This window comes from Vigna angularis, chromosome 3 (genome assembly GCF_016808095.1).
Source record: "Vigna angularis cultivar LongXiaoDou No.4 chromosome 3, ASM1680809v1, whole genome shotgun sequence".
Lineage (NCBI taxonomy): Eukaryota > Viridiplantae > Streptophyta > Magnoliopsida > Fabales > Fabaceae > Vigna > Vigna angularis.
Window position 1 is genome coordinate 24,515,126 of NC_068972.1, and position 72,089 is coordinate 24,587,214.

The 72,089-nt window shown below is 34.4% G+C and overlaps 3 protein-coding genes, 2 long non-coding RNA genes and 1 pseudogene across 7 annotated transcripts; 3 read left to right on the top strand and 3 right to left on the bottom strand.

Moving 5' to 3' along the window:
- Positions 1–11,528: 11,528 nt before the first annotated feature.
- On the bottom strand, positions 11,529–17,983 carry LOC108346141 (DNA mismatch repair protein PMS1). Of its 2 annotated transcripts, XM_017585145.2 has the most exons (11): positions 17,602–17,983; positions 17,201–17,524; positions 15,704–16,930; positions 14,875–15,134; positions 14,674–14,800; positions 14,330–14,398; positions 14,105–14,178; positions 13,775–13,840; positions 12,884–12,987; positions 12,061–12,248; positions 11,529–11,884 (listed from the first exon to the last, which is right to left on the bottom strand). In XM_017585145.2, the coding sequence occupies exons 1-11, from the start codon at positions 17,821–17,823 to the stop codon at positions 11,762–11,764; spliced, it is 2,784 nt and encodes a 927-aa protein (XP_017440634.1). In that variant the 5' UTR covers positions 17,824–17,983; the 3' UTR covers positions 11,529–11,761. The 2 variants fall into 2 exon arrangements, with proteins under 2 accessions (XP_017440634.1, XP_017440635.1); XM_017585146.2 differs by lacking the exon at positions 11,529–11,884 and having other exon boundaries at positions 12,106–12,248; positions 12,880–12,987.
- Positions 17,984–28,091: 10,108 nt separating this feature from the next.
- LOC108345617 (uncharacterized) lies at positions 28,092–40,999 on the bottom strand. Of its 2 annotated transcripts, XM_017584244.2 has the most exons (27): positions 40,791–40,999; positions 40,438–40,651; positions 40,190–40,329; positions 36,588–36,704; positions 36,177–36,323; positions 35,273–35,955; positions 34,954–35,075; positions 34,781–34,872; positions 34,382–34,601; positions 34,195–34,261; positions 33,447–33,595; positions 33,269–33,342; positions 33,021–33,185; positions 32,843–32,914; positions 32,534–32,635; positions 32,359–32,448; positions 31,806–31,881; positions 31,597–31,693; positions 31,449–31,518; positions 31,120–31,299; positions 30,883–31,005; positions 30,713–30,796; positions 29,853–30,037; positions 29,622–29,760; positions 29,464–29,523; positions 29,205–29,309; positions 28,092–28,563 (listed from the first exon to the last, which is right to left on the bottom strand). In XM_017584244.2, exons 1-27 carry the CDS (start codon positions 40,875–40,877, stop codon positions 28,450–28,452), a joined length of 3,774 nt encoding a protein of 1,257 aa, XP_017439733.2. In that variant the 5' UTR covers positions 40,878–40,999; the 3' UTR covers positions 28,092–28,449. The 2 variants fall into 2 exon arrangements, with proteins under 2 accessions (XP_017439733.2, XP_052731298.1); XM_052875338.1 differs by lacking the exon at positions 36,588–36,704.
- An 8,499-nt stretch (positions 41,000–49,498) lies between these two features.
- On the bottom strand, positions 49,499–49,892 carry LOC108344007 (triphosphate tunnel metalloenzyme 3-like; annotated as a pseudogene).
- Positions 49,893–51,076: 1,184 nt separating this feature from the next.
- On the top strand, positions 51,077–54,157 carry LOC108345448 (uncharacterized). Its single transcript, XR_001833668.2, has 4 exons — positions 51,077–51,224; positions 51,390–51,485; positions 52,641–52,694; positions 54,015–54,157. It is a non-coding gene; the product is annotated as an uncharacterized LOC108345448 (long non-coding RNA).
- Positions 54,158–58,518: 4,361 nt separating this feature from the next.
- On the top strand, positions 58,519–63,179 carry LOC128195997 (uncharacterized). Its single transcript, XR_008248024.1, has 3 exons — positions 58,519–58,588; positions 58,739–58,810; positions 62,611–63,179. It is a non-coding gene; the product is annotated as an uncharacterized LOC128195997 (long non-coding RNA).
- A 6,881-nt stretch (positions 63,180–70,060) lies between these two features.
- Positions 70,061–70,441, top strand: LOC108324561 (uncharacterized). The gene has a single exon (XM_017557502.2). It carries the CDS (start codon positions 70,061–70,063, stop codon positions 70,439–70,441), a length of 381 nt encoding a protein of 126 aa, XP_017412991.2.
- The last annotated feature ends 1,648 nt before the right edge of the window (positions 70,442–72,089 follow it).

Here is a 72,089-nt window from a genome sequence, read left to right on the forward strand (position 1 = left end):
CGGCCACCACCTGCACTCAGAAAATCCAAACAGCGAAACCCTCAACGCGCTACTCTCTAATTCGCGGCGCAGGCAGAGGCGGAGGGGGAAGCCCTTTTCCCCAATTTGCTGAAACCCTAATTTTGGGTGGAGAAGGAGATTGACACGTGGCAGGCATTCATTGGGCGCGTCCTTTCTCTGGTCAAAGCTGGTCAACAGGGGTTCTGGTGCAATTTTGGAGAATTCTGAAGGGGCTAAAGTGTAGATAGAAGAAATTTCAGGGTATTTGTGCAATTTTGGAAAGTCAGAAAAAACTAAAAGATAAAATTCAGTTGTTGAATTAATTTAATTTGGGAATATCAACAGAAAATATCTTCCAAATAATGTTATAATTATCTAAATCTTTTAGTTATTTGGAAGATATAAGATAAAAGATTTTGTCAACTGAATACTCAGAGTCCAAGCCCAATCAAGCCCTATATAAAGAGCTACATGGAACTTGACTTAAGGCATTCATTCTCTCATACTCCTCTCACTTTTCTTTCATCTTGTATTCAACTCCATTCATGCAGAGCTAAGCATCTAGGGCTATTTTTCTGTAATTCCATGATGGATTATGAGGTTACGTTCAGTTAATGCAATTGTTTACTTTGATTATTGATTTAAGTTATTCTCTCTCTATGTCTTTCATCTCTCTATCTTGTTAAAAGTAAATATTTTTGCATCATAATGTGTTTGAATCTACATGCATATTGATTATATGAGTTCTAGGGTTTCTAGGTTTAATTGACATAAGAATAGACATAATTAAACACAATAGAATTTGATTGAGAATGTACTTTGGTTGAATTTATTGTGAATAATTTAGAAAGGTTTTGCATTTGATTGAGAATTTACTTTGGTTAAATGCATGATCGTCGTTGAATTTATTAAGAATGTACTTTAATTGATTTGAAACTTAAACAATAATCAATTGAACAATTATCCGTGAATAACCGATGATGAATCTATCTTGGAAAAGCAGTGGAATTAGCTTATTTCATCGTAACTGTTTTTAAGTTTCTTATTTGTTCTTTAAACATTCTCCAAACATTACTTTTATCCATAAGTATTGCATAGCATTCGTAAGAGTCAGATATTCAAAAGCAATTCCGTGTTCGTTGGGAGATGACTCACGGTTACTTTAGCCCTATCTACTTTCTTGAATATTATTTGGCAATACTGAAGTTGCCTTGAAAAGTAATATTAATTTGATAGCTCCAACGACAGCGTATCAGCTACGCAGCAGGATTAAAGCTCCACTCCTGGGTGACACGGCGACGGACGGTGAGCTTCGAGGTGGCGATGGCCGACCTTGACCCTCGTAAAAACACGGATGATCGAATTGAACCGATTGGGGAACTGCGCGAAGTGAAGGTTTACCCGCATTGCGGGAGGCTTGGAGCCGGGAGTAGAGCAGGAGTTACGGGCGATCCTTTGGCGCAATCGCGACCTATTCGCTTGGGCTGCATCTGACATGTCGGGCATTCACCCCTCGGTGATGTCGCACAAACTGGCTCTGTTCAAAGAGGCCAAGTCGATCGCCTAGAAGAAGAGGAGGCTAGGCGTAAAGAAGAGCGCGACTGTTAGCGAAGAGGTGCACAAGTTAAAAGAAGCCGGTTTCATACAAGAAGTGACATACACAACCTGGCTGGCGAACGTCGTTATGGTCAAGAAGGCTACCGGAAAATGACGAATGTGTACGGACTACACCGATCTGAACAAGGCATGTCCCAAGGACTCTCATTCGCTTCCAAGCATCAATGGTTTGGTTGACGGGGCGTCCGACTTTCAGATGCTCAGTTTTCTGGACGCTTACTCCGGCTACAACCAGATTCCGATGTACGCCCCGGATCAGGAGAAGACGACCTTCATAGCTGAGAGGGAGAATTATTGTTATGACGTCATGCCGTTCGGACTCAAGAACGCAGGGGCCACTTACCAGCGCTTGATGGACAAGATATTTGCATAACAGATCGGCTGCTGTATGGACGTTTATGTCAATGATATGGTAGTATGTTCGAAGTCCGGCGGCGACCATATACGGGACTTGTAGGAAGTCTTCGGACAGGTGAGGCGGTACTCCATGAGGTTGAATCCAGCTAAATGAACCTTTGGAGTAGTCGCCGGTAAATTCTTAGGCTTCATGCTGACCGCCCGCAGTATAGAGGGCAACGCAGACAAGTGTGCTGCCGTCCTGGAGATGAGAAGCCTCGTTAACCTCAAGGAGATTCATGGATTGGTGGGTCAACTCACTTCTTTGTCTAGATTCATTCCAAAACTGGCCGAACGCATACGGCCGATCGTTAGGAACAAACCATGGCCAGGGGAGGAGCTGCAGGTTTACCTGGGCGTTTCGCCAACCACGATCAGCGCCGCTCTAGTCCAAGAGAAGCCGGAGCCTCGGCTCGTCTACTTTGTCAGTCGGGTGTTGTAAGACGCGGAAATACGCTATCAACAAGTGGAAAATGTGGCTCTGGCCCTCCGCAACGCGGCCAGAAGACTTCGCCCATATTTCCAGAATCACCAAGTGGTCGTTCGGACGGATCATCCCATATCCAAGATTTTGAGGAAACCCGACCTGGCCGGACGGATGGTCAGTTGGGCAGTGGAGCTATCAGAATTCAGATTAAGGTTCAAGCCCCGAGGATCGGTCAGGGGCCAACACCTAGCCGACTTCGCCGTAGAATTGCCACAAACCCCTGATACGGTCGAGTGGAATTTGTACGTCGACGGGGCCTCCGGAAGAGCAGGAGGAGGTGCGAGAGTGGTCCTGGAAGGGCCGGGCGACTTCTTGCTAGAGCACTCCCTCATCTTCAAGTTTAAGGCATCCAATAACCAAGTAGAGTATGAGACCCTGATTGCCGGTCTTGCCCTGGCTCACGACATGGGGGCACACAGATTAACATGCCAAAATGATTAAGGTAAAACAACGATTAGAGGGTTGGACTCGGGATTGGGCCGTGATTAAGGTCCTGCTAATCCTAGGCCCATGACCAAAACTATAAATACAAGTCAAAGGTAAGAGGTAGGCAGATTCATTAATTGCACATTTATTGTAGTACTAAAACAACAGATCGGACCTTTTACTGACTTAAGCATCGGAGCACCTTTAACAGGTACCCTCCCAGGCGTACAGGACAGACAAACATTGACCTACGGAAGGAAGGATCACGAGAAGGGACCAGACGGACGTGACCGAGAGCCCACGAATTTAGGTGACTCGACCCCAAACAGGAACAAAAACTTTTAACTATACTTCAAAATATGGTTAAAGTTTTATCGACTCTCGATTAAGGTCTTGTCTTAATTTGAATTCGAACGAGACTTTAACCAAAATTTGAAAGTCGGCGAGGTCTTAACCGTATTTCGAAATACATTTAAACCTTTGAAAGTTGGTTAAGCCTGACCAAATTTCGAGTTGCGTTTTTTATTTTTTTTATTTTGTGAATTTAGAATTTTAATTTAATTTTGTTATTTGTATTTATAATATGTAATTATTTATTTATTTCAATATTTTTTATTTTCTAATTTTATATTACATAAATTTTATTCTGTTTTCTATAAATTGAAGAATTTTTTTGTTTTGTTTTATGTTTTATAAATTATAATATTATATTTGTTTATTTATTTAATATTTTTTATTCTCTAATTTTATTTTTCTTTTTTAATATATTTTTTATTCTATTTTTTAAAAATTTACGAGGGTAATTTTGTTTTGTATTTTATTTTTAAATTTTTAATTTTATATTTGTTTATCTTTTGTAAGGCTTAATAGCCTCTTTTGTCTCCAGTTTTGCTCGATTATGTCAATTTGGTCCTTGATTTTAAAAAAGTGTCAACTTGGTCCTTATTTAGTAAATTTTGCGTCAACTTCGTCCCTTTTGTTAAATAGAAACAAACGGAGTTAAGGATTGATGATGTGGCAGAAGACGTGTTATTTTGTAGATATATTTATCCTGACATGTCAGAGAATGAGTGCTAAGATGGAATTTAGGAGTGCACTTGGTATTTTCTAGGCCAAGCTCAAACCCTCTTTTCTCTAGGGTTTCTTTTTATCTTTTTCAAAAACGAAGGTCTCTTCTCCACCTTCATCAGTGGCAGCTCTGTCCTCCGCATGACCAACGTCGCTGTGCCTCCCTCTGGCCGACCAATACTGTCGCCGGCAGCATCGATCATCGCCAGTGGCATCGATCGTCGCCAGCGGCACCGATCATAGCCAACGACACTGATCATTGCCAGCGGCACCGATTGTTGCCAAAGACACCTCAACCACGCTGAAGAACACAACCAGCGCCGTCCAGCAACCACAGTGAATCGCATCACCTCCATTGACGCACCACCGTGAGAAATCTCGGACCACCGAGAATTCCTTCGTTCTTCCATCAACCACCCAAATCGCGACAATAGAGAGAACCCGAGAAAGTTCATCTTCTCCTCCATTCTCCACCGTGAAAACTCCAATCTCCTCCATGCTATCTCCATCATCCTTTGTGTCTTGACATGCATCAACCTCAATCCAGTAAACAACAACCCATATACGAAACCCAGATCACGCCTCCACCTCGCAAGTTTCGTTCATTCCAAAACCACAATCGAAAAGAGCCCCAAATTGCAGAACCCTAATCACGTAGAAACCATTCCCACCGCGAGCATCCTCATCGCGCATCAACATCGTGCCTCCTCAGACTTGCAAAGCAAGAGAACCAAACCAAAACAACCATGGATAAATCGCAATGCAGCCTTGCGCAACCCACTGAATTGGGCATTGTGAGGGCGGTGGGACAAAACGACAGGGTGGATTCGGGGTCTCTTGAAATTTTGGAAATTAGGGTTGGCAGGGGCATAAGAAAGAGGGGTTTGGGGGGCTGGGGGTGTGATAGGGTAGGGGAGGTGAAGCGGGGCAGAAGGGGAAGTGAGACAGGGAGCAAGTGGGGCAGATATTCAGTGGAGGAGTGGGACGCCATTGCCGATTATCCATTGCTAACTACAACACTCTTTTTGGAAGAACAAGAAGATTTGATTTGAGGAGTAGGATGCCATTGCTAACTGTCACATTAATTATAATTAAAAGTAATTAAAAGAAAAACATTAATCCAAATTAACTATAATTAAAGGAAATACTAAACACGTCACCACGCATACAATTTAAAAATGTGTTTATGCCAAATCATCAATCCCTTAACGCCGTTTATTTCTATTTAACGGAAGGGACGATTTTGACGCAAAATTTAATAAATGAGGATCAAGTTGACCCTTTTTTAAAACCAAGGACCAAATTGACATAATCGAGCAAAACTGGGGACAAAAGAAGTCTTTTTGTAACTAAGATTGATTTTTAATTTATTTTTAGATTTTTTTTAATATTCTTGAGAAATTTAAATTTTCAAATATTTGATATATTTTAATAATACAATATTTTTATTTATTAAGTTTATATTATCTTTAGGTTTATTATTTCAAATATTAAAAAATTGAAATATTGTTTTGATTTTTTGTTCTTTTATATAAGCTTTGATTGTTCAACAACATTTAACTTCCCAGAAAAAGGATGACTTACCCAAGTCTAAGCTAATTCATAGTTGCGATAGTCATAAATAATCTTTAAAACTCAACCCTTTGCCCTCAACCTAAATAGACTCTCACATTTTCTTGTCCTAGATACACTAGATTAAACATCTTATTTATGCTTCCTATACTTCTCACTTCTTTCACAACATCTAACATCTCGATTTCTAAGATGTCACTGGTTATTGAAACTCGTTAAAATTCAAAATTTATCATAGCGCGGAAACATACTTAAAAAAAACTTATTTAATTACGTTATTTCGAGTAATAAAATAATAAAAGAAATACTCCAATTATATTGTCTTAACTTGTAAAACAAAATAACTTTAAATGAATCTCAAGGTTATACCCTAACTTTAAATATTGTCTTAAAGAAATACTCCAATCTCATCCTCTCTCGAGTCAATCACGCCTCTGGAACATCTGTAACATTATCTGCTTACATATAACACATTATACGATCATCACCGATAATTTCATTCACAAACACAAACACAAATATGTATGGGGTAAGCTACCGATAAAACAATCATAACAACACGATACATACATATTGATTATATCAACCATAATCAAACACACAACAAGATACACACCTTCTACTTATATATATCAACCATAATCAAATACTCCATACATAGTAGTAATAACAATGGAATTCCTAATCCTCTAACATAAACAACTCAATTATACTGAATTACTCAATCCTCGATCCTTGAACTTCGATCATCGATCATTGATCTCTAAGCCTTGATGTCATCACTAACATCTCACACATAGACCCTTGGTCTATCCACTCATTAGCATCAATGCTAGCTACTTACCATAACCATTATAGTAACATCACTATCAACATAACATAACCTGAAGCATCTCAAGTACCATGATCATCGCCATAATACACCACCATCATGACTATCCCAATCATGAACAACACCATGACCATCACCGTACCATAATACCATAGTGAAAAGAGTTTATCTCACTCATGTACCCCACCTCACTGACTGTAGCCGCTCCTACAGCCCACTTGTAGCCTCCCTTAGAGATCATCTTCTTCCAATGCACACAAGGCAAAAGGAAACACATATCCACAGATAGAACCAGGATTTACGAGGTACAACAAGTAGACTTATCCTCCACTCTCATGCTCATCAATCACATACTCAAGTACATCCTAACACTCGTTTATGCTTCACTCTCAACCACAAGTCAAATTGACCCTAAACATAACCACTAACCTCAATATCTGATTATCATCATGTCTCACAGCTCCTCAAGCTTGGTTCACCTTCATTCTTCATCAAATTCGCTATTTTCACCAAAATGCACTGTGATAATCAATTATATCACTTAAGATAATCGATTATCTCAGTGAAATTTACCCAGAAACATCACACAGGAAGGGATAATCGATTATCATCCCAAATAATCGATTATTCCCGAAACCACACTCAAAACCAACGTGTAGATAATCGATTATTTCCGAATTGAAACACATTCTAGACTTGATTCAAGCATTCAAATATACATTCACCAACCCTATATCACATGAAAATATAGTTAACACATCATACATGCATTCAAGCATCACATACCCATGTAAACATACTCAATCACATATAATACACAACTTGAATAATCTAGATATAATAAGGTGAAAAAGAGTCTCCGATAAAAATACCAAATATGGTTTTCAATAAGCCAAACTAACTAAGCATAATGCTTACAAATAAGAACTAAGAAGATGAAAATTCTCCAAAACAAAGTTGTTGCTTATCCGAACGGTCAGAATGAAGAACCATACATCTAGAACCTTATGTACAAAAATCAGTCTGATCCAATGGTAAACGACTTCACAGCGACGAAAACACCACTGTAGATTTTATGAAATTCTCCAAAACAGAGCTGTTGATGCGAGCATTTTTCTCCCAAACTAGACCTCCAATTGACGACCCGAACGGTCAGAATGAAGAACCATACGTCTGGAACCCAATATCCAAAAACTAGTCCGATCCAACAGTGAACAACTTTAGAATGATGAAAACACCAGTGTAGGTTTTATGTTATGCAGGAATGACTTCTTCTTTTCCTTTCTCTCTCACTTAGCTTTTTCTTCTCTTAAAATGGCTCTAATGTGCCCTACTAATCTGACTCATCTCCACTAAAACAAATTGAGACATAATGGTCCACATTATTTTGCCTATTCTCCACATAGGAAGGGAGCCTAATAGCCCAACACTTACTATATATATATATATATATATATATATATATATATATATATATATATATATATATATATATATATATATATATATATATATATATATATATATATATATTTGCATGGAAACTCTCAAGTATCATAACTTTGTTCTCCCTTAACATCAAACCCTTTGTTGGGATAACAATAACCAACAATAACCACAAATAATCATAAGCATATACACATGTACCAAAACAAAGATTACGAATTAAGATAATTAAGAGCACATATAACATACAACCATAAACAAACAAAGGTAAGCTTCCCCATACTTTGGCCAATCATAAGGCTTTATCTATAACCCTAAAACACCATCAATATTCCTTTACACTAAGAGTTTATTGTCGCTCTCTCTCTTCTTCTCCCAAAACGCCAATCTCCTCTCTTCTTTTGTTTTGTCTCTTTGATTTAGAGTTTCTAGGGTTTCTATACACCAATTAAATAAAGGTAAAAGACCCTTGCCCCTAGGCAAAAATATAAAAAATAAAGAAATAATGTAACAATTATGTTCTAACAAAAATATACACTCAAGAACACTAATTTTCAAACAAAAACACAAAGTCTCAAAACTACTTTATTTTTAAAATTCTTATTTTTTTGGATCTTACACAATCTAACAAAATGAATGTTTTTCTTCCAATTTCATGCTTGTTTTGTCAAATTTTATAATGACCACAACAAATTTGATATCAATATTTAAAACTCATTCAATTAAATCATTGCATGAGGAAAATATTTCATTAGTGATAAACTTATTTGTATAATCACTCTCAAGCAGTTCACTTAAGAAGAAAATTCAAATTTATTTGAGAATCGATTAATTAAAATGGATAGTTATCACATATTAGAAATTCCTACAATAAATATATTTATAACACTAAATATTTCTCAATCTAATAATAATAACAACACAAATTCAAAATTAAACAATGCATAAATAAACAACATCACATATTAAAAATTATTATTAAATAAAAACCAACACAACATATTAATATTAAATAATACATAAAAAAATAAGCATATTATAAATTAAATAAAACTTCAAAAGCATTAAAAAATATTAAAAATTACCTAATAAATAAAAACAACAAAACATATTAAAAAAATAATAAATAAAAAATTAGACATGTTATAAATTAAATAAAAAATTTAAAACAGATATTAAAAATTAACTAATAAATAAAAACAACAAAACCTATTAAAAATTAAATAAAAAATAAAAAATAGACATATTATAAATTAAATAAAATTTTTTAAAAATTAACCATATTAAACATTAACTAATAAATAAAAACAACAAAATATATTAAAAGTTAAATAAAAAATAAAAAATAAACATATTATAAATTAAATTAAAAAAAATTAAAAAATTAATACTTATTAAAAATCAATTAATAAATACAAACAAAAAAACATATTAAAAATTAAATAATAAATGAAAAAATAAACCTATTATAAATTAAATTAAAAATTAAAAACATCAAGTCATGTTAAAAATTAAAAATTAAATAAAAAACAACAAAGCATAATAAAAATTAAATAATAATTACAAAACATAAAGATAATATAAACTAAATAAAAATTTAAAAACATTAACACGTATATAAAGCTAATTAATAAATAAAAATAACATAAAATATTATAACTTATTTAAAAAATAAAAACAAAAATATATTATAAATTAAATAAAACTTAAAAACATTAACACATATTAAAAATTATCTAATAAATAAAAAAACAAAACATATTAAGATTTAAATTATAAATATAAAACATTAACATATTATAAATTAAGTAAAAAATCAAAAACATTGACACATGTCATAAATTAACTAATAAATAAATACTAACAACATATAATACAAATTAATTGATAAATAAATAAATATAACACATTATATACATCAATTAAATTAAAAAATTAAATGATCAATATATTTCGAAATACATTGGCCCTTGACAAAAAGTCGGTTAAGGGTTTTCCAAATGTAAATTTTAACTCGAATGATGACCTCAATGAAGAATAACACCATTAACGAAGAACAACATTAAGACGATAGCTACCACCACAATCACCACCATAACTATCAGCAAAATGTACAATGAAAAGAGGGAAAATAAGAGAGTAAGAAAGCATAAGTGAACAAGTGAATTTTGGAGGGTGCACTTATATGTATATACAAGTATGTCTATTTAATTGGTTGGTAAAAAACAAACATTATCATTACTCAATCATAACTCACTCACACATGTGCAAATCAAAGGACAACAATGTAATTTTGGAGGTGCAGGACGAAGTTATGAAAATGCAAAAAGAACGCCTCTATCACTAATGAGACAAAGTCATGGAGTGGACAAAATTCTCTCATATATTTTAATTTGTATAAATTATCGATTTATTTATATTTTGTTTTTAATAATTTGTATTCATTAGATTACTATAACTATTAATATATACTATCAGTGTTAATAATAGTAATAAAAAAATTAAAAAGTGATTTCATACATAGTGAAAATCACAAATTTTTAATACATTTTTTTACTAAATTTTTTTTCTCAAAAAATAATGTTAACACACTTACAAAAATAGCACATAATTTATGTAACATAGTTTCTAGAAATTTTTAAATGGTTAATGAGAGAAACATTTTTCAGCTTGTGTTTATTTTCATGTGTGGATTGTTTATGCGGATGTGTCGAGACAAATTTCTTATCCATTTTTTAGATTGTTTCGATGAATGCGAGGAGATTTGATAGTGCGCATTTGCGTGAGAACATAAATGAGACGCTACGAAGCGTTGAACTCGCAACTTGAGATTTTGTTGGTTTGGTGAAGATGATAAATGACATTGTGCATGGTAAATATAGTTAGATTTCGTCATGGTTTGGAAATGGGACTGTGGTAATGCAACCTCGCATTGTGATTTGAGATTGCAAGTTCAAGGTCTTTCTGCTACAAGTTGCGATTTCAAACAATAATTACTTGCAGTGGCTCTATGTTGCTATCTAGTGGTTGACAAAGATGGAAGGTGCAAGGATGACGAATCGCCAGTGACAGTGGAAGGAAACCATGGTGATTTGCTGATGAGAGGTTGAAGATAATGAGGTGGAAAGAGACCATGGACAACCACGTCATTTATTGAGGCTCACGTGGACATTGTATTGTTAACCATTTAGACGCTGTAAAAGAAAAAAACTAAATTGAACAAAAATTACAAAAATTAAAACCACTTTAAATGTTGAAAAAAGTCAATGACCACTTTCAACAAAAGTTATGAAAATAAAGACCAAAATAAGTATTAAACATAAAAGAAAATATAAAATCTCATAGAGAAAAGAAAATTGTGAACCTGAATTTTAAAATGGACACGTGTTACAATGTTAGGCTTCTATGTCAACCATTTTGTTTATTTAAAAGAGTAACTTTTCTTTTGCTTTTGAAACATGTTGCTGTGAGAGCTTGCCACATGTCTTGTAGTTACTATTTGTGTCCACTGTTTTGTATTGTTTATAGATAGCATCTGCATTTTGAATCACATAACATATGAATCCCCTATTAAAACTACTTTTGTTACATAAAAACTACACTCCACGCTACAAATTCTCCCAATCCCAAGTAAGCCTAATTCGTAACCAAAGTGCTTGCTAGGGCGTTAAGAGTATAGTCGAATGAAAGCTCAGAAGTTATGCAGCTATAGCATTTTGCTGAGACCTTTAGCGAAGTAAAGAAGGATAGCTGAAAAATAATTTCAGCGCGTCAGGTATGCACGCACCCAAGATATCCAGGCACATTAAATTTACAGTAACATTTGAGAACAAATATTTACAGGTATTTGTACAAAATAAGTTACATAACTGCCTTAACTTCTAACAGTGGCGATCAGGCTAAAAGTCCATTGTTGACTACATCTGCATTTTATGCTCAGACTTCTTGTGAATTTTTGTCAAGTCGACTAAATGGCGCATGGTTGGTCTGCCGTGAGGACAATTCCAAGGGGATTTGAGTTCAGCCATATGGTCAAGTATCTGAAACAATTAGTGTAAGCTACAAATCAGTCTATAAGGATATAACATTTAAACTTCAATTTATTTAAATTTAGTTCCCACAAAACCAGATGCTTATCATCCCAGTTCTGCATTTTTTTTAACATGTTTGTTAATGAAGGGGAGGGGGCAGTGATTAAAATAATGTGATGCACTACCTTTCTCATTTCATTTCTTCCAAGTGCATCACCCACCATAATTGATGATCGACATGCACGTGATGCCAACATTGAACGAACTCTTGATGGACATATAGAATCTGAGGAGTCCAGTTTAAAGCTACCAACAATGGAACATTCCATGTGGCCATCACCATCGCACAGTGTAGAGATCAGCTCCTTAACATCTGTTGGGAAAAATGCTTATTGTTAATCACTTCAATGTATCATTCTCTTTACCCTAGTGGAAGTTTTAATACATCATTGAAAAGAAGCAAGTAATTCACTAAGGCAAGGGATCTAGACAATCCCAAGATTCAAATGTGTCAATCTTTAAGTCAAAGCTTTAGACACCGGGGTATACATATATATAGAAAATATTAACAACTTTGGTATCATGGAATGGAAAAATCTCAATTCAAAGGATATTATACTACCAAGGGTATCGTAATGATTCCCAAGGTTAAGCATGCTGGCTCCGCAGATCCTTACAAAGGCTGAGGGTTTTTCTAAAACTTAACCACAATTTGAATGTCATTCATGTTTCCTAAATCAATATATCCTAATGCATGTTCATGCAGAACATTGTAGGCTTAACTTGTATCATAAGTTAATCAAGGATGTTTTCAATAACTCGGTTACTTGAGTCATATATCAACTTAAACAGCTAGTCTTCCAACTTTGGCCTGAGAAATCTTCCAATTCAAATATAAAATTAAAAATAAAAAGAGTATGATGAGAATTTCATGTCCACTGCACATGCTTATCACTTATTTACTTTGATGTGGTCATATCAAGGATAAAATCTACAAAATTCACCTGCCTTCAATTCCAAACACAGTGTTCTTACTGAAGGGAACAGACTTTAATTTAAAACGGCATCCAGGTTGTGCATTTGGATCCTCTTCCAAAGTAAATCCATTCTTCCTGAAATGAGAATAATGCAAATGCATGTTACTGATCACACTAAACCTATAGAAGCAAAAACAAGACAAAAGTATACCACAGTGAAACTTCTTAACTAGAAAACTTAATTCAATTTCAATGAAACCTCCATATACAAAAGTAACCAGCACTACAAGATACACTAGATCAAGAATAATGGACCAATGGTGTACCCTCAAGCAAGACAATATTTCAGAAATTATGCAAAGAGTTAAAGTCTGCAGCCGACAAGCTGTCGAGCTCAGAGTTCACATCTGTGATTTCTGTTCTTATAAGTCACTCAAGCTTTTCTAGGTGGAAAAATATGCCAAAACTATGTATTTTTTCATAATTAAGGTAAACCAGGTCACCCATTGAATCGACTTACTGTTAACACAGTGCAGTATTTTAATCACCAGTTTCATGTGGGTCATAAGTGGTCAATTGATTTTTATAAATTCATAACTGGTACATTGAGAATTGATTATGTTAAGGTGACAGTAGATAACAGCTACTATAAAATAAACTTAAAAACCGATCACTTTTCAATGTTGACCATTTGAGGCAACTTGTTTTTAAAACCAAATAAACTAAATGAGAAGGTAAAAAGAGATACTTCTGCAGCCCATTCATGTCCTGGCTACAGAAAACAGGAAATGTAAATAGTTTGAATGATGCAGGATTGACATCAGGATCCTGTTAATGAAATGTACTTTCTTGCAATAACAAGAAATCCAGAAATAAGTGAAATTAACATATCAATACTTAATCAATATGGCTCTACTTTTACCTGATTATGTCCATGTACATCGATGCTACTATTTCTTCTTCAGGGGATAATTCCAATGTTATTGACCTACATATGACATTTTTATTGGTGAAGTTAGATCATGAACAAAAAAAGACAAGAGATAAATTGCTGTCGTGTGTTGTATCATCCATATATGGTAATTGCAATTGTACTTTAACAATCAAAGTTTCTGCTCTAATCATACTCTAATTTTTTTAACTTAACAAGACCTTTGTAACATGTCATTGAAAGCTCCCTCCACTCCAAAAAGAAAAACAAGAATAATAGGTGCACAGTGATGATTAGTGAATAATGATATAAACTCCTCACCTCAGAAGGGGTTGTTGATTCAAGATGGTTGATTGCGATAGACGCTCAAAATTAAACTTCTCATCAGCAGCATGCTGAAAACGGTCATGCTCAAACACAAATTATGTTTCGGTAAAGAACAAAATTTAAATTTAGCTAAAGGATGCATTTATATGAATTATTTATTAAAGGGAATGGTTGAAGAAACCACGGACCAATTAGTTCCAAAAGTATATTGGAAATTACCTGATCCACAATGAATAAATCTTGATCCAATTTACAAATGATAAACCCAAGGTTGAACTGCCCAATAACCTGTTCAAACATGTGGCCTCAGTAATCATCGGTAAATACATAATGTATGTACTTGGATTGTACATATATTTTAATTCAGCCATGATAATTTAGAGATTCTGACAACGTATTCAAAATTCAGAAACAAAAATGACTAGGGTTTTTTGCAGGAAAAAAAAACTCAAAAACCCCAAACAGCTTCTAGATTGACCATTTTCTAAGCTAGCAAACAACCAAACACCACCACAATAATACAAAATAGTATCAAGAATAAATGAAGCATACTAAGTAAGGACCTTCATTCTGCTGAAGTCTTCCTTCCTAAAAAATCTCTCAAGTTCAGTAGCTGCTGCTGCCAAGGCCCTTTCTTTTTCCTCTCCAATTTGTGATAGTGAAAGCTCCAATGTTGCAGCCGAATAGAGACTAACATCAAATATAGGTAAAAGTCAGCATAGAGATATTTTCCTATTTCATACAGAGGGCACAGAAATAAAAACCTCTTGTCTTTAGCTTTTCCACATCCAAAATTACTGGATTGAAACAGAGAAATCCTCTTCTCTCTCCTTTTCTTAAGCTCTTGAAAAGAAAATTGCATGTTAGAGCATATCTTACGACCAGAAGACTTGGAAGAATCTAACAGTGCAGGTGAAGAATGTACTAGAGGGCTTGAGGCCAAAGCATCTGTAGAGATCATATCAATGCCAGGAGTAATTGATGGTGTATCGGCTAAAGGTGTATTATTCTTTAGATTGATTTCCTGTAAATCAGCACACATATATATAAAGAAAACTGAGAAAATAGCAGGATTTTTTAATTGACTTTTTATTTATATTGGACAAAAGAAGAAATTTTATTGGAAAGAAATAAGTATAACAAGGGCAGGGAGGTCTTCACCTCAGAAAAAGCAACAAAAAATGTGCAATGAATGAGGTAAAGACATGAACACTGTGTATCAGAAAAATGGTATGAAGAAAAGACAAAGAAAAGCTTAACAAAATAACTAAACTGAATATTATTTCACTTAATCAGAAAGAAAATACAAGAAACGCATATATAGGCTCTAAAGTCTTCTAAATAGGTTACACAAATATAACAGAAAACAGAAACTAACATCCAGTTGAATAACTGAATGTTTTACAAGAACATCTCCAATATATTGCATTTACTTATTTCTTTTATTGACATATATGTTCTAAAACATAAATTTCTAGAAATGAAATTATTAATAACAAAATATCAAATAATTTAAAAAACCAATATCAACATAGTGCATGCAAGAATTAAACAGTATCAATGTATGAAGTTTTAGCAGTTCAAACTACCTACCATATTAGATTCAGGTTCTCTGTCAGAGGAGTCACAATTAAAAGATTCAATCTCACTTGCCCTTGAAGCTTCATCAATTTGGTCCAAACAAAGTGATGATCTTGTAATCAGGTCATTTGTTTCAGTATTTGCAGTTTTCAATTGACAATGAGAATCTTGATTTCTAAGAACAGGCACTCCAGATAAAGCTCTAAATACACCATCACGATTTCTTTTATTTACAGAAACAAAATTCTTAAGAGTGGACTGAACATGTCTTGAATGGTTAAATGAATATTGACTAGAAGTGTTGCCACTATTAATTGTCTTTGAGACAATAGTATGTTGATCATGTCTAATTCTACCAGGATGAGCTGACTGCCTTCCATTATTGTCAACCTTTGAAGTGTTATGTGCTCTGAGTGTGAACTCCTGGTTCATTAAACTTCCATTATTATCACAAATTAACCCTTCTTCAACATGTGAGTACTGATACTCATTAATAGATTTAGAAGCATTTTTTATATCAGCAATATGTTTCTTCTCAAGCTCATCCTGAGATATAGTATCATTGTCACACTGCATATTAAGTTCATCTAGACAAATGCTAACATTGTTACTTTCATTACAATGTTTTTCTCGAGGATGACTGTCATTTGACGATGATAGTTTCATTACAATAGGAGACTTCCCATTAGAGGAACGCAACTCAACACACTCTTCTTTTTGAGGAGGCAGCATAACTTCATTAATAGAGTAACAGACTTTACCAGCACAATAAATTTGTTGCAATCCCTCTCTCATGGCTTGCAATAAGACACTTTCTTCAGAAAAAAATATTTTCCTCTTGTCAGGAGTCACATTGACATCATATGCTCTGGTAGGAACTATAAAATTCAAAATAGCAACGGGATACTGTTTAGAGTTTGCACTCTTATACAACTCATTCACAAGTTTGCTGACTTTAGGCATATCCACCGGTCTACCATTAACAAAAAAATACTGCCTATCTCCCAAGTTGCGTCCGTTACCCTGTCCAGACTTGGAAAGGAAACCCTCAACCTTGCAAGAATCAGATATAGACAATGTTACAGGCTCTAAGCAGTTGAAAGTGTTCATGCCAAGCACTGTTATGATGTTATCTTTAAGTGAACCACTTCCTTGCGTCTTAAGAACCACAGATTTCACATTTTTAGCAGTCGTATTGGTGCAGACAAAACGAACACCTTTCGCTATAAGCGCATAGGCCTGAAGAAAGTAAATGCTCATATTTAACAATAACAACTAAAATTATAGGAGAAGAAAATGAAAATGTAAACTTTAATAAGTTTCCCTCATGAAGAAGAATTAGCTAATGTAGAATTTTTCTCGTTTATTTAGATTTTCCAAAGCAAACTTTAGATGTATAAGTTAATTTTAGTATATCGGAGAAAAATTATCTTGTTTTCTTGCCTTATAAGTACTTATTAATTAATCCAAACAGGCCTACATATTTTCACACAGAGAATAGAGACTCACATTCAACAGAGAAACCAGCTTGCCATATTCCCTGCGTATGTTACGACTGAACTCTTTGCTCCGAACAGGCAAACTGGAGAACAACTCTTTTACCATAACGGTGGTTCCAATTTGCCGTGCAGTTTTCCTTTCTGACACGAGAACACCTGAATTATTGAAAGTCAAGTGCGTAGCAACAGGTTCGCTCGCCGTTCTCGTTTCAACAGTCAATTCCCCCAAAGCGCAAAGCGAACTCAGCGCCTCACCTCGGAAGCCAAAAGTGGTGAGAGACTGAAGATCGTGAAATTCTGCTAACTTCGATGTGTGATGCTTCAGCGCAAGAAACTAAAAATAATGGTTAAAAATAAACGTAAACCCTAATAACGATGTTTGCGGTGTTTTGAGTGATAAATGAATAATACCTTGAAATTGTCCGGGGAAATGCCGCAACCGTTGTCGATTACCTGAAACCATTTTTCGCCGAAGTCTTTGAGGGAGATTTCGACGCTGGTGGCGCCGGCGTCCAAGCTGTTTTCGACAAGTTCCTTGACGGCGGAAGAGAGGTCAAGGATAACTTGACCGGCGCAGATTCTGTGAACGATGCCCTTGCCGATAGGCTTGATGATTTTAGCTTCAACTACCATTTCTGTTTCGGTGTTTTTTCACACACTCGATTAGCAAAACCACAGTTCAAATCGACCAAAAAACCCTGCGAATTTTACCGCCAAAACTGAAGCGGCAACGGCAACTAAAGCGCGCAGAAACTCTAAAGGGAAATAATATGAACACTCATATTTCGCTATACCTTTTAGGTTGTACTTAATTGAATAAAGGGAAACTAATTCATTACTCTTACCATTTTCATTTCGATTTCGATTTCGATTTTTTTTTCTTAATTTATTTATGGTTTAATAGCATTGATGGTTCCTATTTTTGTCAGGTTTGTTCGAAATAATCCTACTTTTTTTTTTCTGTTTAATGTTGTCCTAAATAATGTAATTTATGTTCAATTTAGTCTTTTTTTGTAGATGATGTTTAGATCGTTAACGTCCAACTGTCCAGTTGTGCAATACCCAAATGAGATGGCATTTAACTGCCCACGTGGAGCTGCCACGTATCCTAATCAAGGAGGTCATTCATTGTTGTAATGATGGAAGCGCGCTAGTGACGGTTACGATTCTTGTTCTCTCTCGCAACGATGTTGGCTAAAAGAAGAAGAAGATGAAGACGTTGTAGCCTTGCCCTTGTGATGGATGTTGGTGGTCTTGCACTAGGTGAATGTGCAATATTAGGGTTCTGTGGGTTTCTAATTTGGGAATTTTGGGCTGATTGTGTTTCATTGCAGGTTGATGAAAGCACGAGGGAGAAGCAGGTTCGCAAATATGGTGGTTCTTAGGCGCGATAGGGTTGAGGGTTTCGAACTGCTAGGTTGCGTTAATGGAGAAGGACAAACTCGTGAAGACATCACGAATCGCAACGGTGTTGTTTTTGGGTATTTGTGGGTTTTCTGGATTGGATTTGATGCAGGTTTCCGGTTCAATTGATGATGGTGGAAGTGCGCTTCGCGGCAACTGACGCAAGGTAGATGGTGGAAGGAGAGGATGATGGCACAACGGCATGGTGCTGGCGGTGGGGGTATGGTGGCAGCGCGAACTGGGAAGAAGACGATGGCGAAGGCACGCGATGAAGATGGTGGCACGTGGAGATGGTCGCAGCGGCATCCTAGTGATGGTCTTCTGGGTTGCGTTTGAAGGTCTTTGATGATTACGGTAGTGGCCTGAGGGTTTAGGTGTGGCGGCTCTAGGGTTAGGTGGCTAGAGAGAAATTAGGGTTTCAGTTTCTGTTTGGGCTGAAGGTTGAAGAAGATGGTGACGTGACAACTTCTAAATGCCATCTCATTTGGGTTTTGTAGACAGTGGATTGTTAACGATTTAAACACCGTCTGAAAAAAAGACTAAATTGAACATAAATTACATTCTTTAGGACAACATTGAACATAAAAAAAACTAGGACCATTTCGAACAAACCTGACGAAAATAGGGACCATCATTGCTATTAAGCCTTTATTTATTTATGAGGATAACACTATAGTTAATATTTATTTGGTTTAATGTTTCGGTAGGTCCCTTTTTTCGTCCAGAATTTCAAATAGGTCTCCTACTGTCTTAATTGAGTCCTTATTTTTGAAAAATTGAATCAAATAGGGTTTGTCGTCAAATTGGACAAATGTCCATTAAGGAGAGTGTTACGTGGCATGCTGACAGTATACTTTTAGTTGACGTGACATTAAAAACATGTTTTGTGTATTTTTTAATTTGTGAATTAAAACATGCAGGTCAAATTTGGGAAAAGTAATTTCGGCAAAGTAGGCAAAAAAAAAAGGGCAGCAGTCCCTTTCTCTTTCGAATTTGAAAACAGATTCGAAGATGAGTTTTAGGGTTCGTGGGAGAAAACCTGAAACGGCTGATGTAGAGTAAAAAATGGGAATAAAAAATTGGGTAATGATATTTACGATAAATCATCCAAGAAAATAAATTTCTTACAAACCAAACAGGTTGGTGCCTTGGATTCAATTTTGACGCTCTCTTGAACAAAACTCGAGCAAGGTTTGTAGTTGAGTGTTGGTATTCTAATAAAGCAAGAGACTGAAGTAGAACAAGATCCCTCAGATTTAGAGTGTGGCCTATCTTTAAAAGTTTTCTTCCCTTGTCAATGTTGCCAATGTTTGCTTCAAAAACGCCCCATACATGCCAATAAAAACTACTTTTGGGACTAGCCTACACTGCTTTCTATTAAAAAGAAGAAAAACAAATAGAAGAAAAAAAACATAAGTCACTTTATAGTTCCATGCTTTAACTCTAGAACTGCACATCCATTCCAAGCAGCAACTTGCTTCTTATCAGCAATCGTGGCAGCATCAAAGAACTCTCTTGCTCTCCTGAAATTTCCAATTTGTATTTCAAGAACAGTCCAGCACTGTCCAAACAGAACTTGCATTTATTAATTTCAGAGGTTAAAGTTCAACGTATCAGAGTATCGGAAACAATCACCACCACTCCTAACATTATTTTTTAGTAGCTGAAAAAAGATCGCACTCCCACGAACCCTAAATCTCACTCTATTTTTGATTTCGAAAGAGAAAGGGGTTGCTGCGCTTATTTTTATTTTATTTTTGCCCACTTTGCCCTTAATGTAATTACTTTTTCCAAATTTGGCTTGCAGCTTTTAGTTCACAAATTAAAAAAATACACAAAACACGTTTCTAATGTCACGTCAATTAAAAGTACACTGTCAGCATGCCACGTAATACCCTCTTTAACGACATTTGTCGAATTTGACAGCAAACCTCTATTTGATTCAATTTTTCAAAAATAAGGACCCAATTGAGACACCGAATAAGTAGGGGACCTATTTGAGATTCTGGACGAAAAAAAGGAACTTACCGAAACATTAAGCCTATTTATTTGGATAACATAGTTTTGAAAGAGGTTAAAATTTCATTTTTGAACTGAATTCTTACTTTTTTTTAAATAATTTTTGTGAAAAATGTTAAAATTTAGTTTTTGAAAAATCAAATTCTAATATCATTTTTAGTTATTTTTGTGAAAATATATATTGTAAATCTTCAACCATTTTCGAAAACTATTAAAGGTTAGAAAGGTTTTAAAAATAGTTGAAGGCTTGAATGTTTTAAAAACCTTTAAGAACCCTATGTTTATATTTAACGAAAGATTAATTTCATACATAATTTTTACAATATATAACACGATATATAGAGTCTGGTTCTTTTGAGAAAAAAATTGTTGTTGTCTTTGCCACTACACACGATGTTGGCGATGACGCTATCTATAGTTGTTGGCTTTGTCGTTTACCATTACCATTATTGGAGTTCTAGTTTCGATTGGCAATTACACGATTTTGATCGTCTCACCTAGGTGACCATCGCATGTCCTTCATCAGACCTCTTACACACTTTCAACGTCTCTCGATGTTGTGGATATGTTCTGTTTTACGTTGTGCATGGTGACACGTCTCGCAGCAATTTAGAGCGTCGATATTGTTCTTTTTCCTCTTTCAAGTTCATTTGTTGCACGTCATGTTTCCTCTCAGGTAGCTATTCAGAGTATTGACTTGCTCTTTTTCCTTTTTCAGGTGCTTTGATTGAAGAATTTTTTAAGGTTTCTCTCCTATCCATCCATGGCTTCTTTCGTTGTTATCTCTTCTTACCTCCCTTTTGTCACCATTAAAGTTTTGTTGAAGGCTTAAACAATTTTCAGAAACAGTTGAAGACTATGTTAATGGATTTCCAAAATCGTTTAATATATTGTCCTAAACTTTGTATTCCAATTTAAAATTAATAAATAATTAATTTATTTTAGCATTTTAGTAAAATATATTAAATCAGATTTTATATTATTATTATTGTCGTAATAATTATTAAAAGGATAAAATATATAAAATTATATTAAAATAAACTAAATATTTTTTAAATTTTATAATAAAAGAAATTTAAAAATATGTTAAATTCAAAAAAATTATATTAAAATACTAAAAAAATTAATTTTTTATTAAAGTTTAAATTAACAAAAATATAAAAAAATGTTAAACGATTTTAAAAAACGTTAAGTTAATAGTTTTTGAAAATCGTTTAACATATTTTTTTAATTTTATTTTTATTTAAAATTAATAAGTAAATTTGTCAAAAAGAGTAAGTAAATTTATGCTCTTTTCTTTGGTTCCACATTTCTTCTTTACATGTGGCTATTTTTAAGTTACATGCCTCCTTTAAGCTTTCTTTTAGGTTCTCTATTGATCAACTTTGTAATCTCATACCATGATCATGTTTCTGTTGCTTATAGGTGTAATTAGTATCTTTAAAATTGTGAGAACATGGTTGGCCTTTTAAGCGGTTGAGCTTTCATCAGGTAAGGAAAACTAGTTTATTTGGTTTGGATTTGGTATGCATGTGATATTTCATGTTTGTATGATGATGTGATGATTGATTTGTGAAATTTAATTGAATCGTGAAATTTGGTATGTTGGGTGCTTAAAAAGGGTGGTGTGTTGAATTGAAAACTTATGCATGTTGGTGTATAGTTGATTTGTTGTCATGAAAAGTTCTTTATTGATGAATTTAGGAATATATATTTAGTGAATCTGAGTTGATGTATTTTTACAGAAATTTGGTTTGTAACAAATTAGAAGAAGGTTGAGTTTTGCGCATAAAATAGGAGTTTTTACAAATATAATTCAAAAATCATGGTTTTGGGTCTGCAGTTTTGGGAACTGTCTTGAGGCCATTTAAGACTTAGTTGGCCTCCTATTGTACAAAAAAAATCTAGTGAAAACTGTCTGGTAGTAAGTGTTTGGTGATAATCATTGTCTAGTGATAATCATTGTCTGGTAAACAGTTGTCTGGTGAAAAGCGTCTGGTAGATCTTCTAGTAGTAATGAAATACCTAAAAAGCACTACAAAGGGGAGGGAGTTGAATAATGTTAATGGAAAAATTCTTTTTGCATCCCTTATGATATAGCATGTTGTCAACCTTTATGATTTTCTTTTAAACGCTTAACGCTCGACCTAATAAAGGATTATAACAAGAAGTGCTTTTGTCATACTATATAGAATGTACTCTATAGAGTTTGTAAGAACTTCCTTTATTCATAGAAGTTTCTTATATTTTAGAAATAAAAACACAACTGCATGTTTTGTAAGAAGAGCGTTTACTTAAGAGAAGAAATTAATGCACAAATATTTTATACTGGTTTGCTCCACCTGAGCTACGTCTAGTCTCTTCCGTAGAGGGTTCAACTATAATCTTCAACAAAATTACGACTGAGTATTCTCACCAATCCTGGTCATAGTCAGCGAATAACCACCTGTTACCCTAGACTGAATAAGTATTTGCAGCACTCTTGGTACTAAGTAACCTTGCCTAGATTTCCTCTATCTAAACCGAGTTCAGCAAGTGTTTAAATTCTCTTTAGAATTGCAATCAAAGATTGCTTACAAGTCATTCAGACTATTACTTTCATAGAGAGGATGTAATTACAATACAATGCAGTCTAAACACTCAGATGTATTCTTTTTCTTGAGCTCTTTCTTTTCTCTTTTGAACGCTTCTTAGGATGAATATTTCGTTGTATGCTATCCTCTTGATTCTTCGTTTGAAAGATCTTTTATTTATAGCTTTTTTAGATAAATGTCCATTAGACTAGGCTCTTGGCCTTGATTCTTGTGTTTCTCTTTCTTCGTGTACAACAACCGTTGGATAAAGTCAACTTGTCATAGCAGACATGCTTTTTCAGAACTTTGCTTGAAGTAGGTTATACGTTCTTTTAGACATGACTTCAAGTGAAGAACATTTTGTGAATATCTCTTTTGTCTCTAACTTTCACTTATGATATTTTGATTTGAAGTTTGTGGATGCATGTAGAATAACTCATCTGCAAAGAATAGAGTAGATTGTGCATGTAACAAATATGTCTTTTCTTAACACTTTTGTTGTTTTTGAACGTTGAAAATGTTTGCTCAGAACAACAAAGTGCTTTATGATTTCCTACCGTTGAGGTAGTGTTTGACAATTAAGTTTTTTTCTATAGATACCAATCGTTGATTAAGGCCTTCATCGTCTGATGAAGTAATGTTTTAGCTCATGGTATCGTTTATATAGAGTAAACGCTTCTTGTGATTTTGCCTTTCTAAACAAACAACATTTAGCTTACTTTAAGTTTTCTCTTGGTGTTTTAAGTTTTAGTCTTTTAGTGTGTTTTGTCAATGACATCGTCTTGACATGGTTTGTTTTCCTGAGAGCTAAACTAAATGCCCTTTAGGTATGATAAGCTGTATGCATTTAACTTCAACTCTTTTAGACATTTTTGACTAGATAGTCGTTTTTTAGCATTATGTCTGGGTGTTTGGTCTTGGTTGTTTCTCTGCTTCTTAAAATTTTAGGTGCTTTCCTAAGGTTTTATGTGTTGGAGATTTTGGTTCTAAGTCTTATGTTTTCATCCTATGTTGTTTTTAGATTATTATTCCATTTAATGTTATTTGGTTAAACTTTAAAACAAGAGAACGTTTAGGCGCAAAACCGATTTTGTCTTAACAGGTAAGTGTCTGGTAGACCGTTTGGTTAGGAGTTGTTTGGTGGCAAACGCCTGGTAGATCGTCTAGTAGGAGTTGTCTGGTGATAAGCGTTTGGTAGATCGTTTGGTAAGGAGTTGTCTAGTGGTAAGCATCTAGTAGACCGTCTCATAAGAAGTTGTCTAGTGGTAAGCGTCTGGTAGGCTGTTTGGTAAAGAGTCGTATGGTAGTAAGCATATAGTAGACCATCTGGTAAGGAGTTGTCTGGTGGTAAGCGTGTGGTAGATCGTCTGCTAAGGAGTTGTCTGGTGGTAAGTGTTTGGTAGATCGTCTGGTAAGGAGTTGTCTAGTCGTTAGTGTTTGGTGGTACGAGTTGTCTAACAATGACTATGTAGTTTGAGATTTCGAATTCGGGTTTCTAGATATCAGTTTTGGATGTTCTTTAGGTCATTTTTGGGGTTTAGACTTTCTAGAGTTGTTGGTGAGGGTTCCCAAGCTGTTTCCCTTGCCTATTGTGTGTATCAAGCTATTATGAAGAAAATTTTCTTATTGTGTGATTGTTATTTCTATAATATTATAAATGATTTTATACTTGAAATACTTTGAGTATGTCATGATTCTCATAGAGAGATCCCATGGTGATGCCTTGTAGTGTTTGTATTATTGTAGTACCTCAGTTTTAGGGCTTATCCTAACACTCTAACGGTCATCCATTCTTAAGTAGAGAAAGGGATCATGTGGTGAGAGTAGTAGAAGGTCCTAGTTTAGGGGTCTTTACCTTGGGCAAAAGACATTTTAACAAACTAATATTGTGTGGTAGCTTGGGGTGGACCAGTTGTTCCACCACTACAAGTGTATAATCTGCCATAGCTCGACAATAACGCATGTATTCAGATGTTAAGTCTAGGTACCTATTTAGGTGTTGTGTTTAGTTGAAATGAAAATGTTATGTTGCTTTGTGAATTCCATGTTTTATCCTTTTGGATATTAGGTTACCCTTGTTGTATTATTTGTTTGTTTGTGTTTTTTGTATGCTGGATGATCATCTGATTGGTGAAAAATAGAGGTAGATGATGTTTCAGTGGAATAGACACTAGGCGAAGATGGTACAAATGTATAGATGCTTTAGTTTAAATGGTTTCTTTTGAATACCTTAAAGAACTAAATTTGTAAATAGTTTTGGTCTGAAAATTTATATATAAAGTTTGACTCATTATATTTAGATAACTATAATGATACTTTATACTTTGTTAAGTTAACTATTTTAGTTTATTAGACATATGATGTTTCTTGAAGAGAATATTACACTATTTAAATGAAATACTACAATAATAATAATTATTATTATTATTTTTTGATTTATTATTAGTATTATAGTTGTCATAATAATTATTAAAATAATAAAATATATTAAATTATATTAAAATAAACTAAACAGTTTTTAATTTTTATAATAAAAATAATTCAAAAAATTGTAAAATTCAAAAAATTATATTAAAATATTGAAATAAAATAATTATTTATTAAAATTTAAGTTGAAAACACAATTCAAAAAATATGTTGTACAAAACCGTTAAATATTGTTTACCGATTTCAAAAACCATTATATATATATATATATATATATATATATATATATATATATATATATATTATATTCCAAATCATTTCATCATGTTTCTATTTAACAAAATACATGATGAAAGTATCTTTCAAAAAGTGGAACAAGAATTAACTAAGTTGACTTATTTTTCTTTTTCTTTTTCTTTTTGTTTAGAATTGCTTGACAGTGAAGTAGCATTCTCTCTACAATTTGTTTAATTCTCTTACCTCCAATTCTTATGGTAAAAATAAATCAATACTAAAAGAAAAATAGAGGTAATTTAAAATCAATACATAAAATTAATTCTACTCACCAATCCACTCAATATTGAGATGTGTGAGTTGTGGGTACTATTTAAGAAGGTAACTTGATTTTGTGGAGATTGAATTGTATGTAATTGGCAAGTGACTAAGTAACACATTGTTCCTTTTGCTTTTATTATATAAAAAAAAGATAGTTTATTCTTTTACAATAAAAAGAAACTAATCACATTAATCATTTTCTATGCATATAAGAAGGCTAAGTTCAATTTTTCCTATGTTTATACCAGGTGCATAAATGTAGATTTTCCATGTCCATAACACGACCATGAATATAATGCAATAAGAGTTACATAATTACCTATTTTGTGCTTAAAGAAAAAGTTTCATTAACAACATTAGAAAACACCTAAATTGAATCAACAAACAATAAAATTTCAGATCGAAATAAATAGAAAACTCTCATAAATTGTTATGCAGAAGATAAGGATATATATATGAAACATAATACACAGTAAATAATCTCTCTATTCAAGAATAAATTAGTCAACTTCTTGAAGAAAACTGAGGAAGCATGTCCATGGATCTTTGTTTTCAATCTCAACCACTACAAACAGCTATAAGAAACATGCCCTTTCATTCATCCAAGTGATCACAATCATAATTCTCATATTCACTTGTTTTTATGAAGGATCAGATTCATTATTTAATTATTCATTACCATTCTCAAGATCATCAAAAGTTTCACCATCATCATTGACAAACACCTTCTCTACACCAACAATTGACAACTAACATGGCAACACAAGCTTCATCGTCATTCACTACGCAACCATAAACAACATCAAAGAACAACCATGACGCAACAACCACTACGGGTTCCACTGTTGTCATATTCAATCCCCTCATAAAAAGTGTCAAACCACCCTAACATTGCTACAAAGTAGCCTAATGTGGAAAATATGTAATGAACTTAATACAAATGATTTTGAATTTTTATGCAAAAAGCAAACACGTTGAATAAACAAAAGCGTACAATATTTAAACTCTTATTTTATCAGTACTTTCAAGCTAAAATATTACCTACAAAATTAATAAAAGATAATTTTAATAAGAAACGATGAATTATCAAAATTAAAAAAATATTAGTTTAATTAGCTCTATTAAAAAAAATAACAAATCCAAATTATACAATCATAGTCTTGGTCAAAATATGTTAATGTAATTAGTTATACTCAACTTTTTTAACATTCGCAATATACATTGCAATTTAATCTTTATTATTATGAATTAACTGCAAACTATTTTATTACATACGTGTAGAGCCTCATTAGTAAAAAACATTAAAAATTTAATTGTACTATTAACTCCATATTATATCATAAATAAATAATCACACTCAATTTTTGCTTTTCTTAGTCTCTTCCCAAAGTATTTTAAAAATCCAAAGCAATCCAATCAGAGTAAATCTTATAATAAAATTGTAATAACCCCACGCAGCTTGTCATTTTAGACGTGTCACAATCTTCCAAATTCTATAGAAATATAAGCTAAAAATTGTTGAAAGATAATTTGTAAATAAACATTGGTTACAATCCTTAGGAAATATATTAGCAGGAAATTAAATAGAATTAAATTAAACAGACCATTTGTAAGGGTCATTATGGAAAGAATTCCACCTGAATTTTACCAAAAATGTTTATGAAATATTTTCTTGCCATAGCACATCTGCAAATTTTAGATTCAGTATCTCTAAACATACATAACACTTATTGAAAACCAGTATCTATCATACATAAAATTCTTATCTCACATCCCAAAGTAAATTTCATTCATCACAAAACAATAGGCATTCAAGATTAGGCATTCATTACATGACGTTAAAAAATTAATTAGCATTCATACATACAGCACAAACTGCAAATCAGAGATACAATGCAATAAAGCTACAGGTTATAGAACAAATAAATAAAAATCATTTTATTTTATTTTTACGAGAAAAAAAAACATGATTGTACAAACAGACAGCCCGAACAGGGCAAGAATGAGAGGGAGAGTTGGATGAGCAGAGAACCTATATTAAGCTTTTATCTCAGGTGAAATCGTCAACAAATTCTACTAATATATGAAAAAATTTGGAGAGGATGGTGAGGGTTGGAAAAAGGAGAAAGGAGAAAGAAAACCTATGATGATATAATACAATAGAGACGCAGATGAACCAATGATGGGATTTCCACATCAACAGGACACTGCTGACCTTGTTGCACCATTTAGGTGGTGATAGAAGAATAGCCTAAGCAACAAATGCTATACAGAGAAACCTTTACATGAAATAGCTCAAAGATCTCATTTTTCTTGACCCTCCTTCTCCGTAGAGATCATTCCATTGGAGTAGTTCATTCATATTTGTTGATTCTGATGACACGCTCGCACACACCTGCACGAAAATACATCAAACAATATATATTAGCACAAAAAGGACTAATGCAGTTTGTAATCCAATCCAACAATCTACAGAGATAGCTTAATGTTCGATATGTCAGATTCAGTATCATTTGCCCAACGTTCCATCCACCATAAGCATCTAATATAAAGGCCATTCATTGTTAAACTTCTATCCCTAGGGCAATATTCCCCCGACAATTTATTAGGTAATTGCATTTGCACCAAGAGCCAAGACTACCCCTTCCCCAAAAGATCTCATCGATATAGCCACTCAACGTTTAACAATAAGAAGCTGAAAATGCATGTGCCAGTATCAGGTTTGCACTTTAGTTATGTGGCAACAACTGCACACCCGATAAAGCCAAGTCCAGAATCACTAAACACAAGGCAGACAACAATACATTTTACATCACCCCCGAGCCAACCTCCAAATTTAATTTGTAACAAAAATTGGACGGTTTCACTAGCTGGACAGTGATTACATCCTTTGTTATATATGCCATCTACCAATAATACAAAAGGCTTAAAAATTGATGGGGGTCTAAAGGCAGTTATCTTACTTAAAGGACACCGTATACATCAAAGTGAACATATTATTTTAAAAACAAAACAATGGAAATGAAATTAACATACCTGCTCATGTGCATATCTAAAATCATCAATCTTCAAAGGCCGAATGTCGGAGCTGCCACACAATCCAGGTAAAGGTTTGTTCTCAGATACTGCTAAGCTTTTCTCCTGAAAAACATTTCATGTCAAAGTGAGGAAAGAGATCACCAATCCGTGGACTATTATGCCAGCACATCATGATGTACTGGATTATATTTAGCACTGAACTGATATTTCAGCATGAGAGAAAGCTAGGAAGATAGTTTTTTGCTGTGTCACTGACCTTCTTTTCTTTCTCTAAGATCTCTCGTATTGGGCAGTGAGCTGCTGTGACACAAAGGTTCTGCAATCAAAAGATAACAGTGAGAATACTTTCTGCAGAATTGAATGTTCCCTTCTCCAGAAACCAAGAAAGAAATGAAAAATATATAGAAATACAACCTTTAGATCACTCCCAGAATATCCATCAGTCATATTAGCCATTGCTTCAAAATCAACATCAGGTGCCAAATCTTCTTTCGCTAAAATGACTCTGAGAATTTTTCCTCTGTTTGGAGCATCTGGCAAATTAACCATCAATCTACATAAAAAAGAAAACAAAGACCTGCATTAGAATGGATGTCATTTGTAAAACATGAAAATACAAGTTAAGAACAGACATAACATGCTCACCGTCTTGGAAGCCGCCTAATAACAGCCTCATCAAGATCAAAAGGCCTGTTTGTAGCAGCAAGAACAAGTACCCGCTCTTTATCTTTAGTACGCAAACCATCCCAATTAACCATAAACTCATTTTTCATTTTTCGCATAGCCTCGTGCTCACTGGGGTTTTCACGTCTTCCTAGCATACTATCAACCTGCCATGACAAATCAACAAGATAATTGCAATTAAGAAAAAACAATACTTGCTACCATAAAACCTGACAACATTTAAACATGCAGGTCTCCAAATTCAGCCAGATTTTAATTTGCCTGGTATTTTAGAATGTCCAAAGAAAATTAAAAAGTTGGAAATCAGATACTTATAGCTCAATTGAAGAATGGCTGTCATAGAAAATAATCACAAAAACAATATGACCAATCAATTCAGTAAAACAAATCAGCTAAGTCCAGAAATTTTGGTTTGAAACTGCTAGAAGTTCATTACAAATCAATACCCACCCCTCTCTTCAACCCAATGTATCAAGCCTACATAAACACGGTTCCGGCTTTCCTGGCTTTCCAAACACCATTGTCACTCTACTTCAGTTTAGCAAGCCTAAGAGGTCTACCCCTTTTAATAATGTATACAACCAATGACTGTATACCTAAAAAGCATTTTAAACCAATCTATAACTTTCCAATCACATTGTAAGACACAAACTCCTTTTTCATTTCCCTTTAATATCATTATATTGACCGTAGCTTTGCTTTTCTCCATTTGATCATATCCTCTTAAAATAGTCCAACAATGGGTCATACCGAAGGAGCTCAAAATTTATTTAAAACGAAGGAAAAAAAAAGAAGATAAACAAATGACATTATAAACCAACCTCATCAACAAAAATAACACTTGGAGCAATTTTGCTGGCCAGAGAAAAAACTGCTTTTACATATTTTTCTCCTTCACCAAACCACTGCAGTAAACAAAACCATGGCTTTTTGTCAGAGACATACAACGAAATACACAACATAACAAAAGAGAAATTTGCAACCTCAGTACCTTTGAAGTAATGCTGGACATTGAAATGTTAATGAAATTTGCTCCAGCTTCAGTAGCTACAGCCTTTGCAAGCATTGTTTTTCCTGTTCCAGGGGGCCCAAAAAGCAATATTCCCTTGCAAGGCTACATCCAAAGTAATTACAATGAGGTGCTACACACATTAAAGGAATATGATCTATCTAAAAATCGTGTTCCACAAGTCATCATTTATAGCAACTAAAACGGAAATCTATTCACCTTTGTGAGCTGTCCTTTGCAAAATAATTCAGGCCTCTGAAGAGGAAGCATAACCAATTCCTTCAAGGTGTCCTTCACATTTTCTAAAGCTCCAATATCATCAAATGTGACCCCAATATCAGTTGGTGGAATAACATCACCAAGCAGCTTCTTCTCAAACTCATTCTCAGTAACCACATCCTGGAAAAACAATTAAAAAATACAGGTGACTGTTCCATAATTCAAACCATGCCAAAGTAAGGAAACCAGATGGATACCAGCAGAGCAGAATATCTCCACAAGAAATTATGATAAAAGGCTTAAACTTTTAATATCTAGTGTTAACCTACCTTGAGTGATTTTTTCAAGCTTTTGTTCTCATTTTGAATGCCATGTAGAATGTTAAGCCCATAATTAATGCTGCACAGTAAAACGAAAGTTGTCAATAAAAAATACTGTTACAAGAAAAGCAGCATGCCCAAAAATAAAGAATACAACCTTTCTGCAGATATCACAAGCTTAGAATCTTTGGTAGAAGCTTCAGATGAATGCATAAAATGGTAACTTATAGCCCAGCCAACGATCTTCTCCACACCTAGAAAATGGAGTTGCAAGGATATTATCAATAAGACAGCAAATCTCAGCTCTCATATTCAGTTGGGAAAAAAATCTATACATAACAGGAAAAAAAGAATAAAGAAACTGACTTTCAGTAGCTAGGGTTTGATCTTTGATGCAAAGAGTCTCAAGGTCAGGGCAATCCAGTCCAATCCTGTTGAGAACCTGAATCATTAGAAGAATCTTATCAGATGTTTGACAGTGGCAAAGAAATGTTAGTATCTAATAAACAAAACTTAAGTCACATACAATGCTTCAAAAATGAACATCAAGGAATCATTTTGTTAGCAGTGCTTGGCCATGTGAAGCAAATAATGGATATGGATGGCCAAGACGGGTAGGCTTGAAGAGACAGGAAACAAAATTATCCACATAAACAACTTTTAGAATGACATTGAACATTAATAAGCCAGTTGGGAAAATTTCTCAGCCAATGCAAGTAATGCCACATATTCCAAATGCAAATAACACCTAACCCACAAACCGGAGAAAAAATTGAAAAATGCTGAAAAAATCAGCAACAAGGGCAATCATAAAACATAACAAAAAATCCTTATCCCCCTGTATGAAGTGGAAGGAAGCATAACAAACATTAAAATAAAAAACAAGCACATAAAAATTAACAAGTGTTGCTGGACTCACTGTGCGAACACTGACAATATTGGACTGAGCTTTCATAGTTTCAATGTCACGTTCTAATTGTTGCTTCCAATCGGAAAGTAAACTCTCATCCTGTAGAAGTTTAGATATAATACGAATACATGAACTGTAAATGGCAATGGAATAAATTTCAAATGTAGTCAATATGACTTCATACCTGAGGCAGCTGTATTGTCACTTTGTTTGGGAAAAGTCGCCCAAGTTGCTTCATTACTTTAGGGGTTTCTTTGCTCCGATCATGTAGTCTACTAAAGTTATCCTAAAAAAGGAAGAAATAGTGCTGGGTTTATAATTAATTCCTTAAGGAACCATAACCAACCAAGCTATAACGATATTAAAAAGGATATAGATCTATCTCCAAGGAAGGAATAGTTTAAAGGTACAGAAGACAAGCGCCATAACTTCCAAGCTAGAAAACACAAGCTTTAAATCAAGGTAAGAAGTGCCAAGGGCAGTGACTCTTTACCGGGAAGGCAAGATCGAGTAGTGCTGTCTGATTGCTCCCAAACTTGGTAAACAGAAGGCCACCAGGTTGGGTCTGGAAGCATAACCATGCAGCAATTAAATAAAGCAGCAAAAACATTACCATAATCATGATACCCTTACAATGCAATGCTAGATAAAATACAATAATGAGACAGTACCTTCTCCTTTCTACTGTCAAGCATAGTATGAGAGCCAATAACGACAACATTTGGTGGCAAGCTTTCGAATTTATTTTTCAAAACATCATAGTTCCCAACCATTGTCTTCTCTATATCTTTAATGAACAACACTAATGGACCACTTTTACTCTGATTAGAGGTAACCTATGCACAAAGCAAAGAGGAATGTTAAATGTACTTCTTTAAGAATAGAAGCATCTTTTCAACCAGTACCGAATTGGGACAACCTCGAAGATATCATTTATTGCAACTTTGTCCGTATCATCCCCTCCGGAGCCATCTACCCTTAGTAAATGATTTGCTGCAGTTTAAATCTTCAATGAATTATATGTGCTAAAATAATAGCATAGAATATGCTAATATGCAGATAAAGCAACAAGATTTCAATCAAAGATAGTGAATTACCCGAACAAAAGAACCCTCTATCATCTTCACAAAGGCCTCCAAGATCATTGCCATCTGGAATTGATTTATCAAACCTAACCCCAATTTTTGAAGACCCATTATCTTCAAAAGCAAGCATAACTTTACCCCGAGAGCCATAGCTTGGTCCCCTGAACAATATAGAAAGAATTAAACTCTTCATTTCCAAAAAAAAAAAAACAAAACTTAACCAAAAGATTAAATAAATTTTTTTTTGCAGGAGGCTAAAATATTAACATAAACAGATATTTAAAAATGTGAAATTTAAAAAACATCAAAGCTCTCTAGTTAGTCAGTATAACAGAAATTGAAACACCTTCTGAATAGCTTAGGAGCAATGAACCAGAGAAAAATCCATAAAAACCCATAACACAGTAAATCTGGAGCTCAAAGTGAATTTAGCTTCAGTTAAATACAAAAGGACAAGCAACAAAAACAAAATTATCAGAAATGAAGTACTAAGAAACGGCTCCAGACTGACTATTTATTTTCCTTTTTGTCAAAAAAGTGTGATTCTTTCTGAAGTTATAACCTCTGCAAATGAGAACTGCCACTAAAATCCCATTCCACTTTACTAAAAGTTTAGCATGCTTTTCAAGCCATACTAAAGGAGTTTTTATATGCATCCTTCTATATTAAAAGGACAAAATAAAAATCTAATAATTCATAGATCAACCTTTATTACGTTGTAAAAATCTTCTAAGTAGAATTACTCCATTAAACAAAATACCTTGAAGGATAATTTGGTAGTGCTGAGACGGCAGAAGGAAAATTTCCAACAAATTTTACTCTATCACCTGCATATGAAAGTAACATGTCATTAAAGACAAAAAATGTCACCAAGCAATCATTGTAATGCAAAGACAATGGAAGTAAATTTGCAGATCAATGCTTATATCTAGGGAAGAATGGCATACCCTCTTTAAGAGTAGTCCCTTTTGACGATGCAGTGGAAACCTCTTGCTTCAGCATAGCTTGAGAACTTAGCGTGGATCCACCTATAATTTCAGCGTCAACACTGGACGCTGGTTTCTTGTGATGTAATGTGGCAGTCTGGGAACTTCTCTTGGCAAACACAGATGGCCTTTCCGGTCTGGAACTTTCTTTAGCAGAATCTACTTCTTTTGCAGGAGCTCCCTGAAAAACCAATTGCTTAATTAAGAATAAGTGTACATTAATCCTGATTGACCAAACAACCATCTGAACAGAAGCAAGCAAACAATCTTAGTAAAGACCATGATCAGGAAATACTTTAGACTGGTAAGGAGATTTTGAAAAACCTCTACTACAAAGGAAGAATGTCTAATAAAACATACACCGGGCAATGAAAGAGAATCCACAATCAGTAGCCTGGCACCAAAATGCTTTGCTAGTGCCTTGCACAAAGTCTCCTGATATATTTCCGAACCTACACAAGAATCATAAAAGATATCATTATTCTATCACAAAAGGGGGAAGTAGAAGCATAAACAATAATTATGGAAACCACCTGCAGGACCAGATAGCAATATTCGTGGAGAAACGGATGGGAGGTCAGAAGCATATTTTGCAAAGCCATTGCACTTCAAATGAATAAATGTAGAAGCGATCAAAACACTCTTTGTTGTATCACTGCATAATACAAAGCATCATAACTAAGTAACCATAAATTATCTCTCCTCAATCATGACAGTAAGCAATTCAACCCACTACTTCAAAAACAAAGAATACCAATATAGCCACAGTTCACATATAATTGTGACCATACGGGCCTTGTAGTTCAGACAGAACAATGAAGAGATAACTTGATAACAAGTAACGGTATGCACCTCAGATAATAGGGGAAAGTTTCAAAAGAGACATCAATATCCTCAGATTTGAGAATTCTCTGTTCTAAACTGTCCTTGAATGCTTGCCGCCTGGTTGAAGCCAATATTGTTGGGGTATCAACATCTTTAAGGAGTTCTCTTAATTCCCTTCGCTCTTCCAATATCTTAGTAATGCCACAACTTAAATCAAGTTCAGGACATGAGCCAGCAAGCATGCGCAGTAATGGCCTAAATTCATATGTAGCAGCAGCTACCTTCCCAACATCAGCATCCACAGTTGTGTCAACTTCAGTTGCGTCAATGCTGGGATTTTCATTAACAGTGTTAGAGGATGCTAGAACAGTTTTGTCAGCAGAGAAAACTCCAGATGATGGTACATCTTTACTGGTGGCATCCTTCATTTCACTGTCAGGCACATCATCCCCATTGCCAGAAGGTAGTGATGAAATGTCAGTGTTCTGTTGCACATTCTTTCCATTTTTAGCAGGAGATGAAAGGAGAGATAAGTCTTTATGAAGATTAGATAAAGAGGCCAATATTGATGCTCCAGCAACGGCAGAAGGATCACCAGATCTAGCTTCAACTTGCGCTCCATTTATGGGAGCACTCTGGGCTTCTAAAATACTCATGGAAGAAGGTATACCAGCATGACTAATATTGTTATTTGTGAGCTGCTGAAAGATCTGAATTTGGTATTAAGGACACATAATACATAAACAAAAGAAAGTTAGGAATGGAAAAAAACAGCAGCTTATAGTGAATAAGAAGAACACATGACATGACTAACTGATATCCTTGTACAATGTAGGTGATCACATAAGCAAGCAAAGAAAGAAGGAAGGAGCAACAGGAAGTAGATGGAAAACAGGTAAATTCTTCTAATAGAACCATATGTAAAGGATACATAAGCATGCTTGCCAGATGAACCAAAGACCACCTCATCTCCTCCACTTAAAATCAATCGGGTATTCTTTCTATGAGTTCTGCCATTAACTTGAATAGAACCTTTGCCCCCTGTGATTTCAAGTAATGCAACAGACGAGCCTCCACGCTGTGCAGAGTCCAACAACGTTGGTCAGTAATCTTAAATATCCACTGAAATGCTAAACAGTACTTTTCTTCAGAGTGAATAATTTTTTGAAGCATCCCAAACAATACTACTTCATTTCATTAATATCTTTAATCAAAAGTCTAAAATATGTTCTTTGTTGTTTGAGAAATGACTATTTTTTCATGATGAAGCTGGAAAGCAGACGGAAAATTAGCTATTCAACTGATCATTTCAAGTTTTGAAAGACAAAAGAGGAAACTCTACCTCTATGTGGCTCAACTTGCACAACATATTACCAACAGTGGGATCTTTAAGCCATAAATTACAATTACGACCTTGACCAACAGTGAAGCTAAGATCACTTATGGGCACATGAGGATTCTGGAAAAGGATAAATAGCAAAAAGATTAATTCCAAATATATAATAGTGCATCAGAAATGGAATCTTTAAGAAGACAAACATAAACCAGCTCAGACTCCCCCCTTGCCATTTTAATCCAACAGCAAATATAACAAACCTCAAAATATACATGAATGCTACACAAGTCTACCATCAACGATATTTTTTCAAAAAAAAATCAAATACAATATTTGTTTTCACCAAACTACTCCAAATAAGTTCTGCACAGATAAAGAGACACGTTATAAACTGAATATGTAATTGCAATAGAACCAGGTGCCCTGTTATGACATATCTACCAAATGAAATTTGTGACATACAGTATAAAAAAAAATCTGCTCTAGGTAATGCACAAAAGACTCAAATATCCCAAAGTTAATAGATTCAACCCCAAAGTAAAAGTGTGTCAATATTGATTTGTTTTGCTATTAATCACATCCAACTAATTTACTGCATGGATTGTCATAATTTAAGACAATTGTATGCCAAACAGAGTGAGTCAAGTAATTAGCTCTTACTATCAAATTAGAGCCCTGGACAACTAAGGCATCTCCTTTCAATCTTAACTTAGTGCTACTTAAAAAAACCTCCCATAACATTATCGCTTATTATGACAAACAACCTCTCGTTTGAGAGATTAAGCTTCCTTTTAAATTATTTGTATCTCTACTCTAAAGCACCTTGTCATCGCTGGCCCCACAGCCAGGTAAAACGGCCACTACTTCCTTCACCTGCATCTCACGAACCAACACCCCTTCATGTCCTTCTCAATCTGCAAACTTATTTCCCTCCCTCCAATGTTAACTGGATAGCAGCACCTCAAATGTCAAACCCCAACCCCCCCTCCCGCTTTCCTCCAATTTCTTCCACCTACCATGTTTCAAATCACACCAGAATCTGTGCATGTGCAGCCAGTGCATTAATGATGGCTTCAAGCTCAATACATTCACAGAACACACCCCCTCAGATCTATCACTATCAGTGCCCCCTTCTTCCTCCAGATCATTGTTGTCAAGGCTGTTAACTATCCTAAGCAAAGGAATTTGCCTCAGTGGTGGTGATCAGTTTGAACTGGAAGAGAAGATATAGATAGGTTAAAGTAATAGCATCTTCACCTTTTTCATTCCTGTAGCCACTAAACTATCTTTCTCTTCCAACTCACATTTCCTTCCTTCTTTCCTCAATGATCCTTTTCCTTTCCTTGATCCCCTCCCTCAACCCTCTCTTTCCTTACTTTGGGCATATATGCATGTACAGCAGCACATAACGGGAAAACACCTTTTACAACCCAACAGTCCGAGTTCCTTTCCCCCATGGCGGCAGCTAATTAAAACTTCAAGAGTGGTTTGCCTCATACGGGTGTCACCAAGATTCCGTAACAGTGAATAACAGAATCATCAGGAATCTGTATTCACTTCCACCACCCTTTACCCTATGAGCTCTCTGAGGTAGAAGATGTTCATAATGGAGATCAAAGGCAAAAAACTAAGGTATAGCCTTGTAGCTAAAACCCTTATTAGATAGGACACAAAAGCTCTCCGCTGTTACAGACACATCCTTACCATAAACTCCAAGACAACATATGGCAAGTTTCCTAACTAGATTTCCAGCAATGAATTAATGATCCTCTCCCCTCTTTCTTTGACAAAGTTATGATTAAAAGTGTGCAGTTGCAGGGATGCAGTTCAAACTGTTTTGGTGAAGGGGAGGAGATTGGAGAATCTTTTACTTTTTGATAAAGTTGTGCCTGAGACAAGTTACCCCATGTTTTACATATGTTTCTAATAACAAACTCAGGAGATAGGTGTAATTATTCAGTATAGTATCATAAATACCTCAGGCAGTAATTACCCAAACAGTCAACTATGCATCCTGCAGTAATTAGAAAATATGAGTAGGATTGAATAATTTCAGAGCCCAGAATCATAGTGATCCGTACGTCATTGGAGTGGTTCTGTGCTGCAATCCATTAACTAATAGCAGAGCATACATGCCTGCAAAGAACAGACACCATCCTGGAAAACCGCCACTCTTGAGATGGATGTTTACAAAAATCTTCTATTCACCCACTGTTTCCTCCACCATTCAAGTAATCCTTCCAGTAATTTTTCCATTACCCATGTTTTAAACCAGGAAATCTGTGTTTATGATTCAAGATTAAATGCAGCTTTGCACTTGCATTTGAGAGTTGAGACCAAGAAACACAAGTAGGGTAAGACCTCTTTGCTTTCCAGACATTCACACAGCCCAGTAGTGTTTCTCGCTAATCCACAGCACTGAAATTGTTTCTAGCCAAGCGTCATTTCACACATCAAATTTCAGAACTCTTTGTCTTATTTTGCAGTTTTAACTTTTAATTTGAGAGGTCTGTTCAAAATTTGGTGCACATATGTTCCTTGAGTTTTGTCACTCACTTGTGTGCAAGTTCGACTTTTGATTATTTTAGTGCAATTGTGGATTCCAGAAAACAGAAAAGCCAATAATCTGCTATAAATATAGCTCATATCATCGCAGAAAAGAAAATAGCAGAGGTCACATACCTAGTGAAATATATGTATTAAAATTCAAGTTGCACGCAAACAAAAATAAATCTAAAAAACTTTTGGCATGATATTAACCATAAAGTTGAATTGGCCAGAGACTCACTAGAGATGACAAGAGGATGCAGGAGACATGCCACAACCATGACACCATAGCGGCACACAGCATAACAACCATGGGTTCAAGGAATTCAACTAGCCAATAGTGCAATATGCTATAGCACCCACTACAGAAGCTATTTAACAGTGATTAATTATGATATTATCTTAGTTTTCGGTAACTTTTTTATGTTCAAGCAAATTATATAATGGCAGTATAAATTATTTTTCTGTACTTCCAATCTTCAATTGTGTCCTTCCCTCATTCCTCCAATGATAACAATTGCAGATAGCAGAAAATCAATTATCTGCTATATCATACAGCAGAGAGCATTGCAGGCAAATAGCTTGCACTGTGATTGCAGATCCAAGAAATTCTGCAATAAGAGCACTATATAGCATATAGTGGCTATTTGACTACACACTGGTTAATTATGAAATGTTTTTTTAGTTTCTGGTAATTCTTTTATCTTTTAGCAATTACATATGTGCGGTATAAATTATTTCCCTAGCATTAAAGGGTCTCCCGTTTCCAGTTATCCCACTATAGCAGTTTAAATGTCAGTCAATCCGTGCCACTATATGGGATTGAATACTATGTGTGGAATGTGAAAAGTATTAAGCATCTATCAATACAAGAGTAAACAAACACAAACACAACAGCTCTGGAAGCACCAAAATCACTATTCTTAAGAAAAGAAAACTTCGAAGATCAAAATTGCGATGTATTTATCTTGCGAAATTTGAAAACAAAATTGCTCAGAGACACACACAACCCAAAACAAGCAAGCATGGTAAAAACCCAACTGAGAACAACAAAAACAAACCTGAGAACACTGTGAAAGGAGCTTTGCCCAAGCAACCTTGGGGTTCAATTTCGTAGGGCGTTTCTTCGACCGACCAACCGGGGACACAGTCGCCGCCGCCGCCGCCGCCCCAGCCCCCTTCGATTTCTCCGCTGTTTCACCTTAATTTCCCACAAATTCATAAATCTCACCAATCTGAAAACCACATGCATGCACAGAACCAACAACCCCATATCAAACCCGAGCGAAAAAGGTAGCAATTTCCTTACCTAGACACTGAGGGGACACCAAAGCCTCCCCCTCAACAGGTGTAGACGGAGATTTATCAGGCGAAATCGCATCACACCCATCGACGGCCTTCAACGACGCCGTATCGGGTAGATCAGAGGGCCGCAGCTCCGGTTCGGCAGATTCATTGGCGGGTCCAGATTCGTTGACCGGAGCTACGGAGGGCACGGTTGTTGATGAGGAATCCTCGGAAACCTGCGTCACGACAGAGAATCGATCAACACGGGAGACACAACTCGAATTGAGATTAAAACGAAATACCCAGATGAGGAAAAGGGGAATTGGCAGAGAAAAGCGAGAGGTGGGTAGCGGGGAAAGGGAGTAAAGATTGAACCTTGGATCTTTTGGTGTTGTTGGGGGGAGAGGAGGAAGAGAGAGAGCGCTTGGAAGAGGAAGAGCTGCTGCGTCTGGTTTCGACCATGGTGGTGGGTTGTGGAGGGTTCTGAGGACGGTCCTTTTCGGGGGAAGATGAGAGAGCCAGGCTATGACTAAGAATGATTGGGGCAGATCATGTAAATTTTGTTAAGGTTTCTGCCTTGCTGCTTTTAATGTTATTGTGGGATAATGAATCAAAACAAAATAACAATAATATAAGGTATACAATAATTTTAGCACGTTCTTATAGAATTATCTAATTATAAATAGTAATGTATCATTACTTTCTTCACTTTTCATACTAATTATCATAACATTTTACTTAAGTACACTGCTAAAGAATAAAAACTGAATTTTCTGAATCAATTTTAATTATTGATTTTTTTAGGAGATACTCTGAATATAAGTTTTTTTTTTACTTGGGGAATAAGAATTCAATTTTTGTACATAAAGTTGAAGAATGAGATTACATTTTCATTATGTCATGTCATCTTAATGCATTTTGAAATTTTAAAAGCTATATCAAAATATTCTTTTGTTTTATTAATAAGACTTAATAATCTCATTTATTGGAATTAAGAAAATTAATAGTTTTGTAATAGTATAATTATTTTAAAATATTATAATGTTATTGTGAAGATATAAGAAAGTGAAGGGAGAATTGGGTAAAGAAAAAAAAATTAGGGATTAGGGATTTGTTATTTCAAAAATGGAAATTTGTGGGTTGGTGAAATTTATGGTAGTAGCTGCTAGAACAAAACAAGTTTCTTTTAGACTTTACGGAGAGAGAAAGTATTAAAGACATAAAAAACTGAAAAAAAAAAAACAAAAAAAAAACACACACATACATACATGCATGATGTGTGACGCGGCCAACCAAGTTGTTAGGTTACAAGACCCACTTCTTCATTAATTTAATAATACATATATTTTAAATTTCTTAAAATTAATTTATTGATTTTTAGAAGATATAATTTTAAATATATTTCAAAAAATAATAGAAAAGTAAAAAAAAAATGGTAGACCAAATTATAGACAAACTTTCAACGTCTTCTAAGTATGATAAGTCAAACTGACACTCATTTTATCAACTAGCATAGACTCGGTAATCATATGTGAAGACATGCTTGTGTGGTTGTATTCAATTTTCACATTATTTTAAGAAAATAAAATAAAATTTTTAATTTAAAATAATTAAAGTCATAAATTAATTAAGCTCGGGATAATTATACATAAGACTAATTTTGAGAAAAATCATATTTCAATTGTATAAAATAATTTAACAAATTTTGATGCAGGTGTATTTTGTGAATTTTTTTCACACATAGCATAATTTTTTTTATTTACCACGATAGTATATTATAGCTAATATTTAGTTGGATAACACAAATTTGTAAAGATTAAAAATCGATTTCTAAAAAATTAAATTTTGAATTCTTATTAAAAATATATGTTGAAAATCTTCAATAATTTTAAAAAATGTTAAAGACCGCTTAAAACTTAAACGATTTTTAAAGCCGACTTAAATTGTTTTAAAAATACTTAAAGATTATGTTAACGATTTTCGGAAACCATTTAACATAACTTTTAAATTTTATTTTTTAATATAAAATTTAATACCTAATTTATTTATTTTAATATTTTAATATAATTTTTTAAAACCTAATAAATTTTTTAAATTACTCTTATTATAAAATTTAAAAAGTATTTTATTTATTTTAATATATTTTACTATATTTTATTAATTTAATAATTATTATGACAATTATAATAATAATAATAATAAAACCAAAAATTATACTAGAATTAATAATAATAATACAAAATATAATTTAATAGATTTTAACATATTAAATTATATTAAAATAATTTAATTATTTATTAATTTTAAATTAAAACAAAATTTAAAAAATATGTTAAACGATTTTCGAAAACCTTTAACTTGTTTTTCTAAATTTTAATTTTAATTTAAAATTAATGAATAATTCATTAATTTTATTATTTTAATATGATTTAGTATGTTATAATATATTAAATTAAATTTTATATTATTATTATTATTATTATTTTAAACGGTGGAAAACTGTTTAACATATTTTTTAAATTTTATATTTTAATTTTAATTTATAAAACAATTTATTTTTTTAATATTTTAATATAATTTTTTAAAATTAAATATTTACGTATTTTTTAAATTCTATCTTTGAACCTAAATTTAATATATAATCAATTTAATAGTCAAAATAATAAACTTTATATATATATATATATATATATATATATATATATATATATATATATATATAGCTTTTCATTGAGTTTCGAATTCACTGAATCGAACAAAATTAATCCAATCTATTTCGATGAATTGAGTGGTTGAAATCATCCAAACCAATGTGAAATTTTAATATACATTGAGTATAAACGAGACAAGACAACCTTATCATCCATATTTTGTTCTATCTACCTCAGATATATGTAACAGAATACCTTATAAAAAAATTTAACTTAAATTAAAACAAATCTTTACTCATAAATATAATTCTACACGTTACTGGCAAATTCTATTTTTTCTAAGTTTAAATAATTTCAGTTTATTAACTCGTAGATTTCTGTTAACTTTCCTTTTTACTTTTTTCACTATCACATTTGTATCATCTAACAGAGGTTATTTATTTGATATTTACGTCACTCTGACAATGTTAGTTTAATTTCACATATATATCATTAACCAAATCATATTTCTCAACCATGAAACACTTAATATTGAGATTTGAAATTTACTCCAAAGGAATAGTTTGCTAATTTTTATGTCTACCTTGTAACTTGAAATTGTTCTCTTTCTTCTTTTTTCCATGTTACTTTTATGCAACTATCATTTGTTTTATATGCTATAATATAAAATCATCAGTGGATGTAGATTATATTACTTAACACATATTATAAATGTCTACACTATTGTTTTCTAACGTTGATTCATTTAGGAAATGCACTTTTATAATGTTTTTGATGATTAACAATGTACTGGAAAGGGTGTTTGTTTTTATGTATTATAGCTTAGTCATATTAAGAAGATGGTGCTTGATATTTTCCTTGGTCATGAAAATTTGTATTTTTTGAAGTGTTTTAGAAAAACAAAATAATTGTTTAAATAATATCTTTATTAGTCATCTTGAGAATTTTAAGAAAGATTTTGAGTGTGCATATAATTTATTATTCTAGGTTTATAATTGATTATCACTACAGGAAAAACAATTATTACCGACGGAGTATTACCGAAGGCCTTTTGGCCTTTGGTAAATGTAGTTTATCGAAGGCTTGTGTAGTAAGACTTTACCGAAAGATAATGGCCGTCTGTAATGGACACGAGTCATTACCGAAGACAAACGACCGTCGGTAAGTGGATGGTGTATATGAAATTAGAAAGTGAGATATTTCCCTCCCCTCATTTCGCGAAAACTCCTTCTTCCCCAATATTCAGATTCTCTACCCTAACTCCCTCTACGAACTCACTCTGTGGCTTGTGCAGACTGCTTCCCACCCTAACCACAATTGGGATACGCTTCTTCTCCACTCCTCCATTATAGGTGAAGTCTCCCATTCTCACATCTCATTTTCATTTCCTGTTACTCTTTTCGATTACGCGTCAGTGGTGGAACCTTTTTTCTTGTAGCGGTTTTGTAGTGTCCTGAGCTGAGCAAGGTGGTGGGTGGTTGAGTTGAAGGCTACCATTGTCGCGAGGAAATTGTAGGTGGGGTTCTTGGTGGGTGACGACGGGGTTCTGGTTGCATGACGACGGGGTTCTAGGTGCGTGACGACGACTAACATTGTCGCGAGGGAGGATATTCGACGAGGCGGCGTAGACGAGGCAGCGTAACCAGGGGAGTGTCGCTGCGTGACAAGGTCTTCCACTACCGCTTTAGAGGCTATTGAAGGGGCTATCGTCGAGGTAAGTTGTCATTTTGATTGATGAACTATAAAACCTAAGAAGAATTTGTTCTGACTTTGTTCAATGTATGCTCTGAATTAGTTTGTGCAATATGATTTGTTATAGAACATGTCATTATTGTTTTGTGCAGTGATGGTGTTGACTGTGTTTTGTTTCTTTTCTTTTCATTTGCGTTAGAATAGAAGATGTTTTTTTCGGTTGATTTTAACAATTGATATAGTGGATTATTCTATTTTGGGTGGCAATGATGTTATAGTTCTGTTATGAAATTTTCTCAGTTGTCTTGTTGAGTTATAACAATGCTCAACCCTGTCATATATTTTCCTTTAATGATGAGATTTTAAACTATAAATGGTTGTTAGCACCAGATGCATGCTTAGTATTTAATCTTGTTGTAATCAACTATCTATTAACAAGCACACACTCCTCCATGTAGATAACACTATTTGGCGCATTATGAGAGGTAATCAAAGGTTTGGCAAGTGGTTAAATGAACAAAAACTAGAAAAAAGCATTAGGGTGTTTTCGGGAGATGAAAGATACAATTTTTCTAAGTGAATTGTATAAGGGTTGATGTGAAAGTGATTAGATTAGAGAAGCAACAGTCCAACACTGATACTTTGAGGGGTCAGTTTCGTATTCACCTTTTTTGGTTTTTAGGTTTCGTCAATTATATGGGTCCATAAGAAGCAGGAATTGATTGTGATTTAACTCCAATACATCACATTGAGGTAATAACGTGTTGATTCTCAGATCTGAACTCGTGTCTTTTGTTCAACACATAAATATAAAATACCACAAGCATTAGGAAGGAACATACTAATGACAGGTTTAAGCACTTAATTAATGTGTTCCTCCATGAACTTAATTAATTTTTTCCTCAGTTCCAAAACCTTTTGACTAGGAACAAACTTCCCATGATTTGAGCGGCCCTGTACATCATTCCCATTCACAAACTCTTTTGAATATTCTCATACATTTGCATTTGATTGTCAGGTGAGAAAGGGCCTCAACTATATTTTAATACTAATAATCTAATAATATTTTTAGCTTCCACTAGAGCAACAAATTACATTTTAGATACAGTACATGAGAAGCCATAATGCTTACATGTTATAACTACCTAAGGGAGGATGGTGAGGAAGCACGAAATTTTGTCCAATAAATTCCCAAGCAGCATCTATAAGGCCATTAGCAAGTACTCCAGTGCATTGAGCACTCTCAACTCTTAATGCATTACCCTATTGCAACACAAAGAAGCCACAAAATATTCGATCTTAAAACTATAACAGCAGCAACATCACTAACATTGGCAACACAAAATCCATCTTTTATTTTGAATTCTTTGGAAAAGATTACCAAATGCAGGAAATTAAGTAATTAAGATTAGTCCAGAAAAATGTTTATACAGATTCTATGCACTCAAGTAGAGAAGATAACATGCAATGAGTAGATAGATAAAAGAAGGGGTTAAGGGAGTCCACTGTTGACGGATAATAAATTGTGCCAACCTCACGTTTTATTTTGACGACAAACTCAACTATATTTTATAAAAAAAAAGATTTTTCTTCATTTGATGGAGACCCTTTTTCCATTTTAGGAGGTGAAGCTAATCAAAGGCACAAGGGTAGTAAGAATTGTATGTCATTTTAGGCACAAAGGCACCCTGCATACTGGTGGGTCGATAACCATTCATGAGCATGTCATTCGTATGGTATAATTTCATTACATAACTTTTTCTTTCATATATAAGTTATGTATTTTTTATTTCATATGTACACTTCTAATTCTAAATTATGTTACAAGCACAAGCTCTGGGACGGGCGGTCCATGTTGATGAGGTCTTTGCACAGACTCATGTAAGGAAGGGCATTAATCAATTCGTTGATGAAAGATCTCGGAAGACTCATGTAAGCAAATAACATTATTACTATTACTAATTTTTCATTTATGTTATTCTATCATTCCCTAACATTACTTTTAATGTTTCAACAGGAAGAATTTTCTACGAGACTTTCACAGGTTAGATCTGAACATGAGTCAGCTCCTACACCGGATGATGACAATAATGCAGAAGATGACATCCGTAGGACATAGTGTTGGGTCGACATCGTTGGTGGGAAGAAAAAGGGACGAGTGTACGGTGCATGACAACTTGCTGCAAACTATACAACATCGAGAGGAGGTACTCTGAAGCACCAACCTTCTTCTTCCACCACTACTGCTGACGAGGTCGTTCTCCGCCTTACGCAGGCACTGGAGCAACATGACCAGGAAATCACTGATTTGAGATCAAAGTTTACAAACTTTAAGGCCCTGGTCATGAGAGTGTTGCTTGATACTTCACAGGATGAATTCAATATCCCTCCGACCCAGCCACGACCCTCCTCGTCACCCGCTGTCCCTCAGCAGCCCACATCAGTCCAACCCTCATCAATCCAACCCACACCAGTCCAACCATCTATAGAGGAGCAGGATGATGAAGATCATTCTGATGATAACTATGTACATTATTAGTTTCATTTTGTTATTAGTTGTTATAGAAACATTTGGATATTACAACATTTGGAGTTTACATCATTTGGATGTTAGATCAATTGGATGATTTGGATGTTAGAACATCATTATGTTACATTGTTTTATGTTTTAAATATAAATACATGTTCTATGGATTAATGGATGTTCTATGGATTTTGATCAATGATTGCATTATTGAGATGCACATTATGCAGGTCTGTATGTGTTTGAAAACTGTTATGGAGGTCTGTTTGTGTTGTGAACAGTTTGGTTTCGTAAGAAATACAATTGTGCCTTAGATCTGCCTCCAACTTACCGAAGGCTTTTGCCCTTCGGTAACTACCCACGTTAGGTTATTACCGAAGGCTTCCGCCCTTCGGTAATTACCGAAGGCTTTTGGCCCTCGGTAATCACCGAAGGGCGGAAGCCCTCGATAAATGTTAGCGACAAGGGATTTACCGAGGGCTCTTTGGCCGTCGATAAGCCGTCTGTAATTACCTTTTACCGACGGTTTTGGGCTGTTTCCGAGGGCTTCTGGCCTTCGGTAATGCCCTTCTTTTTTGTAGTGTATTACATGTAAACAAATGATTGGATGAATCTTAAGCATGCATACTTTTCTATTTCTAATACAGCTATCATGTGATAGTCCCAAAGATGAAAAAAAAAATGTTTAGAGTCTTTTCAATTTTTTGAGTAAAGTTATATTTCACAATAAATTTACCTTAAACATCACTTTCATTGCATAAAGATTTTATTAAAAATAAATAAATGAACCGCACTAAACTCTGATAAAATTGCATTATATATATATATATATATATATATAATATAAATAATATCTATTATGAAAAAAAAAACTAAAAGTATAAAATAAAATAAATGGATTGAGTCCACTTGTATTGTTCCCTGTCATTTCTTTTACATAAAACATTCCAAACTTTGAATTTTATATGTCTAAAACAAACAACATATTAATAGATCTATCATTAGATAATCTTCTCACATTCCAAAAAAATATCTCAAAAATTCATGGGTGTTATGCGGAAATCCTTATTTTAAAGGATTTAGTATTAACTTTTTTTGGTATACCTCTACTAGGATTCCTTATAGTTTGAACAACTTCATCATCCTCTTCAGTAATAAAAATTTTCTTTTCATCAAGCATATTAGCCCATTTGAAAAATAAATTCAATTCCTTCGTACAACGAGCTTTCTTAGATATCAAAGAACTAGAATTACCTTAAAACTATTATGAGGTGAATCCAATTGTTGTAAATCATGCAAACTACTGACAATGAGAGTGACATCCTCTGAAGAAGGCATATCAACCAAAGAATTAAACTCTAATAGCACACCACCTATAGAAACATCTAGTTTATTAACAAAAGAAGATTCATGTATAACACGAATAATATCATGAATTAGCATCACTTGCTCAGGCTATGACTGAGCTGCAAGCGACTCCTCAACAGATTGCACCATAATAGGTTGAACCACGGGTTCCACTACAGGACAATCCACATGCTTCATAGGTTGTGCCATTGAAGGAATCATTTAATTCAAAGTTAGAGAACCCTTAGTCTCATCTTGTGCACTGACCATCTTAGGACGCTAATGTTGTTTTACTTTCGCTCCAACTATTTTCTCCCTTCCAAAATTAATGTTGGCATCCTATTGTAACCTTCTACCATTAGATAAATCATGACTAATCATTTTACAATTTGAATAGAATAAAAACAATTTATCATATTTCACATCAATATTAAACGCAAATTTTGGTTTTTCCACCAAAATTTGATTAGGAAAATCACATAACCAATCAACATCAACTACGACACAAACAAAGAAACCTCAAGACTTATCCATGGTGTAATCATCTAAAGATAAGAGTGTCCCAATTCCACAAGTTATTGAGAAAATTGTTTTTGGCTACCAATACTCTAAGGGAAGACCATCAATACGAACCCGACATCGATTTTTCGTGAGTTTCATAGATGCAAGGACCACTACAAAAAAAGTATATTTTAAGAGGGGTTATTTCCCAGCGGTTTTTGAAACCCTAAATAATTTCGACGGTTTATAAGAAAAAACCGTCCCTAAACATTTATTTATTTTTTTAAAATAATTTTTCTGACTAATTATTGTAAACCCCAGTTCCTCTTCATTGCCCTTCGTTTAGTTTGAAACTCTACTTTTCCTTTTTATCTTCTCCCAAACCCTCCCAATCCTGTAAACCCCTTTTCAGTTCCAAAGTCCTCCGTCACTCTCCGCAAAACCCTAGATTCCATCGATCCCAACTTCCCAGGCTCTGCAACGCATTCGCGCCTGACCCGTTGGTCCAGATCCTTCCCATCCTCGTCCATGCGACTGACGCTGTCCACCAGCACCGCTCGAGCCTTCAGCGAAACGACGCACCGCTCGTCGTCACCGTAGAAGTGCAAGCGCAGCACAGCGTGGCGCTTAGAGAGCTCGGACACAGCGCCGTCGAAGAAGAGGTTTTTTTCGGTGGGTGACGACATGGAAGGGGGAGAGCAAGCTGGTGACACGGCGGTGGGCGTTAGCGTCTGCGAGGCGCAGCTTCACTTTGACCTCCATTGGGGAAGGAAGGTGGGAGACTGAGGCTAGGATTTTACGATAAATTTTACAGTTATTCTACTTTTGTTATCTGTGATCACTATCACTTCCCAAATGTTGTTTTGTAGGTTTTGAAGCATTATACTTGTGTTAGTGATAATATTTTTGTTGTAAATTGGTGTGACATAATTTGTAGGGGATCTTGGTCAGAGTTTTGATTCAAATGTGACTCTTTCTCACTATGAATTGAGTCCAAGAAAAGGAGAAACTGTATTGTTTGTTGGCGACCTCTCTTATGCTGATAACTACCCGAATCATGATAACGTGAGGTGGGATACTTGGGGAAGGTTTACAGAAAGAAGTGTTGCATATCAACCATGGATTTGGACTGCAGGGAACCATGAAATTGATTTTGCTCCAGAAATTGTAAGCTTCTCAAACCAATTCACTTTATCTGGTTTCAACTATCTGAAAAATTTCTTTATGTTTTTCTCAACGAAAAATTTTAAATTTGGTGTAATGCATTTACCCAGTCCAAATGTTGGTAAGAATAGAGTTTTTAACATAGATGAACACTTTGTTGCAGGGTGAAACCGTACCTTTTCAAATGGTGCCAAATAGCATTTTGCATTTGGCATTTGCACTCCTATAAAAGATCAATCAGCCCCTGTTTATATCACCATTGGTGATGGAGGAAACCTTGAAGGCTTAGCAACCAAGTAAGCTCAACGAACGTAACATGATGATTCTTGTCACATTTCTCCTTACTTTTATATCATTAAGCTTGAACAAATATTTACTTTGAAAAAAGGCATGTGTTTTCATTATTCGTTATGCTATATTTTTATTTATTGGACGCAACTACTTGTTGCAGAATTGCGAACTGCTATATTTTCTAAGGATGCACTGCAAACAATTAGATTAGTATCAAGGAAGGTATGCATGCTTCTTCTTGGTTTCAATACATCAAATAAGGATATAAGTATTTTTAGTATATCTATTTTTATTTATTTAGGATTTGGTTTTTCTAAAATGATTAAGCGAGATTCTTAAAAAGTATGCAGATAAATTGTAATTTTTTTTAATAAAATAAATTCCACTTTATGTGAATTTGATCATAATATATATATATATATATATATATATATATATATATATATATATATATATTGATGTTTCCTTCGGTTTAAGGTGAGATACGGGTGGAGCACTTGGAGTGCCAGAACAGCACAATCCATTGTATCGAACCATTGTCAACAGTGGTCTAGCTTTTTCATAGGATCTTCTGTCTGGCTTTCTGTCTCTCCCAATGCACTCTTTGATTTCTTGAGGGATGAAGCTCGTCAAAGTGAGGTACAAATCTGGTGGGATTTTTCATAGGACTTTAACTACTTATGTTATTTCTAACACAACCCTTAAGTAGCTCTCTTTTAATGTGCTTCAACATGGAAGCTCTCTTTTAAGCTTTTTATTATTATTGTTATTATTTCACTTAATTATATAATGTTTTTGCTGTAGGAAATGAAAGCTTAGAGAGAAAGGGTACTTGTTTTCTAGGGCACTTTTGTGGTCATCACACGCATGTCTGCTTTTCCTCATCACCTTCCTTTGAAGGTACCAAATTCCAGTAATCTTTTAATTCAATTTTGGTTGTTTTTTTACTCGAAAATTGATTCACACTTTGTATGCTACTTAAACACTCTTTGATTTTGGGGGATCGTAAATACATTATTCAAAGACATGCATTTTTAATATGCCTAATTGTGTGAATGTTGGATGGGATGATTCGTGCTAATTTTGGGTATCATATGACAGGAGATTGAATTATTATATGTTGAAAATAAATAGTCACATGTTTGAATTAAGATTGGTTGGCTGAAATGTTTTTGGTATGTGGATATTTGATGCAGAGAAATGACATATGTTTGAGGTTGTGGGTGGTAGTTTATATTTGGATTGGAATAATAAAAGTAAAGATATGTTATTTTGAAAGTTGTATATATTAAATTGGTGGAAATACATGATTTTTTTGTTAACGTAATAAAGTAATATGAACCTAAGAAACCAATTATTGAAATGTTAAATGTGTTTATGCCTTATATTGAATTAAAGGGGCAATCATCTAAATTCCAGTTATGAATTATTTTATAAATAGTGGTATGGGTGTAGATTTTATATATACCTAAGTATGTTTCTAAGATGAAATAGTCTTTGTTTGCATGTCTATGATAGTGTGCAGATTGAATCTTTTGATAAAGAAAGTAACAAAGAATGTATTGAAATATGTAGCATTTCTCTTTTTTATTAGGAACCCTTAAGTGAATAATTTTTTATTGGTCATCTGGTTTCTTATGTAGTTAATGAGTTTATATCAACTTATCTTTTTCAAGTTTTAACAGAGATTATTGAGAATTGTTCTTTTTGTTATAATGAACTCTAGTTGTACTTGCATGAAGGTTTTAAATTGAGATTGATAGATTAATTGATGGATTAATTATATTATGATAGCAATTGGTTTGTATCTACAATATGCTTATAATTGTCCTAGTGGTCTTTTTGTATCTGAGACTGCAATCTTTGTCCATTGATGTTGATTTTTTTATCTACTTTTTATTTCTTTGGACATTGATATATCAAGTTGTGATCTCAATTTCTCGCAAAGCATAAACAGATAGGTCATATTATATAGTTGATTTTAATTTTTGTTTGCTGCTGTTTTTCTCTGCCTTGTTGCTTTGATTTCTGATTTTGGGTTTTTTTGCTGTATAGTCCCCTTATAATCAGCAAAAACAAGTTGGTGGAACTGACCAAGTCAGCAAAAAGGTTAGTAAATGGTTAAAGGGTTTGTAAACTGAACAAGTTCAGCAAAAACAATGTTAGTAAAGTTAGTAACTAACTGAAACAACTCAACAAACATATGTAAAAAAAAGTAGTAATGTTAGCACTGACAGAATCACCCAAAAAGTCAGCAAAAGAAAATTAGTATAGTTAGTTAGTAAAACTGAATTGCTTCAGCAAAACAAAGCTAGTGACTCAAGCAAAGAAAGGAAGAAACTAGAGCTACAAATCTGCTATTAACGTTAGCATGAGTAAACTGGTGCGGAAACTGCAGTGATTAAATCCTGTCAGCACATACCAACAAAAACAACGTTAGAAGCAATTAAAAAAGAATGCTAGTAATGTTAGTAAGCTGAGATAACTCGGTAAAAACTGTCAAACACAACAGAGTTAGCACAAAAAATAGTAAACTGAATTACTAGCACAAACTTGAGAACCAAATTTGAGAACTTGAAAATAGAACATGTAATTGAACTCAACTTCGCAAAAAGAAATAAAATTTGAACCTAGAAGTAGCTATGGCTAAACATAGAAGATTAGTTAGAAACATTAGTTAATAAACTGCATCAGCAAAATAGAAAACAAAGCCCGAACAAGGTTAGAAGAGTTAGTGCAAAAGTTAGTAAAAGCAGCAAAACTGTTAGTTAGAGCCAATTAGTAAAACACGAATCAAAACTAGACTAGACTAATCAAACTCCTAATCTAAAACAGTTGATAGAAATCAAAATCAACTATGAAACAACAATTGAAGTTTAAACTAATATATCACTAGTCTATACAGCAAAAAAAAAAACTCAAAAACAGAAATCAAAGCAACAAGGCTGAGAAAAACAACAACAAACAAAAATAAACTATCCTATATCTAATTAAAAATTCAGTTGATATGGCTAATGATTCTGCTGGTAACATTTCTTTCTTGAAGAAGCTCAACCCCCCAAGATTCATGATGAATTATCCTTTTTCATTATTTGATTAGGTAATTTAGAGTTGATAGGTTTCATTTTGATTGGATGAATAAAAGCATGACAATTAGTAATACTATAGCAGAAACTCTGTTCAAATTTCATTGATTGTAGGGACAACATATTTGGTAGTACTAACGTGTGGTAATGGGCTACCAAGAGTTTCACTTCCCAAAATGGAAAGTGTATGATTTATTACTAATGAATGCCACTTAGTAAAATGGTAGGTGGTGGTTTAAGTTGCTATAAAATGCAAGGATGAAATGATGTTGAATATATATGATGATTAAGGAAGCAAGTTCATTTTTCAAAATTATTGATTAGTTATTATTTTATATTGTAGGTATATGATAGAGGAAGCATATCAAATGATGATGAAAATGAAGAACAAGAATGATGATGAAAATAAAGAAGAAGCATGATAATTATTATTTTGAACATTTTTTAATTTGTTATGTAAAAGATGTTTATTTTTAATTTTTAGGATTGAACATATATTATTTCTTAAGTTGAAAAATTAATTGTATTTAAAATTTTAGAGTTTATTTTATATTATAATAATTACTTTTGGTTTTATATTATTCTGGTTTAATATTAAATATATTTTATATTAATCACATTAATCAAATAATTTGAATAATAAAAAAAATTAAATTATTTTCATTACCGGCGGTTTCAAAACCCCAACTACATAAACCAGAAAATACCTGCAGTTTTTTATTAACCCACGTAAGTTTCGGCGGTTTGTCTGAACCTCCAAAAGTACCGGCGGTTTCTGTAAAAACCCCCGCTAATTGCGGCGGTTTCTGAAAACCCCCGCAAAAACCGCTGGAAATTTTTGTGACGGTGATTTTTCCGTGGTTTTGCCAACCGCGGGAAATGTATTTACCAGGGGTTAAAACCGCCGGTAATACTGAAAAAAAAACCCCTGGTAAAATTCCTTTCTTTTGTAGTGGACAAAGTCTTTTGTCCAAACAAAAACACAAAAAATACTAGGAGATAAATTCCATGTGCCAACAGTAAAACCCTTCTCACATCCTATAGTAAAGAAAAAGCAAAATCATAAAACCCTTTGTTAAGGGGAATTGTTTTCCATTGACCCAAATGGCTCTAAGCCACATCAAGCTTTATACAAAGATCTAAATGTGACGGATTTATCCGCTATTGTCAATAAAATATGTCCACGAAAATTATTCTTATAATCCACCATACCAACAAGTTAAACCTAGTCAACAATCTACGCATAGACCATATCTTCCTCGGTATAAGGAGAAGGTAATTGTGACAAAAGAATATCACAAACATTATTGAGAACCTAGACAAATATACATTTTTGTGCCCACCTATTAAAAGTTAGAGAAAAATAGTTGTCCTTGTTCCTGTAAAGAAACCTAACCCTTTGTTCACTTGAATGGATTTGGGGGAGAGTGATTGAGTGAATTTGAGAGGATTTGAAGATACATTTTTTTGTTGTTTATTTGAGTGAATTTGGAGGTAAGTGAGAGTGAATTTGGAAGCAACGTTTGTGAGAATTAGTGTAGGATTTGATTGATGTGGCAGATTAAAAAATTTTACTCCCAAATCTACTCTCATTTATCTCCAAATTCACTCAAATAAACAACAAAAAAATTTATCTTCAAATCCACTCAATCACTCTCCCCCAAATCCATTCAAGTTAACAAAGCCTAAGGGATATATGAAACCCCAAGGATGAAGTCATACCTATGTCAAACCAAACCATTGTAAATTTGTCCAACGTTATGCACTAAAAAAAGATCCCACATGCTGCATCAAGAAACTTTCACATACCAACACTAATCCTACACTAAGAACCTTGTTTAGGCCCAAAACACCACCGGTTTCACACATGTTATTTTGGATGTTGTTGTGGGGTAACTCAAAATTTCTAAGGTTTTTCTGAGTTGGTTGTGGTGTCTAACCTAACAAATGTTATTCATTTATTAAATAATGAGTATAACTCTTACTACTTTAAACATAAACCTTGTAAATAATATTTACTTTTTTAGGTTTATTATTTGACAACATGTAGGGAAGATAATAATATAACATGTGCTTATGAGCTAACCTTTTTACACAAAAATATAAAATATATAATATAGTTCGATGACTTATACATATTTTAAAATATTACATAAACATATCTGTTTATAACACAATAGACTTAAAAAATATTCGATGGAAAAATTCGTTATTGAAGTTTTTTTGTTGACTAAAATAAATAAATATATTTTTACATTTGTTATCTTTCTAACAATATTTTTAAATTTGATAAGTGTTAAAGATAATTAAAAAAGTGTTTTAACTTACCCAAATTTTCGACACATTTACATTTCCACTTGAGAACCCCTAGACCTTTTTCACTTTCCAGCCTTTTCACTCCAACAACTAACTCGTCATCCGGTGTTGTAGTAGCAAACTTGTTGTCCAACGTTCCAACAGTAGTAGCATGCGTCGACAACATGCAAACGTTCCATTGTTCCAAACAGCGGTGACATTCTGTTGGGTATCAGTCATACAACACAAGCACACACAACTAAAATTAAAGATGAGAAAATTTATAACTAACACAAGACCAAGGGCAAGGTCAAAAAAAATATTTACTAGATAGAAGAGATTACAACACCCTCTCTTTAGAGCAAGGAGGATACAAGTAATTTTTGGTGCATCTTACACCTTCCCTTACACCTCTATTTATATGCAAATGAGGGAGGGAAGTCTTTGCCCACTTTAGATGTGGGACTTCTAAGACAAACTTCTAACACATTCAACGTCTAACAACAACATCGTTCCAGTGTTCATCGTTGCATTGGCATTCCAACATTCTTTCGGCGACATTCTGACAACAATAATAGCGTTCTATCAATGTCCCGACAACGGTAGTAGTGTCCAGCCTTAACCCACGGTGTGGGTTGTGTTTGGTGCAGAGAACCGAGGTGAGTGAGTGCAATAGCAGTAGATAATGTTCAAGAAGGTGGTGGAGGCCAAATCTCACTAGAGGCTTTATGGTGAGGACAAAAAGAAACTCATGCGAAACATTAAAGAAAACTTCGAAAGGGTTTTTGATTCTGACATAGACGTTTTGCTTCCTTCTAAGGTAAATTAAAATTGCTCTCTTCTTCTCATTTCAATGATTTTATTTAATACATTCACACACTCGTAATTAACAGAGGAATTAAGTTGGCAATGTAGTCCCCAAGTTTCAAAACCGTGTCCAACTGTATGTTGTGAAGGGAGGCTTTCCAATGTTCTTCGAAGTTGATGGCCGCAACTCTAACATTTTCCAAACAAGTTTCCTTTCGTTACTAAATAGGTATGCCTAGTATAACAGAATCTATTTTGCTCCACATTTTGTGTTTTTTTATCACTAGCTGACTTAATTGGTTTTGGGTCCAAAATGATAGGGTGGTGAAACTCTTGAACGTATTTATGAACCATTGGAAGCCTTAGGTTTATCAATTGCAAATGATAAATACAATATGAACTGCAACAATATTAGTATCCGATCAAAAAATATTGATGTTATTTGTTATGCTTTAAAATTAAATTAAATTTATTTGTTTTCTGTGTATTAGTCTCGGTGAGATGTTCTTGCTAGAATAAACTAAATGAATGATTTTGAACTTACATATATAATGATTTTAAAAAGTGAATGTGTAATGCAGGGATCTTTAAATATTGTATATGTAAACAAATATATAAAGGATGCTTATACATTTAAGAACTAATTACATCATCGAGATAAGAAATGGAACCAATAACATAATAGAGAAATTGGCATTACTTTTGGGTAGATTGGCTTTTAAGCTTTTTGATTTGCTTTCGCTATGTTTTTTTATTTTTTCAGTTTGGAAAAGCTTTATTTAAAAAAGAATGGTTTGAGTGCTCTTTCTTATTATGATAAGGTTTATATAGTAAATTGGTGATCATGCTTATATATTTTATATAAATTCTTTAATGTGCATGTCATGGCTATTTTGTTGTATGTGTATTGATGAGTCTATGACTAAGCCATGCTACAGTCATAACTTGTGAGTTAAATTTAACATGCATTTTCAACTTTTATGGGAGTAATTTCTTATAACTTCTTAAAAAATAATTAGGTGAATAAGTTGGTTTTATCTTTTGAAGTTTGATTCATTTTGATTTTTAGCCTTTTATTCTAAATATTCTTGTTGAGATGTTTAATCAACCATGACCTATATCAAATAATCCATTTGAAAATGTTAAGTTGTTTTGATTGTTCATTTAGAAAATGATTTGATATTAAATCGAAGTGAGGTATAACAAAAGATTTATTTGTTGCTTAGTGGCTTCTTCTATATAATCTTTTACCAAAAATGATGTTTCATGTCTTTAGCTTTCAGGTTACTGCTCGTGAAAGGAAGGAATCTAAAGATTAGGTTTGTTCTTAAATTATGTGTTACATACCCTTATGGAAACTGAAAGTTTGAAGTATCCTTTATGGTCTTTTAAAGTGGTTATATTTTTTTTCTTCATTCAGAAGAAGTTTCGATGAAAATAATGGCATAATATTTAGTTATCTATATATATATATATATATATATATATATATATATAACATAATAGGTAGACTATATTAATTTTTTACTCACTGTAAAACTCCAGAAAAATGGTAGTTTAGAAGTGGTGGTAGTATAATTATAGTGAGACTCGATTATTTTAATGTTAAATGGTATTATTATAAATAGTTTTGTTATAAACGAGTTTCATTATTTTAAAACGTATCATCTATCTAAAAACCACTTTTCTATAGTTCTCTACCTTCTCTCTAAGAGTTCTAACTCCTAAGTCATCTCTTTGACGATCAGGAGGTGTCTAGACGATCACGATGTCAAGGTCTACAAATCCAACTGATCAATTTTTGTTTTAGAGCAAGTAAGTTTCTACTCGTTTTTCTGTCCTCTTTGCTTCAGTCAATGATCATGCACAAAACTGTTATGTATGTATCATTTAGTTCTCTTTTCTTGCTCTTGGTGAATTTAGAATTCTAAGAACTCTATCTGTTTTAATTTTGGTACCTCGTAGGTCCGTTAGGAATTTCTTGTGTTTCAAGCTACCGACGAGACATTTTCATGGGTTGAGGCTATTTCTTGTAAGGTAAGGGAAGCTATAACTTGTCTTAGTTGTGTTTATATTATAAATTTGGTGTCTCTATGAGTTTTAGATGATTTTGAGAAAATTGGTATGATTGGGTGTATAAAATGCATGTTTGATTGGTGATTTTGATGGTGTGATGTTGAACATAAGTGGTATAGTGTGATTGTGATGATTAATACTATTATAATTGCGTATGATGATGATGTTGAAATGTTTGAAACTGAATTCAAGTGGTTGTGTGAAATATTGGTCAAGTTACTTGAGTTTCAAGCTTAAAAGAGAGGTTTTGGTGAGTGAAATTGAGAATTTGGTATTAGAGTGAGATGGCAACTTGTCTAGCATTGTTATGTGGTTAATTGGGACTTGTTAGAAGAGTTAGATGGTTGAAAACTGATATGGAGCAAAGATTACGGTTCCTTGTTGAAGTTTTGAAGTGTTTTAGGGGAAAATGGGGGTTTTAAGTAGTGAGAATTGGAAGTAAGAGGTGTTGACTGTTTTGGACAGTTGAGAGTGTGTTATAGGACCCACTAGGACTTGTTTAGACTATTCAATGAGAAAAATATGGTATAGGACAATTAGTGTCATCTTAGGATGAGTTCTTAGAGATTTTTGGCCCAATTTGAGGTTTTGAATGGTGAGATCTTGAAACAGAGGGACTGTGAGTAATATGAGGTGTTGGGGTGTACTAGCAAGTGCGTTTGGACCTGGTTATGCAGTTGGGAAACTGATATAGAAAGTGTACATTTGAGTTTGGGTAGCTTATAGGAGTAAATTTGGGTTTTCATAGGTCAATTTGGGTTTGGAGTGGTCAAGTCAAGTTAGGGGTCTGTTTTTAAATATTTCTCAGTGCCTAAGAGTGTTTAGGAATCATTTAAACTTGTATAGAGGGTCACCAAAGTCCAAATAGGTGAATTTTAGAACCTGGTGCAGCGTTGGGCACCCTTAAAGGGGCCCCTAGGGGTTTTTGCGAGAAGAATTCGCTTGGGCGCCGCCTTAGCGTCCCTGTTCCAGGGATCTGGCGCCCGAGCGCCCCTTTTGGGGTGCTGGGCGCAACTCAGCAGATTTTGGTTTTTTTTTCAGTTTTTGGGATCTCAAATTTGGAGTTCCGGGTGTCCGTTTTGAACATTTTTTTTAAATTGGGGGTTTTTGATCTCAAATTTTAGTAGTTTTATACTATTAAAGTAGGATGTTACACTCACCACAAATGTACAACTTTGAATGGAGTTTTACATTAACAACTAGGATTAAAAACCTTGATCAAAACATTAATGCATTATCATCGAAATTTACAGAAAGTGATTTGAGAGAATTTATAGTGCAATAGGCATATTAATTTACAGGAATATGAGTATTACATGATAGATTAAAGCTATCATTGAGGGAGGAATTTTTTATATTTGGACAATGGTAAAACACTTATAACTAAATTATCAATTTGAAGTTATATGATTTATTGTTTATTTTGATTTTGGAACTATTTATTATGTCTTGAAAATGAACAATTTGAAATATATATTTTGTTTTGAGAAATTTTATGTATTATAGGTTTTGGTTTCATGCCAAAACAAAAATAGTTTAAAAAAATAGCAAATTAAAATCTATTATGGTCTTAATAGACATAAATTCGCTACTTCTTTTTTATTTATTTATAAATCTACTAAGATTTAAGTTTGTTGGCCCACGGTTAGGCAATTTCGGTAAGTGTACCAAATCGTTTAAGTAATATTGTTGATAAGGGAGCTTTGTCTCTTTATATCTTTGTTTTCTATGATGATTGGTTAAATGATTAATAATAGTTTCTTGCACAACAAAATGGCATAACAATTGTTTATATCTTTAACACGTGTGTGCTAGGTGATTGAATCCATTAATGTTGAGTGAATCATGTCTAAAATAGATTAGAAATCTAGTTTATGGTATAAATAATAGATTACATAAGTGTAATAATCTGTTCGGTTTAGCCAGAACACTTAGAAAGCTAAACAGGGGCAATTCACTTTGTTATAATCGATTATACAAGGTACATAACTAATTAAAATAGAGAGAAAGCCATAATTTGTTATATAAGTGAGATAATCTGTTAAGGATGGAAAATGGATGACTAATATGGTTAAGTGTTAATATAATCGATTACATAAATTTGATAATCGATTAAAACAGAGAATATAGTCTAATCCATTACATAAATAACCTAATATGTTAAGACTGTTAAATGAAGCAATCATAGGCTTAAGAGTTCAAATAATCGATTACACACGTAGGATAATCTGTTAAAACAAAGAGAAAAACATATCAGATTATGCAATTAACATAATCGATTATTCTGCGACAGCATTTGAAAATCCTATATATATATATATATATATATATATATATATTATATAACTTGAAACTTGTTTTAATAATGTTACATTTTTAAAATACTAGCATTCTCATTGAGTTCTGACTATAGGTGATTTTAAGAAACATTTTTGGAGAATTAAAGCTTCATTAGGTGATTACAAATCAAGGATTCTTTCAAGAATTTGGACTACATTGGTTCTGATTCAATCTGCACTTGGATAGTGTGTTAAAGATCAGGTTCATCAATAATCTGTGAATTCTGTACTTGTGCGGGGACAACAAAGTTTGAAGAGTTGGGATTGCTCTTGTGTTTGTAAGAGATTGAGGGTGTTCATCTCTTGTTTTGCTATTTTGGTTTTGAGTGGTGAGACGAGTGCAATTGAGGGATTGTCATTGTATTCTTGTATACTCAATCATTATAGTGGATTCTCTTCAACTAAGTTGTTGAAGGAGGATTGGATGTAGGCTTGTGAAAGTCGAATTAATATAGATTGTTATGTCTTGATCTTTCTCTCTTTCTCTTTATCTTTGTTGATTCATTTGCCTTTGATTATTGATTTCAAGTTTCAAGAATTCATAAAAATTTCAAAAAGGTTCTAAAAGGGTTAAAACCAATTCACTCCCCCTCTTGGTTTGAGATATAAGGCTTCACTTTTCTTACAAATATAAAATGGTAAGGTCAGGTATCGTTTCCCAAAAGACTCGTGTAATACTAGATAATTATAAGATTAATAACTCATCTAGACTGAAGAGCAGTACAATGATTTACAAAAATGTGCAACCAAATAAATGTACAAAATAATACAATGAGGACTTTGGTAATGAAGGCACTTAAGAATGGAAAAAGGTCAGAAAGGATATGGATAAACTTTGCTAAGGTTAAGTTTCACCACTTCACTCTCATGCATACATAATTTCATCTTCTTTCCATCAAATACTAATGTCAACCCCCCAAAAACACTCTAGCCCTAATCCCTTAGGTGAAAACCTAGATTTTTCTATTAAGCCTCAATCCCTTGATCACTCAACAAGCAAACTTGTATTAAGATTTAAGGTCTAAATCAACAAATGGGTCATGTTCCATCCCTAGAATTCATGTCCCCACTAAGTCTCCTATTTCAGGTCTAGGTCACAAATGATATGTCCCCATACCCAATGAACCATAAATCAAGTCATAAACGTCCCCATTGTTGTATGAAAGTTGACAAAACATGAACAATATTTCCTAAGGCGTGTATTTTCACTATCCTTAAGGACTTATCTGCGGTGTATTGTGCAAATCCCCCAGGATACTGATAATGATTGAATTTCCCGTTATCTGTAATGCAATTTTGATACTAAATCAACTATATTTGACTTTGAAACTTGCTTAAACTCTTGTTTTAGTTGAATTTGGTGAATAAGTGAATAAAGGTTATACTTAATGCTTTTTAGCACTGATTCCCTCAATTTTGTAGGTTATTGGTATGTTTTGGAAGAGGAGTAAAGTATCAAGGAGTTGGAACCCAGGAAGCACAGTAGAAGCACTAGAATAGAAGGTTATAGAAGGCTCAAGGATGTCTGGTTGCCCTTTTCTGGGGCCCTCAGTGCTGGTGGTTACGCATGGACGCTTGTGCGCCCTCTTTGGGGCGCTGAGGGCCAAGGATCTCACAAGCACACCTGGGCGCCCCCTCCAGGGGCGATGAGCGCTAGTCAGCTACACCGTAGGACGTTTGGTTGGCCTCAGCCAAGGCGCTGAGGGCCAGTCTCTTCGCAGTTGCGCCTGCTTGCCCCACTTAGGGCGCTGAGCACCAGCGACGTTGGCCCATGATCCAATTTTGATCTATTTAAAGGCTTATACACATTAGGGTTGGTATCTTTGGACGGCTGAAGCTCAGAAAGAGGATTTTCAACCTTTTGAGGCAGATTGGGATGTAGGAGCTTTCCTTCTCACTTTCTAGGGTTTCCATTCATTCATTCTTCCATTATACACCAAGGTTCTCCATGACAATGGATAACTAAACTCATTTGTTGTTGGGGATGATGTAACCTCTAAACTTTCATGTATTTGAATATGTTTTAAATATTTTATGCTTTTTTCATTGAATGTTAGTGATTTTCTCCTATTCTTAATGCTTGTCTTGTTTTGGCCACTCATGACTTGATGTTTGATTTGTTTGAGTATTGGGAAATATCTTATGAATCATGATTTTTAGGATTTCACCCAAAGGGAATATTGCCTAGGGATAGGGATAGGACGTTTGGTTGTCTTAAGCTTCTTTTCTTAATGCAAAATTGGTTATTAGGGATTCAAGGGATTGATGTCTAATAATCAAGGCTAGGCTTTTTACGCCGAGGGATCGAGTTCTAAGTAATTTCGTAAGTGACATTAACATTCCAATGAAGAAGATGAGTTCTAATATGAATGAAAGTAAAGTAGGTGAAATCTAGCCCCAACAACATATCATCTCATATCATATTAAATCATTCATTCATTCTTGTTTTAGCCTCAATTGATCAATTTTACATTCAAGTTTTTATGTTTACTTTTACTGCAATTCAATCTCATTCAATGGAATCGTTCTTTAGTCTTAATTAGTTAAGTGATTATACGATTGTTTAGTAACACGAGTCTCTTGGGAAACGATACTTGGTCTTACCATTCTATATTACTTGATACAATTTGGTACACTTGCCAATGAGTTAACAAGTTTTTGGCGCCGCTGCTGGGGACTCGTGGTCATACTATACTTTTGTGTGATTCTTAACTTGTTTAGACTTTTTCTTTATTTTTTCTGTTTTTAATTTGTGTTTATTTTGTATTTTTTTGGGCTAATCTGGTGCTCTAGTGCATTGTTCAATAGTGTATGCAGGACAAGATTCGCACTAGGAGCACAAAATTATCTGAACCTCTTTTTATAGGTCTGGACTATAGTAGACGAAGAAGGCAGAAAAAGGTTTCCAGAGAACTTTTTCCCTCTCCTGAGATTCTTGAACAACCCTTCACTTCAGTCTCAGATCAGGAAATAGAAGACATGGCTGGCAATCAGAATATGGGTCTAGTTAGACGTACTCTGGAGGATTATGCACCAGTCACTGACCCTCTTCATGTTGACAGTATTGTCAGGCTGAGGGTCAATGCCACCAACATGGAGATGAAGCCTGCTCTCATTCACTTGATGTAAAGTAAGGAATTTAATGGCTTAGCTCACAAAAATCCATATGAACATTTGATCACTTTCACAGAAATATGCAATACAGTGAAGATTCAAGATGTGCTAGATGAAGCTATTAAACTTAGCTTATTTCCTTTCTCTTTGGGTGGCAATGCTAAGATGTGGCTAAATTCATTCCCTGAGAATAGTTTCACTAAGTGGGAAGATGTGGTGGCCAAGTTTATGAACAAGTACTTCTCTCAGTCCAAGATAAACAAAGGGAAGCAGGAAATCTCTTCTTTTCAGCAGGGCATGGATGAAACTTTAGGCCAAGCATGGGATAGATTCAAAGGCCTACTGAGGAAGACTCCTACTCATGGATTTGATGAACCTACAATGGTCATTCTGTTTCTTGGAGGACTCAAATCTCAGACTAAATTGATGTTGGATGCCTCAGTTGGAGGTAACATTAGATGGAAGACTCCCGATGAAGCCTATGAGTTGATAGAGAACATGGTTGCTAATGACAATGAGACACATGATGAAAGAGCTCAATTTCAACAAAAAGGAGTTCTCCAACTGCAATCTCAAGATGCCCTATTAGCTCATAATAAGATAATGACTCAGCAACTTGAGGCCTTGATGAAGAAACTCTCTCAATTACCTAAAGAACTTCAAAATGTGTCACATGCTCAACAACAACTTTGTGAGCTATGTGGTGGAGATCATATCAATGGACAGTGTGCCATGCAACCTGATAACGGGTTAAAAACCATTATTTTTATACTTAATTTTGATATTAAAAACACCCTTTATGACTTAGAAACTAACTTGAAATCATGTTTTTGATTAAGTTATGAGAATAAGAGAGTTGAATAGGTTTTATGCTTATTTTTCCTTGTTTTGACAAGAATTAAGATGAATTGGATGAAGAAGTTGAAGTAGCAAGGAGCTGGAGTCATGAAAGGTTGGAAAAGTGGCACATAGAAGAACCACTGTTTCACGCCTAGGCATCACCGCTGAGCGTCAGTCTAGAAATGCAATCACTATTTCACGCTTGGGCGCCACCGTTGAGCGCCAACTTAGTTCTGAAAGCACTGTTTCACGCTTAGGCGCCACCGCTGAGCGCTAGTTTGGTTTTGAAAGCACTGTTTCACGCTTGGGCGCCACCGCTGAGGGTCAAAAAGAGTGATGCAACTACCGTTGAGCACCCTTTTGGGGCGCTGAGCGCTGACGAAGTAGGCTTGGGCTATTATTATGTATTTTTAATGAACTATTTAAGGTTTTGGACGTTCTAGGGTTCATATCTTTGGACAGAAAGAGGCGAAACTACACTCTTTTCACCCCTCGGAGGTGGATTTTGGATGTGGAAGCTCCGATCTTCAACTTTTAGGGTTCTATCTTTCATTCTTTTCATCTATTTTCACCATGTTTATGGTGAACTAAACCTCCATTGTTGTTGGGGAAACAATATAATCCTTTGAAACTCTCATGTATTGAATTGATTCTTATTATAAAATGCTTTACTTCATTAATTGTTAGGGTTTTTCCTCTACACTCTATGCATGCTTTGTTTAACTCATTCAATTGCATGATTATTGATTTTGTCACTATGGACACATGAGAAAATCTAGAACTGGGGAAATTCTCCCAAAAGCAATATCACGTAGACATAGGGATAGGAGGGTTGGTTGCCTTTAAGCTTCTGTGCGAATGTAATTCATGATTAACTGCTAGGGATACAAGACATTGTGAACTAGTAATTAGGAATAGGCTTTCTTCATCGAGACATCGGGTTTAAGGTAAATTAGAAAGTGGCATTAACATTAATGAAGAAGATGAATTCATAAATACATGAGAGTGGATAGGAAAAGTCGGAAACCCCAACAACATAATCATTCCATATTTTATATCAATCACTTTTGCATCTTTCAATCCAATTGATAAACACTTGCATTCATATTTATTTTCCGTAATATAAACACAATGATTTCGTTTACAAGTCCTAATTAATCAAGAAACCATATGAATGTTTAGGCCATCAGTCTCTAGGGAAACGATACTTGGTCTTACCAATATTTATTACTTGATACGATTCGGTACACTTGCTGAAGTGTTAACACAAGCCAACGCTCAAGAAGAAGTGAATTATATGGGAAATCAGGGCCGCCAAGGTAATTACAACCAAGGTTGGAGACCTCACCCAAGCATGGGTCAAGGACAAGCTGGGCCATTTAACATACCACCACAACAGCAATATCACCACAACCCTCCTTATACGATAGGACTACAAAGCTAGAGGACACACTTCAATAGTTCATGCATGTGTACATCTACAATCATAAAAGCATATAAGCTGCCATAAGAAATTTAGAGATACAGGTCGGTCAACTAGCTAAGAAGTTGGAGGAGAAATCTAAGAGAATTTTGAGGCTAATACTAAAGTTAACCCTAAATAGGAATGTAATGTCATTATGATTATAAGTGGCGAGATGTTAGCTGAGAGAGAAATTGAGAGAAAAGAGAAAGATGAGTTGAGTGAAAAAGAAGAGATGAATGAAGAGAGAAAAGAAGAGGTTGAGAAAAAGAAAGAAGGTGAGAATGATGAGGGGATGATAACGGTTGAAAATATTGTTATCAATGATTCAATTTTGATATTAAATCAACCCTTTTTGGACTTAGAGGCATGCTTGAACTCATGTTTTTAGTTTAGTTTTGTGAATAAGTGAGTAAAGAGTATAGTTGATGATTTTATCACTAATTTCCCTTGATTTTGTAGCTTATTAGTATGATTTGGAAGAAGAGCAAAAGTATCAAGGAGTTGGAATTCAAGAGGGACAATTAAAGCATCATAAAAGGAGCATAGGAGGTCACGCAAGGCGCCTGGGCGCCCCATTATGGGCGTTGGGCGCCAGTTTATGTGGTGTAGGGCGCCGGGGGGCCCAGTTAGGGCGCTTAAGCGCCATTTTTTTCCCGCACATCGCCTGGCGCCACACTTAGGGCGCTGAGCGCCAGCAACGTGGGCTTGGACTTGTTTTCTGTTATTTTTCTGTTCTATTTAAGGACTTGGACGTCTTAGGGATTGTATATCTTGATGGCTTGAGCATAGAAACACATTTTTCACCCCTTGGAGGTAGATTTGGGGATGTAGGAGCTCTCCTCTTCAATTTTTAGGGTTTTTCTATCTCTTCCATTCCATTGTTCATCTAGTTTCTCCATGATAATGGAGAACTAAACCTTATTTGTTGTTGGGGAAGATGTAACCTCTAAACTCTCATGTATTTGAATTGATTCTTATTTATTTATGCTTCTTTCATCTATTGTTAGGGTTATTCTTCTTTGCTCTATACTTGTTATGTTTAACTCATTCATGACATGATTATTGGTTTTCGTGATATGGACACATACCGGGAAACCTAGATCTGTAGATTTTTCTCCCAAAAGCAGTATTGCCTAGACATAGGGATATGAGTTTTGGTCATCTTAAGATTCTAATCGTAATGCATAATTAATTCTAGTGATACAAGACATTGTGATCTAGTAATTAAGGATATGCTTTCTTCGCCGAGACATCGAGTTTTAAGTAATTTAGAAAGTGATGTTAACAATTGAATGAAGAAGATCAATTCTCATATGCATGAGAGTAGACTAGGTGAAATCTAAACCCCAACAACATACTTATCTCATATTTTCAACTTCATTCATTCATTCTAGTGTTTAGCCTCAATTGATCAATTTGCATTCATATTCACTTTCTTGTTTTGCATTCAAAAACCCTAAAATTTTTCTTCAAAGTCTTAATTAGTTAAGCAATTCCACAACTGTTTAGTGTCGTGAGTCCTTTGGGATACGATACTTGGTCTTACCATTTTATATTACTTGATACGATTCGGTACACTTGCTGACATCTTAACAAGTTTTTGGTGCCGCTGCTGGGGACTTGTGGTTTAAACTATACTTTTGTGTGATTCTTAACCGATTAGACTTTATCATTAATTTTATCTTTTTATCTTTTTGTTTTTTTTATCTTTTTATCTTTTTGTTTTTTTATTTTATTTTTATCTTTTTGTTTTTTTTTTATCTTTAATTTTGTTTTTTTTTGTGCTAATTGGGTGCTCTAGTGTTTTGATCTCTAGCGTATGCAGGGTACAATTCGGACTAGAAGCACAAAAGTTTCTAAACCTCTTCTTGCAGGTTTGGACGTGAGTAGAAGAAAAAAAAAGGAATAGGACGTCCAGAGAACTTTTCCTTTCTCCTGAGATTCTTTTATAGCCATCACCTCAAGGATCTGACCAAGAGACAGAAAATATGGCTAAAGAGCGGAATGGTAGATGTACCCTAGCAGATTATGCAATAGTTATTGACCGTCATCATTTTAGTAGCATTGCAAGGCCGATGGTTAATGCTGTAAATATGGAGATGAAGCCTAATTTGATTATATTGGTGAAGAGCAACCAATTCAATGGATTAACACATGAAAATCCATATGAGCATCTTACCACATTCAATGAGATATGCAATACTGTGAAGATCAATGGCGTGCCAGATGAAGCTATTAGATTGAGCTTGTTTCCTTTCTCTTTGGGAGGCAATGCTAAGATGTGGTTGAACTCTTTTCCAAAAAACAGTTTTACTGAGTGGGAAGTTGTGGTTGCAAAGTTTCTGAACAAATACTTCCCACAGTCAAAGGTGAACAAAGGTAAGCAGGAAATTTCTTCTTTCAGGCAGGGCATGGATGAAACATTAGGTCAAGCATGGGACCGATTTAAAGGCTTGCTGAGAAAGACGCATACTCATGGTTTTGATGAACCTACAGTAGTCATTCTATTCCTTGGAGGTCTAAGCTCACAAACTAAATTGATGCTAGATGCCTCAATTGGAGGTAATATCAAATGCAAGACTCTAGAGGAAGCTTATGATTTAATTGAAAATATGGCTACAAATGATAATGAGATGCATAGTGAAAGAACTCAACTACAAAAAAAAAGGAGTTCTACAGCTATAATCTCAAGATGCTCTGTTGGCACATAATAAGATTATGACTCAACAATTGGAGACTCTAATGAAGAAAATCTCTCAGTTGCCAAAGGAATTGCAGAATGTTTCTCAAGCTCAACATCAACTTTGTGAGTTGTGTGGTGGAGATCATATCAATGGACAATGCGCCATGCAAGCTATTACCCAAGAAGAAGTCAATTTTATGGGTAATCAGGGCTGCCAAGGTAACTACAACCAAGGGTGGAAACCTCACCCAAGCATGTGTCAAGGGCAAGCTGGACAATTCAATAGACCACCACAGCAGCAATGGCAACCACAACCCTCCTTATTTGACAGGACTACAAAGCTAGAGGAAACACTCCAACAGTTCATGCAAGTGTCAATCTCAGATCACAAAAGCACTGAAGCTGCCATTAGAAATTTGGAGATACAGGTTGGTCAATTAGCTAAGAAGTTGGAGGAGATGCCTAACAGGAGTTTTGGGGCTAATACTAAAGTTAACCCTAAGGAGGAGTGTAATGTCATTATGACTATAAGTGGCACGATGTTAGATGAGAGAAAAGTTGAGAGAAAAGAAAAGGCTTAGTTAAGTGAAAAAAGAAGAGATGAATAAAGAGAGAAAAAAAAAGAGGCTGAGAGAAAAGAAGTTGAGAAAGATGTGAGGAAAAAGAAAGGAGAAGAGGATGAGAGAAAAAAAGAGAAAATCATTGAGACGCCCCTTCCTTATCCAAAAAGCTTTTCAAAGACTGAAAAAGAGAAACAATTAGGGCGTTTCATGGAGATCTTCAAGCAATTAGAGATTACCATGCCCTTGACTGAAGCACTACAGCAAATTCCTGCTTATGCGAAGCACATGAAACAAATGCTCAATAAGAAGAAGAAATATCTAGATGAGGAAACAATTGAACTGCAGGGCAATTGTAGTGATATTATGCAGAAGACTCTCCCTCCAAAATTTAAAGATCCAGGGAGTTTCATCATTCCTTGTACCATTGGAAACCATGATATAGGGAAGACTCTTATTGATTTAGGGGCTAGCATCAACCTGATGCCCCTATCTATGCTTGAAAAGATTGGTGGTCTTGAAGTCAAGCCAACAAGAATGATGCTTCAGTTGGCAGATAGGTCCGTCAAATACCCTTATGGTGTGTGGTAGAAGACGTGGTGGTGAAGATTGATAAACTCCAATTTCCGGTGGACTTTGTAGTGATGGAGATGGAGGAAAATGCAGATGTATCACTCATCCTTGGACAACCATTCATGAAGACAACTAAGGTTGTCATTCATGTAGATGATGGAGTTTTAACATTGAAGGACCAAGAGAGAGAGGTAACTTTCAATGTTTTTGAAGCTAGGTAGCCAATTCAAGAAAAGTTGACCAGTCTTAAAACAATAGATGAAAAAGCTGTCAAGTTGGTCCAAAAGGGACTTAGCTGTTTCTCTATAAAAGTGGAAGGAGAGGACAAAGAGAAGGAAGAAAGACTGGTTCACCAACACCCTGAGGTGAAAAGTGATGAACCCAAAGCTGACACACCGGTGAAATTCAAGAACAGGTTATGGGTTATCAAGGATATTAAAGCAAAGGGAGTTTTTGAGATTGAGGATCCTTACTCTAGAAGATTCAAGTTGGTGACAAGAAAATTGCTGAGATTTTGTTGGTGTCATGAAGAAAGGAGGAACACCAACATCAAAGATTCAGATTGAGCTTAATGGTGTCAGGCTCGTGACGTTAAACAAGCGCTTATTGGGAGGCAACCCAATTTCTGACTTTTTCTTTTTAATTGATTATTTGGGTGGTGTGGATTTGATTTTGCTTTGCAAGAATGACAACATCTACTAATATATGCTAGGATGAGTCAGATGAGAGCATCAACTGATGGATGCTACTACATTAAGCATCTATTGATGGATGCTATGTGATTAAACGCCTATTGATGGATGATACTGATGGCATCTACTGAGGGATGCCGATGAAGATGAGAAAGATCAACCTCTACTAATGGATACTGATGAGAAGGATTCACATCTACTATCGATGCTGGAAGATTCAGATGAAAGCATCTACTGATGGATGCTGTTGGATCAGGATTTTTATGTTTATTTGAATTGTGTTTATTTTGTTGTTATGTACTTGGTTTAATGAATTGTGCTGCAATGGTTGGGTATAATGTGATAAACTGTTTGTGATGAGTAATATTCTTGTGTTTGCTCTATTGTTCTGTGATGCATGTTGAGTTAATGATTGGTGAGGCTTTTAAGCATAGATGGTGGTTGCTTATAGTTTTTTTAAAAACAGATGCATGATTTCAATTGGGATTAATATGTTGGGTAGAATGTTATGAAATAGTGGAACTTGAGTTAACCTGTAAGAGATTGGGCTCTAGAGTTTTTGATTGATTGAATGTTATTGCTTTGGAAGCATGATTGATTTTGCCTAATTTTCTATGATTGAATCACTTGCTTGCTTGTTACATATGATCAAGGCCATGTTTTCTTCTCCTTTAGAGCCAATATCAATAGGTGAACATAACAAAGAACAATGTTTCTCTTTACCCTTTGAACCTTGAGCCTAAATTTGAAATTTTGAATATCCTTTTTGAAATCCTTACCTTGAGTTGAGTAGAGTATATGTATGTGGTAATGGAGAATGGTTCAAGTTTGGGGTTGTGAGAAACTGGAAAGAACTTTGTGAAATTCATTAAAAAAAAAGCATTGAGCAAAAGCAAAAAGAAAAAGCAAAAAGCAAAAGAAAATAAAAGAAAGAAAAGAAAAGGTTAAGCTCAATGAAAGTAAAGTTGGGAATA

Excerpts from the sequence above, each read along its gene's own strand:
- LOC108345617 (XM_017584244.2), bottom strand. The coding sequence starts at position 40,877 with ATGGTCGAAACCAGACGCAGCAGCTCTTCCTCTTCCAAGCGCTCTCTC. Across the intron at positions 30,797-30,882 it reads TGTCCAGCATTACTTCAAAG|TGGTTTGGTGAAGGAGAAAA; the intron begins GTACTGAGGTTG and ends TGTTTACTGCAG. Across the intron at positions 29,524-29,621 it reads ATTCTGGGAGTGATCTAAAG|AACCTTTGTGTCACAGCAGC; the intron begins GTTGTATTTCTA and ends TTTTGATTGCAG.
- LOC108346141 (XM_017585145.2), bottom strand. The coding sequence starts at position 17,823 with ATGGTAGTTGAAGCTAAAATCATCAAGCCTATCGGCAAGGGCATCGTT. Across the intron at positions 16,931-17,200 it reads AGCTGGTTTCTCTGTTGAAT|GCCTATGCGCTTATAGCGAA; the intron begins GTGAGTCTCTAT and ends TACTTTCTTCAG. Across the intron at positions 14,399-14,673 it reads AAGACTTCAGCAGAATGAAG|GTTATTGGGCAGTTCAACCT; the intron begins GTCCTTACTTAG and ends ATGTTTGAACAG.
- LOC108324561 (XM_017557502.2), top strand. The coding sequence starts at position 70,061 with ATGGAGATCTTCAAGCAATTAGAGATTACCATGCCCTTGACTGAAGCA.